Here is a 72,089-nt window from a genome sequence, read left to right as displayed (position 1 = left end):
TAATTTCTCTGTTGTAAAGCACTTTGAGCTGCATTTCTTGTATGAAAGGTGCTATACAAATAAAGTTTATTATTATTATTATTATATATCTTGTGTATAATGTGTGGATGTGACATAATATGTTAATGTGACTGAGGACACTCCTCAGTCCCCTGTACCCTGAAGAAGACTCTTGAGTATTTGACCTCTTCCACTCCAGTAAGGAGAAGGTTGAAATTTTCAGGTTTCAAAAATGTAATAACCAAACTGATAATCTAATAACAGTCAAAATTCAATACACAACTGTCACTCATTCATAAATTTGGTTATTAACTATTATTGATTTAAAATAAAAAGACAACAACACAAAAATGACATCCTACAGATACATAATGTTTCAAAATGTAACAGAAATCTATTCCAGACAGGACTGTAATTTGGGTAACACTTTACAATAAGGGTACATTAATTAAGGGTTAGTTAATGCTTAATAAGCATTAACTAACCCTTAATTAACAGTTAACTAATGTGTCTGGTAATCATTTACTAATGGTGTTCATGTTAACTAAGGTATTAATTTGTACATGATTTAATAGTCATCTTTATAAACTATTAAATGTATAAATTAATACCTTAGTTAACATGAACACCATTAGTAAATTACACATTAGTTAACTGTTAATTAAGGGTTAGTTAATGCTTATTAAGCATTAACTAATTTAAGTACTTTGAAATACAAATGATACAAATTATTATTTTTTGAACTCCAGCCAAATACAAATTACAAAATACACAAAAGTAATTAAGTACACATTTCAAATACATTTAATTAAAATACTGCCCCTCTCTGATGGCTTCACTGAGCGCTGTGAGGCCGCTGTGTTGCTCTGAGCGGTTTGATCAAACTCTGCAGTGTTTCCTCCTTTCCAGGTTTGTCCAGGTGAGAACGATGACCTTTGAACTCTGGTGGCACCAAATAACGGCACCGAGAGTCTCAGTCCTCTAACAAGAGAACAACTACAGGAAACCACCCCAAAACGCAAGGGATTATGGGTATGAGGAGACGGACGCGGTTCCTCATGCTTGGAAAGCCTAGCAGAACAACATGAAGTCTGGACTGATGCTCATATTCAGCTACTTCTTCATGTGTTCTTAACTGGTGTGAACACTACAGAAGAAGAGACAGACAAGTCCATCATGCTGAGCTGAAGTTACAGGATTCAGATTTGTATCCCATAAACAGCTGCTTGTGAGTCTATTTGTTTACAAGTCCTGGTTTGTTTATAATTGGTCAGAGTGAACCTGAACGAACCAAACACAAAAATACAACAAAGTCAACTTTTCCAAACAAACTGCAGGTGTGATCGCAGCCCGAGTCGCCGCGCTGACGCCTAACACACATCATTACACACACGTTTGAGGATTTGAGCCTCCAAGTCGATGACATTCATATCGTCTTACAGTGATCAGATTGTGATGTGTGTGTGTGTGTGTCAGTGTGCAGGTGAGCGGCACGTGTGGAAACGGCGGCGGCAGCGTGTGGCGGCCCGGCGGCGTCATGCCCTCTCCCTCTGGACCTGCTGCGGCGGAGCGTGCTGAGGCGTGTGTCAGCGTAAAGCCGGGTGTGAGTGTGTGTGTGCGTGTGCGTGTGCGTGTGTGTGCGGCACGCTCTGGAACACACTCTCACTGCCTGACATGTGCCGCCGCCCGCTAATCCTCCACTGACGCCTCTGTGCAGCATCACAGTCGACAGGAAAACAATAACCTGACCGCTGCGCTGACCTGTGAGGCCCGGCGGCTCCGCAGCATCACACTCTCTCCACGTTCTGTCCAATCAGACGCCATATTGGTTCTGCGTACCGCTCAGTTAATGTACTGAAGCGATGTTCCGGGATTATCTCGCAGCAAAACAGGAAACATAGCTGAGGTTTCTACATAATACGCATATTGCTGCACGGAAATTAATTAATTTGTTTAGGATTACGCACCAAGACAGTTGGAGATTTGAACGTTTGAAGCTAATATGGTTCAAAAGGGAGGATATGGATATCATTTTAATTACGGTTGAGCCGATTAGACAGCAATATGATGAATTAGTGAAAGGCGGGAAAAAAGCGTGTGCCAGGAGAGGCAGCAGCTGCGGCGAGCGGCGGTAAGCTCCTGCGCCGCGGCGTGTTGTTTGGTTTGCATGACTCATATGGAGCGGCATCTGCCTTCTGCACACAGAAATCTGTCCAGTGGTCAGATTGGGCCGATTAGCAGTTATGACGCAACCGAGCATTCATACTGTGTGGGCTAGGCTTAATATGCGATTCAATTCAGGATCAATTAAGTACAGGTTTATGGACAAAATATCAATATGAAGTATAAGAGAACATGAAGTCGTGAGCTTTGAATTATAAAGATGCATCTGGGTGAAGAGCAGCTCTGAGATGCTGTTATGTTGTATTTTTAGATATTTACTCTCAAAGGTTCTTAAAAAAAAACACCACACAAGCATGAAGTGACGTTCAAAGATCATGAATATGTGGATAAAACTCAATGTGGATTAAAAGAAATAGTAAAATAGAACCTTATAATTCCAAGATCACTTTGATGCATTTTAAAGCCCAAAGAGTGAGAAGTGAGAGTGTGATGGGCGTCACTGTCTTTGATCACTTCACTGTGCTGAGGGTCGCCTGCAGCGCTGCAGTGCCGCCTGCTATTGGCCCGTAATCGGTGACCTGTCAATTACAAGGAAAACAATCCCGTGTTTTATCCATAGAGATATAAATATCCCATAGAGATATAAATATCTCTATGGTTTTATCTGTTATATCTGTTAATGATACAGTTATTTTGAAATTCTCCATAAGGACATAAGGGGTGTTTTAGGCCTCATCCTCCAGGCTTTTTCACCAGTTTAAAGGACGACACCGACTTTTTGGGAGTTTGTCCTGCTGGTCACCTTACCCAACATGTGACGAGAGGATTGACTCCAAAATCCTCTCTGTGTCTCTGGTAGAGCGCTCTGTCCGATGCGCATGCTAACGCTTTAGCACAGTGGTTCTCAACGTCGGGTCCGGGGACCACCAGGGTTCCTTGAGGGGGTTCCAGGGGGTCCCCAGCAAACTGATGAATTGTTAAACTTCACCGTTATTTAATTTAACACAATTTAACACAATTAGAGAATGTAGAAGAATGACTGTTTTGATCATAGTTTCTCTGTTATCTCTCTACCTACAATACAGATAGTCATGGAATTTTGGACAAAATCATATCTAACAATTACTTTTTTTTTTTAATATTATTAGATTTGGGTCCAACAGACAAAATCTCATCAAATGGGGGTCCGTGGCTTAGTTAATGCTTAATAAGCATTAACTAACCCTTAATTAACAATTAACTAATGTGTAATTTACTAATGGTGTTCATGTTAACTAAGGTATTAATTTATACATTATTTAATAGTTTATAAAGATGACTATTAAATAATGTATAAATTAATACCTTAGTTAACATGAACACCATTAGTAAATGATTACCAGACACATTAGTTAACTGTTAATTAAGGGTTAGTTTAATTAATGTACCCTTATTGTAAAGTGTTACCAATTAGGGTCCTTGATGTGAAAAAGGTTATGAATCGTAGGCGACTAGCATTATCCTAACAGTGAGGAAATGAGATCTTGTCGCCGCTCTAAGGCTGATGGTTAGTTATTACAAATTCTGCAGTGACGGTTTCATGGAGTTTTTGCACCTATTCTAACATAATGTCAACAGAGACAGAGACAACTACTGTACTGTAATTACTGTAGAAAACTTGGTTTCACCAGGAGAGGTAACAGCTACTGTAACAACACAGAAATACTGGCCTCCAATTCCTTGCTAACATCTAATTATCTGTCTCTGAGGTGAAGTTTCCCACAGTTTATTCATCTGTCAGTGTCATGTGTATGTGGCCTGCACTTGCTCCTGAAGACTTGATACACTAAATAACAACTGGATGTTACTCAGTGACACCAAAGGGACCAGGACTTAGTTCATTTTGTTTAAGGTTTGAGGTAAAGTCTGTATGCAGGTCAACTTTAAAGTGCTGGTAATGACAGTAATAAAGAGCTTGAGAGATTGGATGATGATGGGAATATCAAGGTGTATTTTTAGCGTTTCCCACTAATAATACAAATCTAATATATTAACTTCTATGCCAGAAATCCACATGCTCTTCTTGAATTTCAGCGCAATCTACCCATAACTATAACTCTCTCCATTCACTGCCATTATATGGAGGAACAGTCTGAAAATCACACTTCTAGCACATAAACAAACACCAACAAAGCAGATTCTGACAAAATATAAAAAAAACTAGTCATGCTGCTGAATTGTTTTTAAGTGAATCTCTTTCTTTATGTTCATGAAACCTTGTGTGTGTAACACCGAAATCCAGTCGGAGGAAACTTATGCCGATGGAACGAAGAAAATAATACGTTTACCAATAATTGTAAATAGGCGAAAAAAAGTGGGAGACAGAACTTTGACAAAGCAGATTCTGCCAATATATAAAAAACAAGTCTCACTTTTTTTTCCACCTATTTAGAATGATTGGTAAACATATTATTATCTTCATTCCATCGGCATAAGTTTCCTCTATCCAACAAGTTCAGCATCACTTTAAGTGTAAGTGTTGAATCCACTCGGTTAATTGAGTTTACATGCCTATGATATTTACTCAGGCAATTGATTTCCTCATTCTGATTATTCTCATTTGGATGGCAGATGGTGGGGTGGTGCTAATCCCAGCTGCCCATTGGCCTGACCCCTTAACCCCCACCCACACCCCCATCCCCCCCACCCCCACCCCGACCCAACACCCCCAACCCGAACGTCCCCGCTCAGCTGCAGGGCCAAAGAGCTGCTTTAACTGGTGAGTAATGGCTGTGTCAGCAGTCAGTAGATGAGCCGGGAGGCGGGGGGCGGGGGGGGGCGGCGGGGTATTAAAGCCCCATTGAAGCTAAGTGGGCTCCGTTGTTAATGAAAGACTGTAAACACTGTACTGACATATAGCTGTGGCCATTACTGTGGATATTTAGAAGGAAACGGAGGAGAAAACACTCTGCTGGCTTTAGGAGTTCTGCCTCCACATTAAAACACAACAAACATTTTCAACATGTGTGTGCTGCTGCGTATTGTTTATGTTTTATCATGCTTTTATCTTGTTTCTTATGTGCCTTTGAGAGACAGCGTGTCTCTTATGTGTTTTTGCTTGAATGACATGAGACTCGTGATCAAGAATTCCAATGCATTTTTATGTAAATGGAAAGTAAACTTGAAACTTGATATAGAGACAACATCAAATTTAACAGTGCAGTATAAAAAACAATGTAAAATCAATATAAAAAGTACAAAAAATCAATTAAATCATCAATTAAAACGTGCACAGGATTATATCCATTGTGTAAAAAGTTAGCGAATGACCCGCCGCTGAGAAAGTCTGACGCCTCCTAAAGTTTATCCATCCATCTGCTGAACCGCTGTAGAAATGTAACAATGGTCACTGCAGTTACCTCATTTGCTATAATCTGCCTGCTTCCTCTGTGTTTCCCTAATCTAAAATCATCTGAGCTAATCCTCAGCAGCAGAGCTGGAGGTAAATTAGGTCTTTGAGTGACAGCCATCTGCCAGACTGCTGTCTAATTAGTTTGTTTTACTCATCCAATGCAAAGATGAAATTCAAGGTTTTTTTTTTCACGCAGCGAACCTGTTTCACTGAACTGTTGAGGGAGTCAGGACTCCGCTCAGGTCAGGAGCGACTTCACCTCTACTGCTATATTATTATACAGCTCATCATAACTTCTTATAACTAGAGACTTTTAGTAGCATTATTTTTGCATAACAGCCTTTTTTTTCTCCCAATTTAGTTATTCCCACAGTTATGGATGTGATGTTACTTGTATTTTTAATTTACTTATTTTATTTATTTATTTGTACTTATATGTCAAGTCAAGTCATATTTTATTTGTATAGCACATTTCATTCACAGGAAAACTCAAAAAAATAGAATAAAATAGAAGAAAGAATATTTTAAAATAGTAGAGATAACAACAAGAAATATATATAAAATGTGCTAAAAACACATATTTAAAATATGTATATATACACGTGTATATATACATATATGGGGGGGGATGATTGAATGTAGTGTATACTGTCTGTTCTAGACATTGTTGTTTTTACACTGCCCATAACAGATTATTAAAAAAAAAGTGAAGTATTACGCAATTTCAATCAGGAAGACTATCTAAATCATTCATTCATTCGTCCATGCTTTCTCTTTACCCAATCAGAGTTGGCGAACACTTTCCCTCTTTGTCCAGAGAACCAATCAGAGTTAGCCGTCACTTCCCTCTCTTTTTCAGAGTGACAGGAGTGTAAACACGTCGCCTGCTCTGCTGCTGTGCTGCATGCTGCTGTCACTCCAGTCACTGTGCTTACCTTTAATGATCAAATTACTGTTTGTTATGTATCACGTCGATTAACCTTGATCAACCTTATCAATATTTGATCGTTCCCTAGTACTACCAATACAAATCACTGTTATCTGCTTCATTTACGCCTATTAGAGTCTGTCATTGAATTATTGTGCTGTCGTTTAGTTACTGAATGTAAAACAGTTTTTCTTCATTATAATTTTATAATGAATTGCTTATTGTTTATGCATTCTGTATGATTCTATATAAGGAGCAGGAGGAGGAGCGCTGCCCAGGATGAAAACTGAGAAATCGAATATTAAAGTTTTATTGAGTACAATTCCAAGTTGATAACAGGATTTTTTTCCAAATGAATACAGTGATTTTGTTGTAAATTTCAAAAAAATCTTTGTTTAATTGTATTTCTCTAACTGGTTAAAAAATAGTTTAAAAAAAGACCCAAGTCAGCATGTATTGAGTGACACATCCAGCAGATCACAAGACCAGAGTTGACATTCAGAAGGATTATAGAAATCTTCTTAGGTTGATTCACCGTCGAACTGAACTGTGGACTCTGTGTGTGTTTGTGTCTTCTAAGATGTTTTCAGTTTACAGTTTCACAAATTGCACCACATGACAAACCCACTGAGATTCACGCTAAATGTTCGAAAAATCAAAGAAAAATCAATGTGCTGTATCCATAATTTTAGAATTTTGAAGCACTTTTGCAAAAAAAAAGTCCTGCATTGTACATTTTGCGTCTTCTGAACCTGATTCATCACTTCCATTTCCAAGTCCATTTGTAATCAAAAGGATTTTAATTTCAGTGAATGTGGAGTTGAAATGAAAATTATTTTTCTGTGTATTGTTTCTTGTGTGTTCGTGTCTCAGGTGTTTTTTCTCTGCGGTTTCTTTTTGCGTGTTGGTCTGTTGCTTTCAGTGTTCAAATCAAATCCACGCTCATTTGAAACACAACTAAAATTAGACGCAGGGTTTTTGGGTGGCATGAAAGTCGTCTCCTGAACGCCTGAATTAAAAAACGCTGAAGTGTGTGTGGCTCTGTGAGCTGCGTCAAGCGGCTCAGCTCAGGTCCAATCTGACATTTATCTCCCGGCCGTTCTGCTGATGGCAGCGGCACGTCGCTTTAGGAAGCAGCTGTTTACTGTCAGAGATCTAGGTCAGGACCGAGCAGAGCAGCCGCTTCACACACTTTATTACTGTTCTTCCAGGGCATTTATCACACTACAGCAGCTTCTGCAGTGTCCTCTGTGCTGCAGAGCGTATTTTAATACAACCTGCTGTTTGTAGCCCCAGAATATTTTAGAGCACAAAGAAGAAGACAACAAAGAAATGGTGCAAAGTGTTGAAACAACTTCAAAAGAAGTTGCTCTTTGGTTTGGAGTGTGTAACTGAGGGAAACAAACATCCAATGCACTGTTCTTTGAAAAACTTTATCTCATGGGATCATCTGGAGACATTTAAAAACACTTTCAACTCTCCAACGTGTTTCAGCATCGGCCTTCATCAGGGAGCTTTGAACAATTCATGTTCAAAAATGAATTTTTGAATGCTGCAAGTGTTGTAGGTGTTTTTAAACGTCTCTAGATGAGGCCAAAAAATAACGGCTTTTTTAAAAGTTTTTCAAAGAAGAGTTCCTTGGACTTTTGGTTCATGTTTTAGAGTAGGCTACATTGTAAACTTTTGCTAGCATAGTCAAAACAAGTCTCAGTGTGTTTGTAATGCCCAGCAGCAGCAGCCAGACTGTCTTCTGTCCAAACCTGCAGGGCAGTGAGCATCTTAAAGAGAGATTTAAGTTCAGTTTAAAAAAGAATAAATAAGACGTTCGCCTCCTCTTTTTAGTCGACACACATCATGACCGACGAGTCTGAAGCGCCTGGCCTCTTCAAGAGAGACGCTGACCGACCCGTTGTAATCTTCTCGGCAAAATCGAAACGTTCATTCAGGTGAAATCACCGTTTGTCCTGATGTTACTGTGGACAGAGTTACAGTAGAGCAGCGAGAGCTGGCTGGTGGGACGGGGGTAAAAAGCTGTTGGGGTTATTCATTAAAAAACTATTCATATTTATTAAGTTTCTCAATTTTCATGCTTCCTCAGTATATGAATTGTGAGATGGGGGTGTTGGTGGGTTGGTCTTGGTCATCTGGATGGTCATATATCTGAATGTTGTACAAGAGCATGTTGGGTACTGGGGTATCGTGTTGTATCGGTGAAGTAAATGATGTGGGATAACTGCATTTATTAATGAGCTTCGTTTTGCTAGGGGTGTCAATATATTTTGTTTATGCAATTCTTTGTAAAAGTTGACAAAAGGTGAAGATGAAGCTGAAAAAATACAATAAAAAAGTAAAAAAGAAAAAAGAAAACAAGTGAGAATGCAGCCTGAAGCAGCTGAAACTGTCTCTGACTGTTCCTCTGTGTATGTGATGTTATATTATGATTTAGAACAGAACAAATCTTAGCGGTGCAAACTAAGTGTTTATTTGCCAATATGCAATGCAAATGAATTATGTCACAGTTCAATAAAATTGGCCCCGGAAAGGAAGAAAATGCCCCTACAAAAATGAATAAATATATAAATATGACCTTTAACTTATGGAGAAAAATGGAAAAAACATGGACGCTCGATTCTCGTTCAAATGAAGAAAGGAAAACGGGCAGCGGACAGACGGGTGTGGAGCGGCGGTCAGCGTTCACGTTGCTCAGTAAGCCGAATGATGTGACATGAAGATAAAGATGAAGACGAAGATGATGAATCTTTCCACCTGACGCACAGGTAAGAGGCTCAGCTGCCACAGTCCGATCCCACAGGCAGCTTTATCACACTGTTATATAACACACACACACACACACACACACACACACACTGATACAGGACTGATGTGAGGACGCAGCCACACTGCCATCGTCAGCACTGGTCAGATCAGATTTAAGCCCCCCCCCAACCCCCCCCCCCCCCCCCAGTTCCCTTCATGATCCATGGTAACACTCTCCTCCGTGTGTGTGTGTGTGTGTGTGCACATTCTTTTATCCTCTTTCATATGGCAGCAGGTTACTGAGTGATGTAATGAGGTGATGTTCTGTCCTGGAGGAACAGCAGGTGTGACAGTAGAGTACAGTAGAGGATGATGGTCATTGTAGTTTCTTTGATTGTTTTTCTTGTAGTCAAGTTTGGAAAAAGTGATGAGGGCATTTGGGATTATTTCAATATTCATAATATTTAAAACCGAGGCCTAAAAATGAAGCAATATGGATTAAAATTTGACTGCATAACATTTAACATTTTATGATATTCAGTATTGATAATATACTGTATAACACTATGTGTAATCTCAGATATGTGGTGAGAGAAAACAAAAAAACACAGAATGACAGAATTTCATTGAATAAAAATTCTTCCTGAAATTCCAATTCAATTCCAATTCTGCTGTAGGTTTTTATTTTTCTCTTGTCTGGTGGGACAGGGGTGGAGCGGGAGGTTTGGCTTGTTTAAAAGGAAAAAAAAACATGTTATGTACGTACGTGGTATGATGTTATAATTTTTACAGCAATAAAAAGTTTTATAAAAAAAACAAAAAAAACAGTTTGCTTAAAATAAAACACCAGCACATTACTCCATATGTAAGAGCAAAAATGATGCATTCTTGAGCTGCTCTTGAATTCATTTTGGGTGCACTGCTCCAAAACCACCGGCTGCTTTCCTTCAACAGTCTGACTGAACCGAACTGAACCGACCTGAACTGAACTGGCTGAGGAACCGGCAGTGGGTCTGACTACAAAGTGTGGAGTTGAACCAATACTTGGTTGAGTTTTAGGGTTTTAAAGGCTTATTTCTGCTCACATTTCCCAATTTCTCTCAAATGGAGCAACAAGCAACGAGCTCCAAGAGTCGTTCTAGTAGGAATTTACTGCTGAAGGTGTTTCAGTCGGGCTGCTGCAGGAGCGGAGAGCAGTGGAGTCACAGTCGATAAAACACCACAACAGTGTTGCATTCATGTGATATTTTATCAGAAAATCAAACCCGCAGGACAAACGTAAAGCGTCACGGAGGCCGCAGCTGTGTGAGCTGGAGAATCGTTCATCAATTCTACCGAGTGCCTTCTAGTCATAGCTGTGGTCAAAGACAAGTCCCATGTGAACTGAGAGTCATTAATGTCACTACATAACTCTGTTCCTCTAATCATTCTTTGAATTCCAATATTAGGCTGCTCCCATGCTAATCTATTTGTCTTGGCATAATCTATGGCCTGCTCATGTAAGCAAGTCTTCGCTTAAAACTCGTCTCGATGCCGTCGTTCTGCACCGCAGCGGCTTATTATGTAAACTGTTATAATGCCGTGATTGGCCCGGCTAACATCTGAACAACAGCCACAGTGTGTGTCATCTTCTAAACATAGAGCGGATCAACACCTTCATCCCATCACGCTCATATGGCAGGTGTCACTTTACAGCAGCAGCCTGGTTCAATAAGGTGAAAACACAACGGGGAGAAAATCTAAAATGTTCATCTGTTACCTTGAAGGATCCACTGCTCTATAATCCCTACTGTTTACATGTAAAGAACCTTTCACACATGAAACCTGTTAAATAGCCGTTTTAATTTTGCCGGTAAAGGCAGCAGCTTCTGTTGTTCACACAAGACACGCCTTTCTGCTTTTTTAACGTAATGCTGCCATTCACACAACACTGGCCATTCCTCTGTTGTCATTTTCCGGAAATGACGTTAAACCAGCCGTATATACAGTCTGTCCAATTCAACATTTTTGCCAATCCTTTGTCCAAAAAGCTGCAGCCGTTGTCTAGTGATTTGTATTTCCCTCCTATATGTGAAGAGTTTCATTTCAAAAGGAGATATCCACCATACAGGTGTCGAAAATATCATCCTGCGTCAGATTGTCCTGTGGCAGAGCGTCCTGCGGCAGACTGTCAGAGCGTCCTTGCGCAGAGCGTCCTGCGGCAGACTGTCAGAGCGTCCTTGCGCAGAGCGTCCTGCATCAGAGCATCCTGCATCAGTGCATCAGAGCGTCCTGCATCAGAGCGTCCTGCATCAGAGCATCAGAGCATCCTGCATCAGAGCATCCTGCATCAGAGCGTCCTGCATCAGAGCATCCTGCATCAGAGCGTCCTGCATCAGAGCGTCCTGCATCAGTGCATCAGAGCATCCTGCATCAGTGCATCAGAGCATCCTGCATCAGAGCATCCTGCATCAGAGCGTCCTGCATCAGAGCATCCTGCATCAGAGCATCCTGCATCAGAGCGTCCTGCATCAGAGCGTCCTGCATCAGAGCGTCCTGCATCAGTGCATCAGAGCATCCTGCATCAGAGCGTCCTGCATCAGAGCGTCCTGCATCAGAGCATCCTGCATCAGAGCATCCTGCATCAGTGCATCAGAGCGTCCTGCATCAGTGCATCAGAGCGTCCTGCATCAGTGCATCGGAGCGTCCTGCATCAGTGCATCAGAGCGTCCTGCATCAGAGCGTCCTGCATCAGAGCGTCAGAGCATCCTGCATCAGAGCGTCCTGCATCAGAGCATCCTGCATCAGAGCATCCTGCATCAGAGCGTCCTGCATCAGAGCGTCCTGCATCAGAGCGTCCTGCATCAGAGCATCCTGCATCAGTGCATCAGAGCGTCCTGCATCAGAGCGTCCTGCATCAGAGCGTCCTGCGCCAGAGCATCAGAGCGTCCTGCATCAGAGCGTCCTGCATCAGAGCGTCCTGCGCCAGAGCATCAGAGCGTCCTGCATCAGAGCGTCCTGCATCAGAGCGTCTTGCCTCAGAGCGTCCTGCATCAGAGCATCAGAGCATCCTGCGTCAGAGCATCAGAGCATCCTGCATCAGAGCATCAGAGCGTCCTGCGCCAGAGCATCCTTGCGCAGAGTGCCCTGCAGCAGAGCGTCCTAAATGTCAGTTTTCATTCAAATGAATGGGAAATAAAAATCCGCTGCAACTCATCCAGCTGCATCACATCTTGGTGAGTCGAGTGCTGAATAACCCCCATGTTAAAGCTAAGTGGAATATTGCTTTAAGGCAGAGTGACCCACCACACACCTGTTCAATGGTAGAGAAACTCTGGGAAACATTACTGTTGAAACATTCTTTAAATGAAGAATTCATTTAGGTAAACTGAACAATTAAATGAAAAAATAAAACGTGCAAATGAAATGAAATTTCCAGCCTGTTTTTCAGGAGCAACCTGCATCATATCAGAGGTGATGATATCTGATATTCAATAAAAGGACAATATCACTTGTTAGCATTACACAGTTAATTCTTGCCAGTCTTGCCAGTCTTCACAGTGTTTTTTGTTGTGAACGCAGCGAACCTCAGATCTTTATTTCTGTTTCTCTGGATGTGAACCTGTGAGCAGAGGATGAGCCTTTCCTCCATGTATTATGCAGCCATGATTATCATGTGCTTATGGTGCCTTTTAATATCTTATGAGCAACAGGAGCTCATAAATGTCAGCAATATTGCTTTATTATTTATTGAAATCATGCGTATTATTTACTCAAATAATGTCAGCTATGGAAGTTAGCAAACACTTTATTATAACCCCAATCCTTATTACCAAACGTTAAGTAAATGGAGGATTTCAAAAAAAAAATCCCTATTATACATATTTTGATATGTTTTTCATTCACAGTTATTGACTGAGAGTCTCAGCTAAACATGAGTTTAACTATATTTAGAGGCTGTTTGATCATATTTGTATTTCTTGTAAACAACAAAATAAGTTTATTTTATTCATGTGTAAGACGGTCTGCAACTCCCAACTAAATGGTCCACCACTTATGGAATTGAAAATGAAAAATTGAAAAATGAATGTTTCTGTAATTTGCAGAGCAATAGGTTCAGGTTAGATAAGTTCAGTCGAGCTGGCAGCTGGATAGAGGGTCAGACACCTGTCACTCAAAGTTCTCCCTCCTGTGTGAACGGTGGGGTGAGGTGTTTTGTACACCTTTGTACATTTTATTTTTGTGCTACCGATTATCTAATGTCATAAAGATGGACATTTTAAGCTCGGCTTATTGCCCTGTAGGCTGTCTGGGTGTTATGTATCTTGACGTGTATGTGAGGCTTAAGATTAAAGGTCCCATATGGTGTAAAACAGGACTCCCCTTGCCTCTGTGATGATAAAGGAGTTGGATGGTCTATCTAAACATGGTGAAAGTATCAAAACGCACGGTCGCCAACTAAATCCACACAATCCATATTAGAAAAGCGAGCCTCTAAACGAGCCGTTTGGACTTCCGTAACTTTGTGGCGTCACAAAGGTTCGCTCATTATCATTTTTGTAAGAAATAATAGACTAACAAAGTGTTTTTTTCAAAGCGGTTGAGCGGTTGTCATTGTTTATTACCGGAGAGTTTTCCCTACCTGTCGCCGCCGGGCTGCGGCGTCTCACGTTTCACTCTTGAAACGGTTGTGTAAAAATGGATTGAGAGTGTTTTTGGTAGATGACACCACACAAACAGCTTTGAATGGACAAGACATAAAATAAAACAGTGGAAAGTCTAGAATATGGGACCTTTAAGGCTCAGATCATGGTCCAGAAGAAACCAGGTGGTTGGGTTTAGGCACAGGGTTTCCTGGTTGGGTTATGGTTATGGGTTAGGGTTAGGCTTAGGGTTAGGGTTAGGGTTACATTGCTCTGCAAAATAAATAAGTATTGAAATTCCATAAGTGGTGGAACATTTTGTTGGGAGTTGCGGATCATCTTACCCTCGTCTCTGACTTCCCTCTGGACCCAGCAGCCCAACCTGTCAGTTTAACAAACGCTGCTAGTAGCTCCAGTAGTTTCCTTCTAAGTTTATCTCATTGTTTGAATTAACATAATATAAGAACACTGTGAAGGGCTTATTCTCCATCTACGTATTTACGATACATTGATACTCATAAATGCTATATTAATACAGCATGAATTGTGTATATACATAATAATGCATATACATACATAATAATGCTGTTATAACTGGCATTTGGTGCCTCGCAATGCACTTCACCTGCATGTTGTTTCCAGTGGGATCCAGTTCCTCCAGTTTACTGGGGCTGCAGGGAGTTTAATTAGACAGAGCCGACACCGATGACAACAATCAGACCAGTGCTATGTAAAACTATCAATAATAATAACAAATGAAACATTTCAAATTGAGAGAAAAATTATTTTCATTGCAAATGAACAAGGAATCACTTCATCTGCACTTCATTTTAGATTTATGTCACATAGGGTTAGGGTTGTATTTTCACACTGGACAGAGGGTTAGACAGACAGACTAACCCTAACCAGACAAAACATTTTTGAAAGAAAAGAAAAAGGAATTATCTCAAGGGCAAAACGTTTTCTTTGCTATATGAAAATACTTTTGCTCTCAATTTGAAATGTTTTGTTTGTTATTATCAGTGTTTGGCTTCAGGCACCTTGGTGGCTCAACCGGTGGAGAGCGTCCCCCTGACAGAAGCACATTTTAAACAAATTTACAACATCATAATATTAATTAAAACCGAAACAATAAAAATCTGTAATCCCTGGCATGTTACAGTCCCCCTGCATTTCTGGGGGCCCCCTGAATCATATATGGTATACCCCCCCCCACCCCACCCCCACCCCCACCCCCACCCCCTTATGGCACCCTTGCGTACCATTAAGGCTCAGTCCTAATCGCAGCGGCACGGGTTTGAATCTGGTCTGTTCCCTTTGCTCCACGTCACCCCTCTCTCTGCTCTGTCGTCTCTACTGTGACTGTCTAATAAAGCAGAAATGCCAAAAAAAAAAAAAAAAAATCAGTGTTTGTCTTGACACTTTTCATCAACAAACATGACTCCGTATCGGTGACACATCACAGAATAAGTCTCTAATTAGGTAAATCCACATGCAGACTGTTGACCTGTGAAGATAATTAGTGGTAAACCTTGCAGGGGTCAACAGTACAGTGACCAGGGATGAAGAGAGTAGCCTCCATATGTGTCTTCACTGCTCTTTTAATCTTTTGAGCTAATTCTGCTTCTTCCCCCCCGTCTTCTGCAGACAAAATGTGGCCAAGCTCTAATCTACTTAACTGCTCTCCACTTTGTTTTTCCAATTATGTTTTTTTTTGCCTTGTTTTTGTGGATCTGGATCTTGCTGACATCGACATTAATTTATGCTCTCCAAGCAAATTTTGTACTTAAGAGTTTCGCGGGGGAATTGGTGTGAACGGGTTCGGGGTGCGAATGGCACTTTGGTATCCTCAGTTCAAATATTTCTTCCAATTTAAAGATTTGAAAAAAGAACCAATCATTCACCGTGAATTGATTAAACACGCTGCATTGCCATGTTTTGATTCTGTTTCATACTCCAGAGAAAAATACATTATATGATATATGGTATGTGTGATATATGTGCCTGTGTGTGTGTTTAATGTTGTTTAATGAAGTGTGAGCAGCATTTTTTTATGGCACAATATACATTTCTCTACGGAGACCAATACAAATCTAATCTAATCATCTGAGTTGAATGAAAGTGTTTGAGTGTCCAGTCAGATGAGATGTTATCAGAGTTATGAACAGGCACACAGCAGTTACACAAACAGACAAACAGACAAACAGACAACAAAGAGTCACTGCAGATGCCAAACCACAGATGTCAGATGTCTCCTGTGCCAAGTGGAAGAAAACACAGAAACGTTTGCTGCGCGTCTGTTTCAGATCCAGATCATTCAGTCGAACCGCTCAACTGTGTGTGCAGAAACAAAAGTTGAAATCACATCAACTTTCCATGAACACCAGAGAGGCCGAGCCGCGGTCGCGTGACGGCCGCTTTGAATCTTAGAGTTGAAATATCGCAACGTTCCTCTGTGACTTTTCCTAAACCCAATTTCTGCACAAACCAGCTGCTGCTGGATCTCAAAATCATGCAAGGAAATAATATTTATAAAGCACTAACTTTGTTTAGACCCCTAAATCCACCGGCCCTCTCTAGTGTTAATTCTATTTTCATCGTCCCAATAAAGTAAAGTATATTTCATTTATCCCCAAATTTTCCTGCTATTGCCTTTCCGACCATCACACTCAATGCTACCTGATTCCTGCCAATAAAGCTTTTTTCTGAATCTGAATCTTACAGAAGAGGATTAGGGCCACAAGTGAAAAATGTATTTAGATTTTTTATTTTATTTATGACTTTATTCTCAGAATTCTGACTTTAAACTCAGAACTCAAAGACATTTCTCACATGTGATTGGGACTCCTGTGGCTGCAGCTCAATATTGCTGCCTATGTAAATGCTGCTGTAATGGCCCCATGTGTGGTGACTCCGGCTCCTTCATAATGCATGGGGATCCTCGTGAATGAGCAAAATTAGCACCGGCCAAAACACCGGCCATTCAAAATTCTATTATTCTCCCGGTGACCTTTTCTCCCGGCAGCCAGAGGGAAGCGGATGATCTCTAGTTTGTCAAAAAGAGGCAAATGGGAGTTAATAGGCAGTTCCTCAGCAAACACTGGGAGTCATTATGAAGAGGAGGCAATCACGCAGATCAAATATACAGGGGGAAATAGAGCTGGGGTTCGGAGGCAAAGGGGGGAAAAGAGGGCAATGCAAATGGAAGGAGCTGGTAAATATAATAATGCTGCGGCTCATGTAATCGTCCCTTTAGCCGCAGACACTGAAGAGGCCCGCTGACTGACGGACAGGGCAGACAGAGGGGGGAGCCGCATGGAAACCGGTCTAAAGTTACAGCTCCTGGACGGGGTTTCATCTGTATTTTTTTTTAATTTCGTTTCTGCTCAGTTTGTAGACACCGTGAGGATTCCTGTCCAGGCGGCACCCATGTTCTGGCAATGTGACTGATTGATCCAGTAGATGAACAGTAAAGATTAAGAGGATGACAAATAAGCGTGCTGCTTACACAGCGCTTGGGGCTAATCCCCCCCCACCCCCCACCCCACCCCTCTGGCTCCCTTTTGAGGACCTGCCGCCCAGGAGGACCCACACAGCCTGACCGACACACAGCCTGACAGAGTGAGAGGAGTGAGACGACTGACTTGTTAACGTGCAACAAGTGTGAGTTGAACCGATGGCCCAGCAGCAGCCCATCTGCAGCTCCACAGCGCAGCAGTAGAAGCTCCAACAGGACCTGGATCTGCCATCTGTCCGCCCGACACACACAGCGCAGGAGGCCGCCGCTGCTTTCAACACATTTTTTACACTTTGACACTCCGACAAGTGTTTCTCCCTGCAGCTTCACCGCCGCAGGAAACACCCGCACATCTAGAGGAGCCTGAATTTTCAGTGTGACGTTACACTGGACGTTACACGCCGTGAGATTTCCAACTCCAGGGAAGAGGAGGAATACTTCGAATCCGTTCTGTCTCTCGCGTCGTCAGACCAGAGGGCGTTTCTCCTGTTAAAGATGATGGAGGATCACCTGTCGAAGATGCCCATGCTGCCGTCCTCGTCGCCCTCCGAGTCGTCCGGGAGCGCCGGCACCGACGACAGCAGAGGAGGTAAGAGGTCCACATGTGCGCTTCCGCCAGCAGCAACAGGTTCCTGCAGAGTTGTTGTCTGTGCAGAGCAGCGCTGAAACGATTAGTCGATTAATTGTCAATCAAGAAAATTAATCGATCGTAATTTTAGTCATTTATCAAGCTTCACAAATTCCATGATTTGCTGCTTTTCTGTTTCACATCATTATAAAATTAATACTTTGCGTTTTTTGTCTGCTGGTCAGACTGAGGAAGACATTTGAAAATCACTTTGTGCTCTGGGAACTTCTGATGGACAATTGTCATTATTTTTGACATTTTATAGACTAAATGATAAATCTAAAAAATTATCCACAGATTAATCAGTAATGGAAATAACTGATAATTGCAGCTCTATTGCGCAGTGCAGTTCTGAGATATTGAGCGCCAAAGATTTGACATCCCATCTGGTGAAACTGTTATGTAGCCTAGTTTTTATCGTTTAAAAATATTTAACCACAAAAGGTTTTTAAGTAAACACCACGCAAGCATAAAATAACATTCAAAGTTCATGAATATGTGGAGAGAGTCTGAGCAAATCTGAGGAAGCAACAAGCAAAACACGTTGTTCGCTCCTTTTATAAGTATGCAGAGGTTTTCTTTATATAGTCATTATAACTAAATTTTAATTGAAACAAGTCAGATAGAACCTTATAATTCCAGGCTCATGTTGTCACATTTTCTCTATATAAATATATTTGAGTAAAGCAGAACAAGGCTGAGATAAATATTTTTCGCGACTGTAATTTATTACTGAAACAAATTTGATAAACTGCATTTTGAGACATTTACATGCCAATAAATAAACACAGACATGCTGCTATTTCTGCTATCTTCATTTATTTATCATTGATGACTTTATTTAGATTAATATCAGCATCCATTCAATGTCACTTTCAAAGTTATTATTGTATGTATGAGTTGCCTTTGGCGATTCATCATTTTTATTTCATAATAGGGATGGGACGATATATCGAAATTCAATATATCGCAATACAAAAATGTGACAATACGCATCGTGGAGCAGAAAAATGAATCGCGATATTTTATTTTCACAATTTCAAAAGCTCTCCATCCAAATTATATTATTGTCACTTTGTAATGACATTTTTAAATTGTTGCGTATCGAATCGTATCGTGAGATAAAAATATCATCCCGTCCCTGACTGAGGTTCTCAGAGCTAAATGCCGTGTTCGCTCTTCTTTCACGCCACATGCCGACCTGCGGCCCGCAGATGGCAGAGAAATCTATGAAACAATACATGCAGACTGGAGCAAACGCTCGTCACTAACCGCTCCGCCTGTGTTGACTTGCAGCCAAGAGTCCGGCCCCGGGAAAAGCTCTGAGCCCGGCTCTGCTGTGCAAGGTGTGCGGAGACACCAGCAGCGGGAAACACTACGGCATCTACGCCTGCAACGGCTGCAGCGGCTTCTTCAAACGCAGCGTGAGGCGGAGACTCATCTACAGGCAAGTTTCTGCTGCTTTCTACTGTTTCTACTGCTGCTCTATTGTTCTGTTTTCTGCTGGTGCTCTACTGTTTTCTGCTGCTGCTCTACTTTTTTCTGCTGCATTTCAGTTTATGCTTATTGGGTTGAAGGTAGAGAGTGTACCAAGATACCAAGATTCACACTGGCCCTGACCCATTGGAACAGTTGGTAGATGAGGTGCACTATGGGAACTGGAGGCAAATTCAAAGTGCAAAGATTCCATCCTTTTTCATTATCATTATAAATCTGAGTTTCTGTGGAAATTGTTACTTGGGTCTTAGATGATTGTTTCCAAATTTCTTCAAGTGACAATTGAACCTGAAATAGATGAAGTAAAAATCAGATACTGGAGCTCTACTGGTGGGTTCTGTAGTATAAGAGGCTGTTGTTTGGTCTGAGGGCAAAAAACGGATGAAAAACATGAAGTAGAGACAAAAGCAACTCCTCTTTAATGTATCAAAAGGCAAAAGTCTGAGTAAAAGTCTTTTGCCTTTTGATACTTTAAAGGAGGAGGAGTTGCCTTGGTCTCTATTTCATGTTTTTTTAACCTGAATAGATGCCTCTGGTTGATTTTGAGTGGACTCTCCCTTTAATAAGAGCCTTGCTGTGTTAACAGGTGCCAGGCGGGAACAGGCATGTGTCCGGTGGATAAAGCTCACCGCAACCAGTGCCAGGCCTGCCGGCTGAAGAAGTGCCTCCAGGCCGGCATGAACAAAGACGGTGAGTGTCTGAAGTCACATTTACCATTCAGAAACACTCAACTATCCAAATGTAGAAACTATCCGATTGATGATGATGATTATTGATGATTAATTTCCTCTGCCGGACCAGTTAGGAGAGACAAACATGACAACAGATCGTCTAATCTTGCTTCGTCTACCTCCTTTCCCCCTATTTGTTTCCTTCTCTTCCCTCCTTGCCTCTTCCTCTTCATCCCACTCTCTCTTTATTTCCTGTCTCTTCTTCTTCTTTCCTTCCTCCTCCTCCTCCTCCTCACAGCGGTGCAGAACGAGCGTCAGCCCCGCAGCACGGCTCAGGTCCGTCTGGACTCCATCGACGTCGACCCGGAGAAGGAGCACCTGGCCACGACCCGGGACCCTTCCTCCTCCTCCTCCTCCTCCTCCTCCTCCTCCTCCACCGGCTCCGTCATCACGTGGCCCCACATCACCTCCTCCATGTCCATCAGCTCGTCGGTCGGCCCGCAGCGCTGCGTCAGTCCGCAGAACAACCACCGCTTCATGGCCAGCCTGATGACGGCCGAGACCTGCGCCAAGCTGGAGCCCGAGGACGGTGAGGACCATTTACTCTTTTCTAATAGGAACCAAAAAAAAAGATATCTTGATTGATTTATTTTACATGTTTCAAATAAAAAATCTTGGCAAACTGAAACTTTAGGCCTGTACAGACTCCCATACACCAGGTCAAAACATTCACCTCTAAAACAAAAAACAAAAATTACATTAATTAGCACAAAGGCCTACATAGGCAAAAAATACCTATTTCTATTATTTACTTCATTTCTCTGACAGTAGATATGCGATCCTGTGATGTGTTGGTAATTAAAAGTCACAATGAAACAGCATTTTGACAGCATTGTGCTTCCGTAATTTGACGTATTTCTGGTTGAAACAGGATTGTTCAGAAATCTGTGATGCTGTTATGGCTGAAAGTTTCATGTACACCGCCATGAAGAAATACTGTATTATAATAATGTATACTTTCCATGTAAAAATAAGTAAAAATACAAGAAAATAATTGGTAGTTTCTTTGTCATTTATAGATAAAAATGACATGGGAAATTAGCTAACAAGGTGAAAAATTCATTCATTTCACTGGCAAACAACCACCAATATGAACAAAAATCAACTGTATTTTCAGAAAATCTTAAAAATCTTAAATCTTAAAAGCCGCTACAACCTACATATCTATACTATAAATTTACCTCTCTAAGATTTATCCATTTGGCATATAACAAAGTGTGTAAAGTGAGTGTCGGTGTGTTTTCAGTTGACGAGAACATCGACGTGACGAGCAACGAGCCGGAGCGAGCGTCGTCGGAGTACCACATGGCCCTGTACCCCTCCAGCTCCGAGAACGTGTACGAAACCTCGGCCAGGCTGCTCTTCATGTCCGTGAAGTGGGCCAAGAACCTGCCGGTGTTCTCCAACCTGCCCTTCAGAGACCAGGTGAGCGTCGCTTCGCTCACAGGACCTGCATCAGGAAAAATCTACTTAGAAAAAGCACTTAACTCAAACCCAAGATGCTGCAACATTACAGCAAATGGAAAAAAATGTAGATGTCTGTGCATCATTTTATACACATTTTCAACCTGAAATGTTTGGTATCTTTGGAAACCTTGGGACTTCCTGGTAAAATTAAGGTTAAATTAAAAATAAATTAATAAAAAATGACAGTACAACTGCCTACTGAGCTGCTAGACTTCATTGTCTATGGATCACAAATGAATATCAGCATGAAGTCCTGACAAACTGAGGATTAGTGGATTTGGCTTTGCAGCTTCCGCTCGGATTGCACATATTTGGTGTCTTTGGAAACCCTGGGACCTGGACTAGAATTTAAAATAATAACCCCGACCTCCTCTCCGTCCAGGTGATCCTGCTGGAGGAGGCGTGGAGCGAGCTCTTCCTGCTGTGTGCCATCCAGTGGTCTCTCCCCCTGGACAGCTGCCCTCTGCTCTCGCTGCCGGACCTCTGCCCCGGCCTGCAGGGCAAGACCAGCTACAGCGGCCTGGACCTGCGGCTGCTGCAGGAGGTCTTCAGCCGCTTCAAGGCGCTCGCCGTCGACCCCACCGAGTTCGCCTGCCTCAAGGCCATCGTGCTCTTCAAGCCAGGTGAGGGGGGACTACAATTACAGGATTACAATCTTTTTTTTTTTCAACAAGATGAGATGATTCCACTTGTTGTTTCAGGGATTTTCTGGAAACAAGAAGCGTCAATATCTATTTTTTTTTTTTTTTTTTGGGGGGGGGGTTCCATTAGCAGATTTGTCCATGGCCCAAGATCAGATACAAATTCGACTTAAGTTGCACAGAAATCTAATACCAAAACAATCCATCTGTTTAGAAAAGCAATAAATAAAGATAATTTCCATCCATATTCGGTCACAAAGTGGGATTCTCTCTCTGTGTGTGAATCCAGCCTTGAAATCACAATCATCTGAGGAAACTAACAGGATTCAGCAGAGAAAAAACACAGATAGACTGTAAGCAGATAGTAGACTAGAAAATAAGCACTAAAAAAGTAAAGAAGTATAAATAAAGAATATTAAAGCAATAAAATAGAATGTAACCACGACCTCTTGAATTTAACATGTCAGTGAGTGTTTAGTTAGTCAATAGTTAGTCAAACTTTCATTTTTAGAACATTTTAAAATTCAAATAATAATGAAAAACCGTCAGCTGTCAAAATGAATAAGAGTAATTATCAGCAGGAATTCAGAGCGGCTCTGCTTCCACAGATTGGATCTCAGTTTTCAACAAAGTTTTCTGTTCTTCTCGTCCACAGAGACTCGCGGTCTGAAGGATCCAGAGCAGGTGGAGAACCTGCAGGACCAGTCGCAGGTGATGCTGGGACAACACATCCGCTCGCACTACCCCAGCCAGCCGGCCAGGTAACATCCAGATCCAGACTCTGAACCGCAAGGAAAAATCCACCTCAGATCCATCAATCTGTGATGTTCAGGGTGTTCCAGGGGTTACTTTGTGATTTAGTGTTATAATTTACTTTCCTTACTTTCCCTCAACCTGCCTCGTCTACTTCTACTGCAGTTAGTGATTTCCTACATTTCCCAGAATGCCTTTCGACAACCCCCAGAGAAGGGGCCTGAAAATGTTGCATTCAGCTGAGGGTTTTACATGCAGGTGGAGAGAAAGATAGTGATAATAGAGCGAGAGAAAATACATCAAACAACAACAAAAAAACTGTGACTTTTTTTATAGTTTCAAAGTGTTTTGGGTGGATTTTTCCTTTAACATTGTGAAGATGGAAATGTCACATCTTTGTTTTTTTAAATTCTAGAAGATTGTTCATACATCTTGCACTATTTACTGTTGTTTTTTTTATTTTTTGACTACGTACATTAACACAGATTTTTTTTTTTTTTTCCATCTGCAGGTTTGGGAAGCTGCTGCTCCTGCTGCCCTCGCTGCGGTTTGTGAACTCGGAGCGGATCGAGCTGCTGTTCTTCCACAGGACCATCGGGAACACTCCCATGGAGAAGCTGCTGTGTGACATGTTCAAAAACTGAACAGCGTTCCCATGATGCATCTCTGCGCGTCTGGACGGCAGAGACGTTCAAGTAGAGACTGGTCTATCCGGCTTTGCATTCTGCATACTGAGCATATCACAGGTTCTGCATGCTGTTGTTTTTTTGTTTTTTTTTTGTTTTTTAAGGCCACTTTAATGTTTGTTTGTCATCACATCAAGTCATTCCATGTAAAAAGATACTGAGCTTATATTACGCTTGCTGTCTATTTGTATCATATTAGACTTTGAGTTTCGTCTGAAGTGACTCATTTCATCCTCCAGTGTCTAGAGTTACATTGTTTGTTTGTTTTTCTTTTTGTTTTTGTGAAGATTGCAATGTACATTTTTATTTGTGTGGTGGTAGATATATTCCTGCTATCATAACTGTGAGTGTTGTATTCATGTTACCATGCCTTGATAAAGTGAAAGTTGCTTGAAAATTTGCTTTGGTTCTGTTTCAATATGTTTATCAGTAATTGTAAACAGCTGAAAAAAAGGTGGGAGACAGGAATTTGACATAGCAGATTCTGTCAATATATAGAAAAAAAGAGTCACTTTTTTTTTTGCCTACTTACGTTGACCATTTTTAGTCAAATCAGTTATGGTGCTGCTGGGAAATGCAAAGAAAAAAGAAACCTGCACACTGCTCAGCCTGAACAAAGCAGCAGATGATTCAGAAACAGAAGAAACAGAAGTGAAAGAGCTGCATCACATCAGGATGGACTAGAGTTAACAGTCTTTTATGCTATTAGAAAATTCTAAGCTCTAATAGACCCATAAATATCTATTGCAGATTAATCGCTATGAGAGGTGGAAAGTCCATTTACTCAAGTTCTATACTAAAGTACAATTTTGATCCTGGCTCTTTACTTGAGTATTTCCATTCTGTGAGACTTTCTACTTTTCCTCCACTACATTTATCTGCCAGCTGGAGTTACTAGTTACTTTGCAGAATAAGGTTTTACATGCAAAACATACGATAAGCTCATAAAATATGTTGCATTGCTAGAGTTTAAACTCCCCAACAGTATATGGAGCAGTTAGACCGACAACATTAAAACACTTCTTACAGGTTAATGCTTCAATAATTTAACACTCTGACTTTTGATACTTCAGTACATTTTACTGCTAATACTTCTATACTTTTACTTCAGTAAACTTTTGAATGCAGAACTTTTACTTTTAATTAAGTATTTTTCCTTTATGGTATTGCTACTTTTACTGAAGTAAAGGATTTGAGGAGTTTTTCCACCACTGATATCTATCAGACTGAACCACTCCATTAATACAAAATGTAAACACAAGAATCCTCCACTTTACCAAGAATCAACACTGAAATAGGAAGATGGACATTCATCTACATAAAAACCATAAAAATATGGAAAATGAGGGGCCATATGGGACATAATCCAAGCTTGGCTTGCACATACAGCTACTTTACACCTCACATACATGTGTTGTGAGATCCTCTCATTTAACCTGCTGAAACACTCACACACACTTTACTGAAAACCTCTCACATTCCCTACTAAACTGAAATTGAAAATTGAAAATATTCACACACACACACACACACACACTAGTAAGACCTTTCACATTCACCACTGAAATATTCTCATAAACACTATTATATGCTCATATATACTACTTAAAAATGATCATATACACTATTAAAATGCTCACACATACACCACTGAAAATAATATACGCCTCATACGCCACTGTCCACTGACTATCAGTGTTTCTTCAAATCAAATCAAATCAAATAAAATAAAATCTTTAAAGAAGGGAAGTGAAACAGTCATTTAGTTATTTAATTACAATATCATTTCAGTTCTTATGAAACTGAGGAAGAACAAGACCCAGAAGAGTTTTACTGACGCTGTAATGAACCAGTCAGACAGCGCCCTCTGCTGTCCGTCTCCACTTCAGCAGACTGAACACTTCTGTGTTTTAACATCAGTCTTCTGTTCCAGTTCAGATACTGTGACAGTTACTGATATTACTGCTAATATTATTTTACTTTCTGCAGAATTTAGAATTTAAATGTATTTTGTTCAGGAAAAGGGCAGAGAGAAGATATCAGACTGATACTATTCAAAATGTTTGAAAAATTGTGAAAGAAATGTAACGTGTGTATAATTCAATTTGACCTGGACTCCATATTGTATGAAAATCATGGATGAGGTTCACACACACACTGTGTGTGTGTTTCTTTATATATTTATATTGTTTCTTTATATTCTTTATATATATATATATACATATAAAGAAAAAACATCAAAACATCACAAAGAATTAATATAACTTGAAAAATAACTTGAAAATAAAGAAGTAACTATAAATAAGAACCAATACATTTTTTTGCTTTTAAACAAGTGGAAAAGCAAACTGCCTATTAACTGAAACAGCACATTGTGTATTAGTTTAGAGTCAGCAGCCAGCTGAACATGTTGTGAAGCGTATGAACTCTGAAAGCCATTTAAACTCAGGAATGAGGACAAAAGTTTGCTTCTGCCTTCCAATTACTGCAGTGAAAGGTAATGTGGAGCCAGAGAGAGTCTGGATCATAAACCTCCTGCAGAGACCATGTGGTTTCTTGTTAAGAGACAGACTGGATGCAGCGGAGCCTGAGGGTTCAACAAGGATAAAATGTAAAAAAAAAAAGGCTGATTATTATAAATGGTCCTAGCAAGCTAAACAGTTGAACACAATATGAATTTTGGTCTCTACACTGCAAAAAAACATCTATCTTAACAAGTCATTTAGTCTCATATTCAGCCTTCAAGTCTTATTTTTCTTAAACCAAGAGACAAACTCTGCCAGTGAGGTGAGATAACTCCACTTGTTTCCAATGCAGCTTCACTAGAATTTTCTAGAAATGAGTGTCAGTCTGTTGAAACCAGTCAGAATAAGGCAGATCACTGCACTGCTATCAAGAAAATAACACTTGGTTCTACTAAATTCTTGAAACAAGTTGATTTGCATTGGAAACAAGTGAAATTATCAAACCCCACTGGCAGATTCTTTCACTTATTTTAAGAAAATTACAATTTTAGGACTCAATAATGGCCTAAATGGCTTGTTAAGATGGAGATTTTTGCAGTGTATTCCACGTATCTCTCCACCGACAGCTGTGCTGCGGCTCAGTGTGAGTCGGTCTGTACTGGACGGTGATAACATTATCTAAATAAAGAGTCGTGTTGTGGAGGCGGACAGGCGAGGCCGAGCCGAGCGGAGGAGAACCGCCTCAAATGCCAGTCAGATAAGAGCTGTCGCTCAGCATTACGATTCTACTGATTCCAAACCAGCAGAGAAACTACAGAGAGGAGACACCCGACATCTGGCACAGCTGCAGACATCAGAGGAGTCTTTTAGGAGACTGAGCCGGTGCTGCAGCAGAAAATATAGCTGCTGTAAAACCTTATTCTGAGGTGGAAGCACACAGATTCCTTACTCAAGTAAAAGTAGCATTTCAAATCCTTTACTCAAAGTATAAAAGTACATGGTGTTAAATTTACTCAACCCTCCTATTATGTTTGGGGTCAATTTGACCCAATTCAACATTTAATGTCTCTAAAAACATGATTAACATTATTTTTTCAGCTTGATACTTGATGACTTTTCCTAATTTCATGGGGAAAACTGGTAAACATAAAATTTAACATGATGATGGGTCATGATAGGTCCTGTTTGTGGTCATTTTGACCCCAAACACAACAGCTAATTTACTTTTTATTGGTGTTTTTTTTCATTGCTGACTAACTGCTATGTGTTACTTGCTTATGTTCTGAAGTGTAAACTTGGGTAACACTTTCAATTACAATCATTTTTTGTAGGTTTAAATTGCTTACATAAAAGATGTCTGTTAATTTGAACATAATAGGAGGGTTTTAAAGTATAAAAGTAAAAGTCATCGTCTAAAAAAGTCATTTCTAATGTTGTGTTTTCTGTTGAGCATTCCTCTGACTCCCAGATGAGAAAGAGTCTGCAGCTCAGATCACGAACGCTAACTCTCTGCTCTCTTGTTGCTTCTCTCTTCTTCCTGCTGCTTCTCTCTCTCTCCCTTTCCCTCCTTTTTCGTGTCGCTTTGGTGAACAAGCAGCCAATCACATTTGGCTCTTGATCGGCTGCTTCAGGGATGGAAGCCGTCTGATGCAGAAAATTATTATTATTTACTTATTAAAAAAAAAAAAAAAAAAAAGCTGTTGATTTCTCGAGAGTCTTTTGAAAATGTAGAGAGTAGAAAGTCTAGATTTTTCTTTTGAAATGCAGTGAGTAAAAGTAAGAAGTCCTAAGTGAAAGAAAAACTCAAGTACAGATACTTGAAAATCTTACTGAAGTGCAGTAACAAAGTATTTGTACTTTGTTACTTCGCTGCTCCCTCTGGCCAGAACAGGACATTTCCAACATGACAGTGAGCCTGCAGCTCAGTTTGTTTCATTCTGTCCTTCACGGTGCCAAGAATAGCATCTAGCACATTTTTTCTTCATCAGGGGTATTTTTTTGAAAAGCCTGGTCTCAGATCAGCCGGCTCTCTGCTCTCTGTCATATGAGCCGGCTCACAGCTTTCCCAGATTAGGAAACTTTGAACTGGTTTCTGGAAGAGCCGCAGCAAAGAGCGTTGCCTTTTACCATTCATGAAGAGGGAAATGCTTAAAGATTTGCCTTTGAATTCTGCCATTCAAGTTTTTATTTATTTTTCAGTCTTCAAAAACAAAAAAAAAACAGATTAAAAAAAACACTCACTGACTTCTCACTGAACATATACAGCAGGATATTTGGTAATATACATTCCATTATTACAAAAATATGCATTATATAAGGATATAATGGCTTATGGTGATGGAACATTACAATTCTGATTACCAAAAATATGAGTTGGCAAGCACACAGGTGTTGTATTGAATTGTATTGTATTGTATTGTATTGTACAGATGCAGGAATTCACTATGATCATGTGTACAGTCATGGTGGCACAGCATCTGTCAGACAGATTGGTCCAAGTATATTAAAGAAAAACAGCCCAAAAAACAAAACTGGCTTTTTGAATTTTGTTTGAGCTCCACAAAATGGATTGCAGAAGACACAGTTACATTCCCGAGTCCATTTTTATGCTCTACTCTCAGCCTCTGACCACTAACTCTGCGGCCATCTTGCTTCCTCTCTTCTCTTCACATCACAAAACAAGCGCGCGGTCCTAAGCGGCAGAGGCCTCACCTCACGTGTCAAACGATCAACATTCTCTCTCTCCTTTCCCAAGCCCTTTCCACACAAAGCTCGCTCCTGTTTCAGCCAGCGGTTTTCATCTTATTATGAGATTAGGCTCTTAAGTATCAGGCAGAGGGAGGCAAACAGGTTAACACCACTGTTCCGGCGCTGAAGCCACGTCACCTAATCTCACCGAGAAACCACACAGTGCTGCTGCTTCAACATGAATACATTACAACCCGTCACTCATAATCACAGCGGTTATACGAGACAAATCAAAGGCGTCGGCTTCACTTGAGCTTTTCTTTTGTTCAGATGCTGAGCAGCAAATCACACTGACGCACTGGGACAACTCTGCTTTCACTTTATCAGCAAGACTTTAGCAAAACACACAAAAATTGCATGAGAAGTTTATCAGTTATCAATCTATTATCAATCAGTCCATGTGAAACACAGGAAGAGCTGAACCCTGATCTGAAAAGTGCGACTGTGTTTTAGGGCCACCGTAAAAAACAATACAACTCTAATATTTCAAGAAAAAAGTCGGAATATTTTGAGAAAAAGTCAGAATATTACAAGAATAAATTTGTAATTTTGAGAAAATAATCGTAATATATACAGTATATGAAAATAAAGTCAGAATATTTTCTCGTAATATTAGGACTTTTTTCTTGCAATTTTATTTTCGTAGAAAATACAGGGTTTCTGCACAATTTAGCAGTTTATGTCAATAGTCATCTTGCCCTACTAACTCTGCCATATCACTCTAAAAAATGAAGATTATTCTTCACAGAGACAAATATCACAATATGTGAGGAGACAGGGGTCCGAAACCACAGAAAATAGCAGTGTGAAAATGTGTGAGCAGTACAACAGTATTTTTTCTACACTTTTCCCAAAAAAATTTGCGCCATCTCCAAACTCATCAAGACCCGGAAATTGGCAAATCCTTTTTCTGTGCATTTCCCAGACTTTCCAGACTTGTAGGAACCGTGAAAAAACAGAAACATGGTGGTGATTTATTGTCGGCAAGTAAAAATACATATATATATGCATTTGAGACAGAAATAACTGGATGGGACAATTCATCCTCATGTTCCCCCTGAATCTCCTATGAGACAAATATACAAATTAGCATTGATTATTTATGTTGAAGATCTCTGGAATCATGACATGATAGATTAGGATGATATATTATGTCAGTGTAATTCGATCAAATGGTTCCAGTGTCTGTGCAACTAAAAAAATTTGATTTGTTCACAGTCACACACCCAGAGATACAGTATAGATATACAGGCTAGACACAACTAATATAATCCTAAGAAATTATCTTGATGTCAATATATAATATCTGCTAACATGCAAAGTCACATGTTAAATAATCACATTGCTGTTCATCACACTGAACTGCATGGTAATAATAATAATATAGAGTATGATAAAACTGTAATTTTCAAATAATATTCCCTATTTTTCTTCAGATCTCATTTTGAGAGCGATTTTAATTACTATTTGCTTTTTATTATTAATTTTGACAATAGAATCTTGTATTGCAATAACTTCAATATTATTTAATCACAATATGATTCTACTGAATGAATAAATAAATAAATAAATAAATAATACTGAACTGTTGCCCAGCTCTAGAGAAAAGCAGCTTTAGAAAGTGACCATCATCTCAAACAAGAATATCACATGAAGGTACAACAGAGGGAATTATGGGAACTATTCGCATTTTCAGCTGATGTTTGTATTGTAAATTGCATTTTATATGTCGGATTTTAATTATTTATCTGATGCGTTTCCTTATGGTATGAGCCGTGACTCTCGGCCAGCCAGTGACATGTTCTCTCAGCCTTCTTGTCCACATTGGAAATACGTTTTGGAAACTTTACGTGTTTTTTCCTTAATGATTTTGATTAATGCACGACTGATGGCGGTGTTGTTTTTTGGTTATCAAATAAACAAATACAACAGACAGAGGTCACTTTTGGCCAAGGAGGTCTCTCTTCTTCTCTCATTTAAAGCACTTTCTCCTTCTTTAGCATTGCTCTCTCCCTCTTTTTGTTCTCTGTGCAGTTTAATCTGTGGTGTTAGGCTCTTAGTTTGGCTGGAATGTGTTTGGGCTGAACTCCCGCCTTCCTGCCACATCTCACCAGCAGCAGCAGTGCAGTGAGCGAGGTTTCCTGACTGGAGGAACCGACCACCAACTAGTCACCGTTCGTTCCTAACTATCTGCGGGGTTTTTCGTATCTTCGGGAGAAGGATCTGGAGGAGTTTTTCCCCGGTTGACTGTTTCACCTGTTTGCCACGATGAGTCAGAGCCAGGCGGACCCGGAGCCGTTTGAATATAACTACTACGACTACTCAGACTTCCAAGAGCCGACCAAACCGCCTAAAGAGTGAGTGTGAGAGTGAAATGTGGAAAATCAGAGCAGAAGGTGTGGGGTGAAAGTAGAAATGATCTGTTCTCTGGACTGGGAATATAAGCTCGAAATCTATCAGTGGTGGAAAGAGAACTAGAATGTCCAACTCAAGTACAGTTACTCTGCTGATATTTTACTTAAGAAGAAGTAAAAGTACTGGTGTAAAAATCTACTGAAGTAAAAGTAAAAAGTGTCTGATTTAAAATGTCCTCAGAGTAAAAGTTCCTGAGTTCCTCTTTAGAAAAGAGAACGTTGTCAGCTGTGATCTTTTCCATGTGATTCTAAAAGGAGAGAGGACAGAGTTCAAACTGGATTCTTTTAACTGGAAATATTAGAAATGACAAAATAAAGTGCAGAAACAAAGTAAAGTCAGATTCCTCTTCTCACTGTGAATGGATCCACAGTTTGTCAGTTTATGTTGTTTCTGATGGAGAGACACAAAATCTGTTCTGTGATGGATGGGATTTAAAATGGAGTGAAGTACAATACTTCAGTAAAAACACACTTAAGTAAAAGTAAAATTACTGACTGAAAAATATGCAAAAAAGCTACTCAATTACAGTAATCTCGGTAAATGTAATTAGTTACTTCCACCCTTTAAATCTATGAATGTTCAAGCTTTCCCATTGATTCCTATTTCCCGTTTGATTATTATTACTAGGGCTGCAACTAACGATTATTTTCATTGTCGATTAATCTGTCGATTATTTTCTCGATTAATCGATTAGTTGTTTTGTCTATAAAATGTGAGAAAATGGTGAAAAATGTCGATCAGTGTTTCCCAAAGCCCAAGATGACGTCCTCAAATGTCTTGTTTTGTCCACAACCCAAAGATATTCAGTTTACTGTCATAGAGGAGTAAAGAAACCAGAAAATATTCACATTTAACAAGCTGGAATCTGAGAATTTTGACTTATTTTTCTTAAAAAATTACTCAAACCAATTAATCGATTATCAAAATAGTTGGCGATTAATTTAATAGTTGACAACTAATCGATTAATCGTTGCAGCTCTAATTATTACTCTTTTTTAGAGTTTATTAATCTGTATTCAAGTATAGTAGCCTATGTCTACAGCTTAGTTGTTTCCTGGAGTCTATATGACAATAGAAAGGTGGAGATTCGACTTATTTTGCTTGATTTGCACAATTTTGGAGCTGGAAGTAATCCTGTCAGCTGAGAAACTGAGTGGAGATTTCTGTATCATTTCATCACCAACTGTTTGCCTTGAAACCTTTAAGATTTAGCCAATAAACCGCTCCTAAAACTGCAAGTCACTCTTTACAAATCATATTCATTACTGCTCCAATAATAATCACATTCATTATATATGTTTATGTACCTGCAGCACAAGTGATCAGTTTTAAATGTGGAAAAATTCTCTGATTAAGACATTTTAATAGGTTCATGACCCCATTTCCCATTCTGTCACATGACGCTATTTACATCTGACTGTGGTTGTGTTTGTAAAATGAACAGGACTTTTTAGGAGTTTAGTTTTGTTTATCTTTTTCGTCACAGCATTGTTTTACCATGCGACCCCACAGCGGACGACCAGCTCTTCCACATATGCATGCTGTCAATATCTGTAAGTATAAGAGGGAGTTTTGAATACTCATGTTGAAATCTGTTGGGAGATTTTAAAAGGAAAAGTAAATCATTGGAGCTTTGATGTGGATTAGTCCAGTGGTTCTCAACGTGGGGGTCCGGGGACCACCAGGGGTCCTTGAGGGGGTTCCAGGGGGTCCGCAGCAAACTGATGAATTGTTAAACTTCAGCATTAGAGAATGTAGAAGAATGACTGTTTTGATCATAGTTTCAGTGTTATCTCTCTACCTACAATACAGATAGTCAGGGAATTCTGGACAAAATCATATCTGACAATAAAAATATTCTCAGATTTGGGTCCAAGAGACTAAATCGCATCAAATGGGGGTCCGTGGCTCTAATGTGTAGTAAATGAGGGGTCCTTGATATGAAATAGGATGAGAATCACTGGATTAGTCTAATCAGAATCAGAACCTCGTAACTTGTAACTTGGTGATTTTAACTTTAGTTGAAGGGTTGCATGGTTTCCTTTATGGGTTGAGAAAATTCTCTGACCTCTTGAGCTTATGAAACTCTTTCAAAAGCTGTTGGATAAAGTCAAAAAGTCATCAAGCTGAATATAAGGCTGTTTTTCGCGACAACATAAAACATTTCAAAGTAGAAATTTAGGGAATAGGCCTCTTACTAAAGTAGTATCTAAAGAAAGTAGTATATAAACATAGTATATAAAAAAGCATGAGTATAAAAAAAGATTAGACATTATGCACATGGTTCTCTGTTGGAACTGACTAATTACACTGATGGGTAAATCTGATGGGTACGGAAGACAAAAAAACAAAGAATAAACAGTTTATAGATCAGAGTACAAATATGTATATATACAGGCAAAACATTGCATTGCAAATATTGAAAACATTTCACCAAATAGTTCCCTTTCTTCTCCTCTTCCATGTAAAGCAAAGGAGGTTTCAGTGACTTCATCCACTCCGTGTTTTTTTTCTGTGAATCCGTTAGCTGCCCAAGCTTCAGGCAGGCTTTGACTTTAATGATGTTTACCATCATTCTGCCCTTACCCAATTACAAGTAAAGGCCACTCTACTTTGGTCAAGAAACTCTTCGCTCATGGAACAGACACGGGCCAATTTCCCTGTCTGGTAAATGACATGTAATGAACTGTGACAGCTGGGTCAGCGCTGATCAGAAATAACAAGGCGCTGCAGTCGGAGGAACGCTCCACTCAAAATGCGGTTTCTTTTACCGAGCGTTCACACTGCGAGCGGCTCGGCTGAAGGTCTGACCGACTGCTTTGATTGCATCTATGTAGCGGCATGGTGCAGTTACAAAGTCTTCAACAGGCAAATCGTGTATTTTTTGCTGCTTTGGTATTGGCTTTTCCATAAGATTAAAGGATAAGGCCGGTGTTTTTTAATGCATTGCTTACCGTCAACAAATCCTATGAAAATAACAAAATCAACAATGCGTTTGCTCTACTCCCGTTACTTTCTGACTTCCCACGTTCCGTTTTTAGCCGTCAACCCGGAAGTCATTGGCTCCAATTTAAGCGAAAAACCTTGAAATACAGCTCACAAAGACATAGTTTCAATTTTAAAAATCGCTAACTGTTACCATGAAAAATCAGGCTGTTGTAGTTATTACCAAATCAAATGGGAACAAATTCTTCATTACGCTGGGGATTATTTTCGGTGCTATGGAACTACTTTCCTGAGATCGCAAAGTGTTTACAGTCGGCTTATTAAGTTGTTTGAGGAAAAAGTCGGCCGGCCCGGTGCATCGTGATGATGAAATATGTTGCCCAGAACAACGGCATGGCTCTTTGACGTGTTTTTAATCGTTTTTTTAATACAATGGAGTTCTATGGCTGCTGGGACATGAGGCTGCATTGGGCACCGGCTACATGGACGAGACTTGTTGGCAAAACAAAATCATTGCTGATTTTGTTATTTTCATAGGATTTGTTGACGGTAAGCAATGCATTAAAAAACACCGGCCTTATCCTTTAACTCCTTTTACCAAATTTACACAGCTCGCTAATGAGGAAGCATGAATAAAAAATAAACAGAAAAATAAAATAATAAATAAAATCACTTTCAAGCTTACCATCGACCCCAACGATGGGTGCAGCCTTTCACCAAGCATCGTTTTTGAGAAGAAGTAGTTGTAGTTCAAATCAAAGTTGTAGAGAACGGGGAAGCTTTGAATGCCTGGAATCGACTTCTCGTCCATTTTGCACCTGCCAGACAGAAGAACTATTGTTCATGAAACAAAATCACATCGCAGTGTGAACGCACAGTTACAATATCATTTAGTTTGTCATTTAGTAGTTTTGGCATGCAGGGGCTTTCTGATCTTATTTACTGTGTCGACCCTCAGGCCTAACCAAGGCGACTGGTAAAGGTGTTTTCTGTTTTTTGGGTTGATTAGCCATTAGGGCTGAACAATTAATCGAAATTTTATCGAAATCGCAATATGGCCTACTGCAATTTTCAAATCGCAGGAGGTGCAATATTTGTTAAAGGTGAAATGTGTGTCAAAATACCATTTTAAATTAAATATTGTCGTGCTGCAGAGATGTCCTGGCCTACACATCATATTCTACAGACTTAAGAAAACATCTTTGTTTGGTACAGATCCCCACAAAAATCACACCATAATAATTTTAATACATTTTTCAATGAAAATGAGAATAATGATGTAAAAATGATCATTCCCTCTAATATCGCAAATCATATCGCAATTGCAATATCAGTAAAAATAATCGCAATTACATATTTTTTCTAAATCATTCAGCCCTATTAGCCATCTGCATAATCGATGCCAAATGTATTGCATGGTCCAGGCTGTACTGGCTCCTCTGCCTTACAGCATAGCAGCAGTTCTAATGAATGTATTCTTTCCCCCAGGTTGTTGTAATGTTAATCCTAGCAGTCCTCACCAGGAAAAACAGACTATGCCAGGGATTCACAAGAGGATCTTCCAGTATCTTCAGGTGAGCGTGGGTCCTTAAAGGATAATGGACATACAATTTGTCTCCTCCATAACTGTAGTACTTGGACCCACAGACAATACTGGCTCCAGAGTCAGCTGTGGGTTGAAACAGCGAGCTCTGTTGCCTCTTGCCGCTAACAATGAGTCCAAATCATATGTAAATGTCGTTATGTGATCCCACAGTCCAGTCAACTTCCTGGACCAGACCCAGAACAAAGGCCTGGCCATGGCCGTCTTTGGGCTCGTCTTCAGCAAGCTGGCCATGTTGGTCATCGCCCCGGACCCGCTGCCTTTCTCCAAAGATACTCCAGCGGAAATCAAAGGTGAAGATTTGTACATTTTAGTTCTCCGCCATGTGATGAAACCGGCGGGGGAGACTATGAATCAGCCCATTTGTCCTTCTGTCAAATGTGATATCTCAGACACCACTGGTCTGATTTTGAAGAAAGTTGGAGGGATGATGCATCTTTGCACTGTGTTCGGACATTTAAAAAATTACAGTGATTGGCCTGATTTGGACGCTATAATTACAGGTCACAGTTTTTAACTAAATCGTGATATCTCAGACACCTCTGGTCCAATTTTGACGAAACTTGGAGGGATGATGCTTTATAACTGTGTGTTCTGGTGTTTAAAATTACACTGATTGGCCTGATGGGGGCGCTATAATTAAAGGTCAAAATTACAAACTTTGAAAGACCATAACTGCTTCACCACTGGTCTGATTTTAATGAAACTTGGGGCGTCTGCATCATTCGTGGGGTGTGACGTGCTTCAGGTGTTGTTTCCATAGAATGCCTTTTGACTTTGCTTCTGTACACAGTAGCCTGTGTTTCACCCGTCAGGAATAACAGATCCTGCATCTCTTGTTTTTCAGAGTACATGAAGATAACCTCTATCTTCTACTATCCCATCCTGTATTACCCACTGCTGCTCTGCAGCACTCTGCAACACAAAGCAGGCTACGCGTTCGGCAGCCTCCTCTCCTTGAGCCACTTCGGGGTTTTGCTCTGGCAGAAGTTTGATTGTCCCAAGACCCCTGAGGTGAGATAACACGGTACAGAAAATCATGTATCATATTCATATCACACATCAATTTTCAAAACTTTATGGATAGACCCTTTTCACAAACGTGGGTGACATAGTTCCACAGGCTTTACATCGGTTCTCACTTTTACCAGCAATGTTAATGCACGACTATAAAAAAGTGATTTGATCGAGGGTCACAAAATGCTAACTGGCTAACCAATGTCTAACGGTAATTTCTGTGCTGTTAGCAAATCACTGTTTAGTCGTGCAGCGTCTGACAGACGTCTGACAGAAAGATATGTCAATGACAACACCTGTATTGTGCTATACACTATGTTGACACGGAAAAAAAAGTGATCAGACAGAGTCAGAGGCGACAGAAAGTTGGGCTTCTTAACATTGCTGGTAGTGAGAACCGATCTTTAACCTGCTAAGACGAAGCAGACGTACATCAGCCTTGTTTGTGAAAAGGGTCAATTATATTGGTAGACTGGGGTTAGGACTGTTACATGACCATTTAACATTGTTGCAAAACTTTTTGGTCAATGTTGGGAATTTGTAAACATATTGCAATGTCCCCATTTTCTCTTCGCAGCTCTATAAGTATTACGCTCTGCTTGCCAGTCTCCCACAGCTGGCTTGCCTGGCGTACCTCTGCGTCCAGTTTCCTTTGCTGTTTGTCAAAGGACCAAAATGTGACGAGGTGAGAAAAGTCAGTGATCCTTTTCGACTAAAGATGGATGCAGTATGATAACAAGAGTGTATGATTACAAAATGCCGCTCACTTTACCAAAGATGCAATTTGTCCTCTGATATGACGTTAACATAATCAGAAATAATCTAATTAATCCCTGGATTTTTTTTTTTCTTTCTTATGAAATATGAAGCTACAACAAAGTTTATGAAACATCAACATGCAAACTCTCTGGTGCAGCTGAAGTTAGGAACGTGAATTTCAACAATATACTAAAGAAGCCTGATTATAGTAAGCAGCTTGAGCATAATAGAGCGGGTTTAACACAACGCCCATGAACAGATTATGAAGAGAGAGGTGTTTTTTTTTTCTCTCTAAACAGATTATACAATAGAGTATTTGTTTCAGCAGCAGGTATAATCTGTCTACATTTTTTTCTTATGATTTAGACAAAAACTCCATGTGATGATGTTTAGCATATCTGTTAGGGATTTGGAGTGGCCAGTCCCCACATGAGACAGAATGGAAATAGGAATTATTTTCAAATCCCTCTGAAACTATCCTGAACCCAACTAAGAGTCACATTCACAGGGTTTTACACAGTCAGAGGGGATCAAACCTGCGACATTTCAGTTAACCTCCTCGACCCACCAGGCCACCCTCATATGGTGACTCATCATCAGTGATAAATTCTGTATTTTTTTGCTCATAGGACCTTGACAGCAGCTACTACACGGACTATGTGAAGTCACTTCTAAAGAGAAAGTCCTCAACTGCCAGGTGAATTGAGATAGGAGATTGATTTACTCTCATGTTGTTGGATTATATTGATTCAGATTAGACTGATATATTGGTTTGCTGATATACTGGGACAATATTGGCCTGTCAAGAATTAAAAAATGTAGGCTAGCTGTTTTCAGCTTTCCAAAACAGATATCGGTCAAATCCTAATATTGATCATGCTGATTTATATTGCAGGTTGTCTAAAACTATAGGAGCTATTCCTGTGAATTTACCCTAGAATTTAGTTCTAGGGTAAAATATTCATAATACCACTATGTAGGTACCATATGTGGAAATTTAGAGTATGAATTTATATTTAAAGTACAAATATTATTGATTAAGTGGCTAACATGAAATATCTCTTTCCTATGTTTATATAGCTGTTCAACTACAGAGAAACCGGCACTGTCAGAAAGAATACTGGAGACAATTAAGAGTTATATTTACACACCAGAAAAAGGTGTGTATAGGCTACCCATACATAGATTTATATTTTTTAGGCCTATAATGACCTTATATTCCCATGGCTGCCATTTTGAATTTACATCACAGTCAGTGGGGAAATCTACCCAGAAAATTGTTACACATAAAACTAATATTACTTTAACACACAGGGGATGACAGTTATCAAATTAGCAGCAATCTCCGAGCAACAACTACAACAACTGCTTGAATTTAGTAGGGAAGTCAGCTAGCTAGCCAGTTAGCTACCTAGCTTCCTAGGCTAGATTCCGCATGTGGGCCAAATATCTGACCTTAAAATGTGAACCTATATCCCTCCGACTCTTGAGATCCATTTGTTTCCCGGTTGTCAAACAACAGCAAGATCATTAAAATGTTTTTTTTTCTTGAAGTCAAAGTGTTAACATGACCCCTCTCTTCTACAGAAGTTTTGCTAGCTTGTTAGCATTTTGCTTGTTAGCAGAAAATGTTGATTTGCTCATAGAAATTGAACAGGGTTTCACACTTTGTAGTCATGGCTCATTTTTATCTATAGCTGGGCAGTGTGATGTAAATTCAAAATGGCTGACGTGGGAATATGGTCTCTTGGGATAGGAGTGATTGAGTTTTCCAAAGATACTAATTCCTTTTTTCTTTCAGTCTTCCGCTTTCCTCTCAAGTTGGCTGTTTCAGCGTTTGTTGGCTTTGTGGCAATGTATCATGTAAGTCGCCCATGAATTCCACATTTGAATCAGTGATAGTTGCAGTACATCTATACAGTGCTTTGCTTAATATAGAGTTTTTACATTAGTGCACAGCTGCCTCACAAAGCTAGCAGAAACTGTATGAGTCTGACAAAAGTATGGTCGGTACTGAAGTGGGACTGCAGGTCGTTTGGTGGCATTTATGGGTATAACTTTCTGTGATATGAAAAGTCATGAAATTTGGCCTTTAAGCAGACAAAAAGCATGTTACTTCTGTTTGTCTTTGTGGGGCAGAATCCATTATGTGGGCCTGTACTGCACCAATTGCGTTTTCACCTTTCAGATGGCCTTGCTCTTAGTCGTCCTGGTGGTTCCCACTCTCCATATTGTCCGTGCTGGTATTGATGAAAACATCGCCTTCCTGTTACAAGGGGTTAATGTCATCCTATCAGATGACAGGATGGAGGTCGTCAGAATTGTGACTTTCTATACGTGGCTGCTGGAAGGTGGGTGGTTCTGTCTCCACTGGTACATTAAAGTCGAGATAAAATGAAAAATGCCTTTTTAACCCTTTTAGATCACATCGCCGGTCATATTGTGCACCTATTTAACAATATATGCCAAAAAAAATACAAAAAATAAATTTCTTTGTATTCTTATATCAAAATTCAATCATGTTTTCTTCCTGTAAAACAAAATATGTCGTGTGCTTACGTAAGCATGCCCATAACCAATTTCAACCAGTAATATCATGACATCCACCCATCAATCAATCTTCAACTTTTAGCGCACAGAGCTAAGATTCATTAGTTAGCTAGCTAGCAACAGCATGGTACTTCGGTGTGTCTTCGGGTGTTATGACACGTCCACTTTCAAATCAAATTCCTCCCAACGTTATGTCCCACCTGTCTTTCCTGTTTCACTCGGAAATACGTCACGATACGGAAGTTAGATACTCTCGAAATGCCATTTCATCTCGACTTTAACTGCAATATCATCAACTCAACTCAATTTACCTGAACTTTATAGAAGCAGACTAATCTCTTTCTTTCACACCATGCTGTTGTCTCTGATAGTGTGCTACCTCTGTGCGATGACCCTGTCCTGTCTGGTCAGTCTCATCATGCTGATGCGGTCCATGATTCTTCACAGGTGAGTGCATTGATTCCACACCACAGAACTTGAATGGATACGGTCATGGTAATTTGGCTAGTACGGCATAAAATAGCAATTATGGAATTTTAAGAGTTAGTTGCTGTGGTGACAACACAAGTCTGGGCATTAAAGCTGTAAAGTCTGTCACACTTGTTTGAGAACTGTGCAGATGAGTCTGTTATAGGGTGACCACATTTTCAAACCCCCAAACCAGGACCCTTAAGTGTACCGCACTTTCATGCATGCGCACATGTATGCGCTTATGCACGCACCATAGGCGTTTTGATCAGGATGGGGAACAATTATTTCAGCGCTTAGCACACCTAGTGACTGCACCTTTCAACACCATGGACAGCGCCTCAGCAAACAAAAATCACCTCCACCGTGCGCGACCGAATATGTACTCTTGCAGTGTGTGCAGAACGCAGCATTTTCATTGCCGGCTACTTCACGAAGAAAAGAGTAAGCCTTCTGGAGGTCTTTAGAAAAGACCGACTTTCTCTTCGGCATGACAGCTAACCGTTAGCGTACTGACAGATTCTGTCAGACAGAGCCACAAGCGTCATAGGCTAGCAATAGCCTTGACAACGACACATTGATTGATTGACACACATACAGACAAATCAGTGTTAAATTCAGACGCGTGGTGCATTGTTTATGTTTTTTGATTGGGTTAGGTAATAATGAGCGGGACAGAACATGATAAACGTCTATGTAAGCGCTGAAAACAAGTATAATACTATTATTATTATTTTAATTGTGGTGAAAACCAGGACAATTTGGTAGTGAATGTTTGTCGGGACTCGGGACACCCATCTTGAAACCGGCACAATCCCGGACAAACCGGGACGTCTGGTTACCGTAGTCTGTTAGCTGTTAAAACTCAGCTGAAAGCGTTAGCGACGAGGCTAACGTAGCTTTATGTACTTCTCTCTCTAGCTCTTCTAGTCAACATTAGCATGTTAGCAATCCACGGCAGCAAGCAGACAGAGAAGCTGCTTTGGTTCTTGCACCTCTCACCTCAGTGACTTGCTGTAAGACGGAAGCTAGCCCAACGGTTCATATAAAAATGGCCGCCACTCCGACCATCCCAGAACGTTGATTTGAATGGGAAAGATCGTTCTATCCATTCAAGTTCTGTGTTCCACACTCACAACCCCACTGCTTTGGTAAGTTTTTTTTTTAGATTTTCTGACAATACTGTCTCACTGGTTTATTCTGTTTCAGGTCAAACCTAAAAGGATTGTACAGAGGAGACTTTTACAGCATTTATAACTGCCAGAAGACGATCCGCCCGTCTAAACCTGGTATTGTCTGCTGGATGGGCTTGACAGGCTACCAGGCTGCAATCATCTGCCTCGGTAACGTTAAACTACACAGCACAGACCAGTGTTAATTTGACTTTGACTTAATTCATGCCAACAGTAAAGACTGAAACTGAGCAGAATATCACAGCAATCCGTTCTTCAGGACAGAAATATAGTTAAAATGTGTCTCTGCAAAGATTCCCTTTTAATAGAGCTTTGACAAAAAAATATTGTGTCTTTTGCATATTTGGATATTAAAAATCGACTATTCTATGTTTTCTTGGCAGGAATGATTATCCAGACTCTTGTATTTTTCATCTGCTTCGTGTTCCTGGTGTTTTTGATTCTTATCCCTATTTTTTACGGCCGCAACCTCATCCTCTTTCAAATTGCTGCAAAGGCATGGTGAGTCAGTACTTTTGGATGTGGCTGTGTTATTTATTTTTTGTTTTATTGCTTTACTAATCAGACAGGAATATCACGTATTTTCTGTTCCAACTGTGTGATCCTTCAGGCCGGGCTGGGTCACGCTGCTTCTGGCCACAGCACTTCAGCATGTGACTGCTAAGTATGCGTTCATCAAAAAGGAAGCTGGTACAAGAGACTTGAACAACAGGTATTTCAGTTCAAGTTCAAGTTTAACTTTATTTAATCCATTTAGGAAATTCATCTGGAACAACGTGCACGAACATTCATACACAGTAACAATAAAACAACAGCAACAACGACAAGAAGCGAACAAGAGCAGTTTTAAGAATACATTCGCAGTGTTGCATGCTTTGTTCCACACAAAAACTAGAAAAACAATAACTGTCCTCTTCTTTAGAATATTAGAGAATTCACTTTATTTGTGCCAAAATGTCAGATGTCATGATTTGGTTTTACTGTTGGATTTGATGTCCTCTTTTTTTTATATTTTTCTCATATTTTCCTTTATTTATTCTGTTTTCTGATCCTTCTTTGTGTTTTTATTGTTTTACTGCAGTGTTTTGTATTTGTTTTGTGAAGCACTAACACTGTTAAGAGAGGTGCTATACAAATACGTTTTTATTTATATTTATTATTTATCCTTATTGATATTGATTGATATTGTAATGATTTGATTTGATAGGGATGTGGTTGGGAAGAATGAACTGCTAAAACAGTCTTGATTTGTACTGAAATATCTGCCGGTGGTTTCCAGAGGCAGCCTGTTCCTTCTCACATATCTGCTGTTCCTCATCAACACTGTGATCGGACTGATCGTCGCCATATGGAGAATGGTGATAACCGCTTTGTACAACATCCTCCATCTTGGCCGCATTGACATCAGTCTGATGCACCGCACTTCAGAGTCCTACGACCCAGGTACTGTATGTCGGGTCAGTGGATTTACACTAACTTTGTGAAAAGATTGGGTTATCAGCAGACAGAAGAAGAGGCAAACCCTCCATTATTGGACCAATCAAACAACATGGAGGCACTGGAGAGCTCATTCCCTGTTAAGACAGAACCGACCTGCTAATTTTTCCAAAACTTGGTCCAGTGGTAGAAGGGCAGCACTGATGGAAACTGAACAGATATAGAGTTGATTGGTCATGTGGTGTCGAGATAATCAGATAAAATTGTGGCAAAAAGTGGCAAGAATCTGAACAGATTCAGATCAGGCAGATCTCATGTCCCATTTCAGGTCCAGTCATGAAAATGTGAAACCAGTTGGTAATGTGGCATGGAAGAAATTATTACGTTTTGGTGAAAATCCAACATGTGGAGCTGGTAGATCTTGACAGTTACAGTCACACCTCCCCCATAGCGTTGGGGGCGAGCTCTACAGAGGAACATCTAGTTCACAGTATGTGCTCATCAGGAGGAGACTGTGCCAACTGTAGTGCTGCTGAGCTGAATAAACAAGATCACTTGTTTAATTTGACCATTTTTATGCCCAAACATTACAGGTATCCAGTGTTTTTTATTCTTGTCAGGGTGGAAAAGCCTCTGAAAGCCTCTCAGTAATCAGCTAAAAACATGTAACCAAAGCAACATTTTTGTTTTAAAGACTTTCCTGTTATGATCTCAGCCTGACTTCAGTCTTGTTCCCCCTCCCAGCCTACCGACACTACGCCCACTTCCTGAAGGTGGAGGTCAGCCAGTCTCACCCAGTGATGAAGGCTTTCTGTGGACTGCTGCTGGACCTGCTGGTCCAAGGCAGCGCTGGACAGAAAATGCGTGATGCTGAAGAAGGTAGAGACCTAGACATGCCCATCACACCAGCCACATCAATGTCAAATCAGTCTCAAGTCTGGAGGCACAAGTCTCAAGTCAAGTCCCAAGTCTAAATGTAGTTTGCCAAGTCAAGTCCAAGTCATTAATGTCAAGTCTCAAGTCTAAATGTAGAACATCAAGTCATGTCAGAACAAATCAAGAGTCCAGTATCAATTTAATATCTTTAAGAAAACTAAATATCTAGGACTTTTCAATGCCATATGGTTTTAATAGGATAAAAACTTGGTAAGGGCATCATGAGTTTGATTTCTATAATCAGTTTCAACTTCAATAAATTCAATCATTCCATAAAATTCAGAAAACAGAATTTAAATTCAGTCGTCTGCTGGAACAAATCTCATCACTTTCAATCGAAGTCATTTACACAAACACAAGATCTCAAGTCAAGACTTTAGAAACCTTTTCAAGTCATCAAAGTACAAGTCAGAGTCAAGTCCCAAGTCACCAGAACCCAAGTCAAGTCAAGTCTTCTCTTCATGCATCAAGTCAAGTCTCAAGCAATTCAAATCATCCAAGTCATGTGACTCGAGTCCCCACCTCTGCGTCAGCGATACATACATTCGTTGACCCTTGACCCCCCAGTGTCTGGTTCAGCCTGCTCCTCTGTCTTTCAGGGATCCAGATGGCGCAGCAGGAGAAGCAGCAGAGCAAAGCGGCCGACAGTCGGAGGATCCGGTCTCGCTGGCAGCTGCTGTACACGCTGGTCAACAACCCGTCGCTGCTGGGCTCCAGGAAGCACTTCCAGCTGCAGACCTCCGACAGCTTCCTGAACGGGACGCTGAGCCTCAGCGTCAAGGAGGCCAGCGAGCCGTTCAGCGAGCCGGCCGCCGACACGGCCCGGTCCACCGAGACCCCGGCCAACTGAGGGTCTAGATAGTAACTGACAGGCTTGGGTTGTGAGCGATCGAGCTCGGCTTGGCACGAGAATCAACTAAAAAGTCAGTTAGGGTAAACCCAAGGAATCTATAAAGACAAGTCACACAAGTCATGTGTCCAGTGTTGGTGGTAACGCGGTACAAAGTAACACTGTAATCACATTACTTCTTTCCTGTAATGGAGTAAAGTAAGGCATTACTGTTCCAATTTCAGTAATCACATTACAGTTACTGATCTAACATCAGGCGTTATTTGTGTTTCATTCTTCAGCCTCTTTATTGGTGTAATATCTATGAAAGATTCCCCTCATCTTCTCCTCTCTCCTCCTCTCCTCTATAAGTCATGTTGGAAATATCAGAATTACAGTAGAGCGACATGAACAACAAATACGGCTCACAAAGTCTGACTTAATGCTGCAGGCTCTGTCTTTACTAAAAACCTTTAAAAAAAAGATTTAGTGTTTGTCATTATTTGCTGTAATGTGGTTTAGCTTGACAATATTTATCAGCCCAATGAACACAAGTAAGCCAATCGTTTAGGGTGTAACGCAAAAGTAATGCTAAACTAATTAATTTTATCTGGGATTAATAAGTAATTTGAATCATTGCATTTAAGAAAAGTAACAAGTAATGTGTAACTTATATCTTTTTTCCAGTAATGACCCCAACACTAGAAATGTCAGAGCTGTAAAGCTCTGACAGCACAGTCTGTGTAGTAGCAGAAGGGATGTCCATACCTTGTTCTATTGTATTGTATTGTATTCTATTCTATTCTATTCTATTATAGTCTTAGTTTTCAAGGCCTGAGCTTCAAAAGCATTCTACCTTGGCAATGACAGAAACAGTAATCTATTTGGTTTACATACTAATGTTTTGGGTGTTTTTATATAGAGACCCAAATTACTCAAAATTAAATTATTATATCAATAAATAATTAAATAAGTCAATAAGTAAATGTACCATTTTATTTTGAAATATTCCATTAAAACTATTAAAATTTTATTGATTGATTGTAATTGATTGATTTAATTATTTATTGATATAATAATTGAATTTTTAGTAATTTGGGCCTCCATAAACTCTGGCTTCAAAAACTAAGGTCTGGACTTCCCATCCACTACAATGCAAAATGTGCTTCAGGCTTTAGAGTTTCCCTCCGATTTTCCTTCTTTACAGATTCCTCGGGTAGATCCGGCCCATCTGACACACAGGGATATTCAAGCTTTGGTTTTCCCCACTTCGTTCTCAATTGATGTGTCTGTTGTATGAGTGATGTGTGGGTAAGTCAGTGCTTTGAATTGAACACTCCTACTGTTTGTCTTCAGGCCACAAACCCTGTTATATAAAGTCCAGTCTACAGCATGTTGTCGCTTCTGGGTGAAAAAACCTGTATCTCCAAGAACGAAGAAAAGCAGCATTGTTTTTAGCTTGACCAACATGCATTTTTTTTTAAAGTTTATTCAATGGGTTTTGAAAGGATTTCATAAGCCCACAGAGGAGCTTGTAATCCCTCATTTGAAGTGAAAACATGAAAATCACCAAGATTGGAGTTGCAAGGTTTTTGCATTACGACAGCGATGTGCTCCAGTGACTTTGGTGTATATGTTACTGAATAAAATTTAATATCTTACCTTCATGTTAAAACTACTTGCAGTTCCTAGTATTTTGTGTGTACTTTCAATTTCAACAGTTTCTGGTTGTATTTCAGTTGTTTTGTAATGATCATGGGAAGAAACTCTCTAACCACTGGACCATCTAACCTGCTCTGATGCTCACCTGATGATCTCTTGATGAGTGAACTCCACCTGTCAGCTGGTGGAAATAATAAAGTTATAAAACTGAAGACACAATGCTGTTATCAGATTCAACACTTGCTGCTGGAAGAATTGAACCGGTGATCTTCCGGTTACCAGTCTTGCTCTCTAACCACTGGACCATATTGTCTAGATAGCACAGCAGACCTGATAACCTAATCTCTAATAAGAGAGAGAGAGAGAGAAGCAATCATTCAATATTTCTTTGTCAAAACTTTATTGAGGCACACAGTCTTAGGAAAGTAGCTAGTGATGACATTTGAGGATATTTGATGAAAACTGACAATTTTGTGAATTACAGGAGTGAAACCAAAAGAGAAGACAGCAGCAAACTCTCACATGGCGTTTGACTCGAGAATATTTACACAAAACGCAGTATATTGCGACTCACATCTTAAGGCCAACAGCATGCAGTTCTTCTACCACAACAATTTTGGAAAAACAGCAAGATGGACACGTGTCCTAGATATAACAGCATAGGTAGGCTACAATAAATTCACATACACTTTCATAATTGCTTTAACCAGTACGTTTAAATTCTAGTTTTCTCTCTAGTCTGGATGAAGAGGGATAATATCTAAGTTATTCACGTTTTAATAAAGAGCACATTTAGAAGACCCATTTTATTTGATTCTACGTTAAAACGATTATCTTCACAGGAAATATGCACAATATTACTGGACAAAGACCTGAAGCCAGCTGTAGAACCCATTGGTTTGCTATTTGAAACAACACTGTTTATTCAAAACATTTAAACTCCAATAAGGATTATATGTTTCTATATTTTTTTTAGGGTAGTTTGAACTACTGCACTCCCAACATGACGGCACACATTTAAGTAGTTTTAAAGGAGAACACCGGTGTCATTTAGAGTTGTAGCCCATTTACTTATGTCTACATCTAATTTACATTTCCCCTATTATTAGCGCTCAGTAGCATTACGGTAAGGAAGTTAAACCAGCGGTTCGCATGTATTGCTTTTTGCCATGTGCAGCACGAAGTACCAGCAGACTTGCTTTGCAATGGATACCATATGTAATTAGATTTTATAACATTTACTTGTCTATCAACGTTTTTAAAATCGCAGTGCTGAGATGAAAACATTGAACTCAGTTCAATTAAATAAGGAGAAAACAGAAAGTTAATTTGGACAAAACCAAATTAAGGGCTGTTTCATACTTAATTTCACAGGTTCATGGCACACACGGTCTCTGTGAACGTCAAACAATTTATGGTTCTTGTGGCCAAAGCAGCTCATGAACTGACTGCCAGCCAATCGTCGCCATTTAACCTTATTCACAAGGCGGCCATTTTGAACACTCGGAGTGGGAAGCTCTACCTGGAAGATTTGCATATACTGTATAACAAACTAGTGTTACTTCAACACATAAGTGAGGACTTCAGATAGACCCGACAGTTGTCAAATTAGCTAGCAGGGAAGTTAGGTAGCTAGCCTACTACTTAGTAAGCTACTAGCTAGCTACATATACTAGACTCTGGTAGCTAGCAATAATGGGCCAAATATAATAAAATGTGAACCTATATCCCTCCTGATTCTTAAGATCCATTCATTTTTAATACATTTTTCAATCAATATCAGTGAAATGCTAAATGTTTGTACACCAGGCCAGAGCTGTACTTGCTCTTCCAGGTTTTGCAGGTGTGCGACTCCGCACTCAGACCGGTCGCACAGGCCTCAATAAGCATAAATTAACCATGATGTTTTATGTTTACTGTGATGGGTTATCTCTGTGAAAGTTGTTTTTCATACTGGAAATGGCTTCTTCTGAAGGAGGAAAACGAGCCCTGATATCTCCAACTTTGCTGACTGTGTGCAGAAACAGAGAGGAACCTGGACAATTGGCACAAAGTTAAAAAAAACACCGGTATTATCCTTTAACCCAATGCAACATAAAGAAGCTGCCAATGTTGTAACAATATGATGCACCAGAAACAGTCAAGAACTAGATCAATTATTTGGATATTTGTAGTTGCTTGTAATATTAACTGCTTCAGCCCCCAATGGCAACCGATCACTATACTCAGATCCGACCTCACAGTCGTCTAAATTCCCCCTGTACTGCGACAAGGTAAACGACTCCGTCACTACACTTTCCTGCGTATCCGCCTCTTTCCCTGTATCTCCACTCTCTGTTTCCCCCTCCTCCTCATCCAGCTCGCTACTATTAATCTTCCTCTGAGAGTCGGTGTAAGGTACATAGATGTTGAAGTTGGCGGCGCGGCTCCTCTCCATGTGATACTGGTCCTTGGCCTTCAGTATCAGCTTGTACGTCTTGCCGCGGTATTTGTACACCAAGTGGAAGCATGTGGCGCCGAGAAGAGGCACGGTAGATACAGTCAGAAGGCAGATGCTGACCGAGATGATGATCAGCAGGTTGGGCACCCTCCTCCTGGTGGTGAACAACACCTGGACCTCACAGTCCTCCCCTCTGTAGGTGAGACAGAGGGAGTAGTTGGTCCCGGGGCGCAGACCGCTGAACAGATATGTGTTGACGCCCTCTTTGATCTTCGACCACTGGACGGCCGAATGTTTGCGGTCAGCGGTGACGCACAGATACAAGCCATTCGAGCGGACTTTTCCAGAAGCTTCCGAAAGGCCGTGAGGTTCTTTGTTGTCGGTGTGGAGGCCGTCGGAGGCGCCGGCCCGGACGCTGCTCTTGTCTTTGGGTATCAGGAGAGGGTTGAGGCGCACTTTTGCCTCTGTTTCTGACACCCCTAAGGCGATGACACCAAAGTCAAACGTATACTGCTTGATATCATCCAGGCTCCCGTTGAAAGCGTGGTTAGAAACGTACCGTGTATTAGCCGTCACTCCGCATTTACTAGCAAGTGATGGGTACCTCGGCGCTTGCTCGTAATGCTCGGTATTGATCCTTGCAGTGGGTGTGAAAGTGGGAATGACGTTGATAATGTCTTCTCTCTTTAGATCAGGTAGATGGACAGGATCGAAAAGAGATATTTTGTCCTTTGGTTGATGTATAGGTGGGTTGGTCTTCGTGAAAATTGGCGTCGCTTTCTTTGTGGGTGTTGGTTTTGGTGATTCCACCACCTCGACTGACACCAGATCCTCAGCTTTACCAAATTCATTTGTGGCTGAGCAGCTGTAGTTGCCGCTGTCTTTCTTACTAATGTGTGATATAATAAGAGACCCATTATTAAAAACTTTGACCGGATTATAGGCCAGTGGGGAGTCCTTAGTGGATTCTGCTGAGTCATCCTCACTGGATGACAAAGCTAACTCTTCCCTCTGGCTCCTGCTGTGTATATTCCACATGACCAGTGGCTTTGGGTTTCCCTCGAATTCACAGGTCAAAACTAATGCACTATCCTCATAGAGGGTTGTATTATGAATATTTGGCTCCGTTGTTATAGTGACTTTAGGGCCTGTGCATTCAGGCAATTTCACAATCATTGCTCCTTGAAGTTGTTGTGGTGTTGCACAAATGATGGAATCCTTCTCTGGGACTGTGACGGGGGTTTTCAAAATCCAGTCCCTTAGCCAGTCAATGGAGCAAGAGCATGCAAATGGGTTGTTATAGATCTGTAAATGGGACAAGGAAATCAACCCATCAAACGTCCCTTCAGCTACGGTAATGAACCTGTTATTGTTGAGACGGAGGGACCTCAGGTCTTTGAGGTTGGAGAAGGCATCGCGCGGCACGCTGACCATCTCATTGTTGTTCATCTTCAACAGCTGCAGCGCTGTGAGGTTCTGCAGATCCTCCCAAGGGAAGTCGACTATCTTATTGTGGCTGATATCAAAGTTACGCAAAAGAACCAGGGGGGCAAGACTCCCTTCTTCAATGGAGACAATCTCGTTGTGGGACATCCACAGCGACGTCACTCGGGTGACATTGTCAAAAATTCCTAACGTTATCAAACTGATTTTGTTGGCAGAGAGACTCAGAGTCGTGACATTGCGAGGCAGTCCACTTGGGATTTCAGCTAAGTCTTTGTAGGAGCATTCAGCAAAATGACGCCCAGATTTATCTGAGCAGGTGCAGAGTTCAGGACAGCCCCGCCCGAGGCCCAAGACCGCCGCAATCCACAGGGAGGAGTAGAGGAAGACTGAGGCTGCCATTTTCTGCACCTGGAAAACAGAGTCACAGTCAATCAATCAATCAATCAATCAATCAATCAATAGACCAAACTTGATTTAGCACATTTCATACATAACAATGCAATGCTCTACACAGACAGTAAAAGAATTGCATTTTCTGCACCTGTAAAACAGTGTCGCAGTCAATCAATCAATCAATCAAATGTCATTTATACAGCACATTTCATGCCTAACAATGCAATGTAATGCACTTCACAGAAGAACTGTCATTTAAAATAAAATCAATAGATAAATACACAGAAGAAAAAGTACAAATGTTTAGGGAGTAGAGACAAAAGCAGCCTCAGCGAAAGTCTTTCTATTTAGGGATCGCCAAGAAATTAGATTCTTTAGATCTGACGGCTCTAGCAGGAATATATTTTGGCAGTGTGTCATTTATCTAGAGGAGGTTAACAGCTATTTGTCGGTCCAGAACATACAGACGTCCCTTTTGATTTGAATAAAACAACTGGAGCACAAGCAATTTCATACTTTATCCTCCAGAAGGATCATTTTGTTAATGTGTAGAAAGTAACTTGGGGAAATCTTTTTCACCTATTGTCCAGTTCCCTAGAGGCTGCAATGTCATGTTATAACAGTCTGTGCTACACTTAGTTTAGGAACCTTGTATGTACATATAACTTTTTAAATGTTTATTCTGCTGATCTTTTAATTCATTTTAATCTTTTATGTTTCTGTACTTTGTCTAGTCTGCATGTCCAAATGTGCTCTTTTATGGATTCAGTGTTTTTATGTAAAATTCTGCTCTGTTTCAGTATTCTTTACTGCATGAAAACATGAATTAAGGACATACTGTAAAGTCAAAGTAATAAACTGACATTTATCCATTTTTCTTAATATGATCCTTATTCTCTCGTTGGCAGAAGTGATAAGACGGCCCTGTTTACAGGAAGGTAACAGCTATTTTTGTCGGTCCAGAGCATGCAGAGGTTCCTTTGGGGTGGGAATAAAAAACTGGGTCTCAGGATAATGTCGCAGCTCATCATCAGACCCGGTCAGCTTCTGTTTCGAAGGATCATTCTGACATTTGTCCATTTTTGTCCATTTGATCCTTATTGTCTCGTCAAGTTTGTTTATTTCTATAGCCCTGTATCACAAGCATGTCTCAACGGACTGTACAGAGAAGGAGCCTAACTAGATCTAATTGATCAATCATAGAACAGAATGATATAGGACAAACATGAAGAAGCAGAACAAAGCATAAGATACACAATAGCAGAGTTTATCAAGACATAACAGCCTACCTATTCTACATAAACTAACCTACCGGCTCCACCAGCCTTAGAGCCTCGAAGGAAAAACTTCCAAGAAAACCTTAATAGGATTCGTTGGCAGACGTGATGAGACAGACTCTGTTTACTGGAAGGTAACAGCTATTTTTGTCTGTCCAGATCATACAGAGGTGGGAATGAAAAAACTGCGTCTGAGGATAATTTCACAGCTCATCCTCAGACCCAGATCCTCAGTCATGTTCTGTTTCCAAAGATCACTCTGTCACTCTCAGTTTTGTACATTTAATCCTTAATGTGATGAGACAGCCTTGTTTACAGGAAGGTTAACAGCAATTTTGAGCATACAGAGGTTCCTTTGGGATGTGAATAAAAAAAAACTGGAGCACAAGGAATTTCACAGCTCATCCTGGTCATTTTCATTTTTTTTTTTTTAGGCTTGAAAGGAATCATCCTGCTGATAACCTGACATCTGTCCATATAGATTGCACTGATGCTGTGTATTGTGTTATTGGCAGAAGTGATCAGGCTGCTTGCGTCGCAGTTGGTTGAAACTACGCAGCAGCTTTGCTCTCTGTCCTTGGTGCTGAAAGGCGGCGCACGTCCGCTCTGTTTACACCGTCAGACCTGCAGGAATCCACTCTGCTTTTTTTTTTTATCTAGGGAAATATAACAACATCAAAACTGCATAAACCTTTAAAGAAAACCCCACAAAAGTCCATGTTTGCAAAAGCCTTGATGGAGGCGCACGTATGAAAAATTGACCTCGGAAGGAAGGAAGGAAGGAAAGAAGGAAAGAAGAAAGGAGGGAAAGCTGATCTGTCACCTCTGTGGTAAAACGGGGTGACAGGCTTACCGGTGGGTGTTTTGTTTTTCCTCAGGAGAAATCCGTCTGTGATCAGTCAGTAGTCAGTCAGTCCGTCGGCAGCAGCAGCCTACATGTTGTTGTGAAGTTGAAGATGAGCCGTCTATCTGATCCTACATGGTTAAATCATTAAGTCTGCCCGTCCTCCGCCGCTCCGGCTCTCCTCCCAAATAAATATGTGTCACTGTGAGTTTCTCCTCCTCCCATTTCCAGACGGCAGAGCTCCGACGTTTCCCCCCAAAAATTAAAGGGGAACGATCCTTCACAGCCCGTCATGTTCACAGCAGCTGACGACTGATGCGCTGTCAGTCATTCTGTCAGGTCGGCGCTTGACATGTGGTGGTTTGACTTTGATTATTTTATTTATTTTATTGGACCTTTTATTTATTAACCAGGTGAGATCCCTGATTAAAAATATATTCTTAAATAAATGAATATAAAATATAAAAATGTAAATTGTGAAATGCAGCCTAAAATAAAATAAATAAAAAATAGAAATATGCAAATAACATTTTTTTAAAAATTCAAACTCAGGAGGAGAGAGTGTCAGTTTGACAGGTTTATTCAATCTGCAGGTTGGGAGCCAAGGAACTCACTGGATGATTGCACACAGAGTTTTATGGTGTTGAATATTCATGATTATACAGATAGAATATAACACAGCTATTGGTCAAAAAGAATAAGGTCATATGAACAAGACTGAACAACCAATGATAAGTTATTATTTTGTCAGAGTTTCTATGAGATTTGGGCATTTGCACATTCCAGGAAACACTTTTAATCTTATAATGGCGAAGCAGAATCAGTATTCTTGAGTTTTAGGCACTTAAGGTGTAAATATGGGTCAAAGGTCACATATTAAGTGAGCATATAGGAATGTTGCTTAGTATAGCCACTTTTCCATTTCTTCTCAACAACAGTATGTCCATAATTTAGGTTTAAACCAGATATCAGTGAACCACTTTCCTTTATACACAAGGAATAACTTATCTTTAATTTCCTGCAAGTTACACCTTAATCTACTGTGAAAAATAACAGATAAACTGTCATATAAAATAAAATGGAGACTTTACTTCACTGGCCCGTGGAGAATTATTAGAGATTTTCCACAAATATTTTTTTTGTAGTGATTCTGTTCCATAAATGAATCATTGCACATTTGTATCTGACTCCACTTGGTTCCCACCCCATATCACCACAACGATGATGATGATGATGATGATGCTGATGATGCTGATGCTAATGAAGATGATGATGAAAGACATAGCAGCATCAGTTTTTCCTCCTTTAATCCTGTTTCTGAGGGAAAACTGATGCTCTCTGCTTGTTTCTCATCACTTTCAGCCTTATGTAGAGCATCCAGATTCAACCATACAGTAATTATTTTTTTACTTTTTTATTTTTCCAAAAGGACTGCAATCCAGGAAACTAAAGCTGACAGCGATGGGAAGTACGGTTCAGGACGGCACCTTGATCCCTTCAGAAGTATTAATACTAGGAATCGTATTTTTAATTTTAATAGCAATTGGAAACCTTTTGCTATTATAATTACTCTAGTTAAGCGGTAACCTAAACTGAATACAATCCAAAACCACAGAATAGTCCAAGTCTAAGAAAGATGAAGGGAAGCAGGACTTGGATTTGACTTCATACCTTATTTCAGCTCTAGATGGCGCTGTTGTCAAAAGTATAAAAACACAATTTCCTTAAAATGAAGGAGAAAACTGGGTCACAAACTGAGACACACTGATGATCAAGGCACCTTAAAGTATGACTTGCTTATCAGATTTGCATTACAGCTGAAAACAATCCTCGTAAATCTCACAATTTTCAGCAGTCAGAGAAGACTGGAGACTGGGGCATCAGAATCTGAATGAATATGAAGGGAAATGGAAATTCAAGGTGAACAATAAAAGTAGGTTTGACTTTAAATGACCGATGAGAATCTGAACTGGAGAGCTATAAAAATAAATAATTAATCAAATAATCTTTCTGATTCACCTTTGAGCTTTAAAAAAGAAAAAAAAGCTCATTAGTGACAGCAGAATTGCTATTTTTAATTGATGATGCTTTGTGATTGGCTGTGATCCCTTTCAACACTTTGTTCAAGTCAAATCAATTTAACTAATGAAGAGCTTTTAACTTCATTTTTAATCTAGACCTAATCTTACATTTAATTATTCTGTCTGAAATGTCTTTTTACCATCAAAAGATGTAGAAATTGATCTCTTCTGCACCTCTTTTCATCATTTCAAGATAGAGAGATGGTTTTCTGCTACACCTACTTTCTTAACTTCAAAATGAAGAAAACTGTCTTCTGTAACTGCTAGAAGACGGCCGTGTCTTCACCTTGAAATTTGTCCAAAGTGTTTACCTTCAGAGCCCATGCAGGGCGGCTCCGCTCTCCCTAGGGGGCGCTACAGGTTCAGGCAACTCTGGAGTGGAGCAGTGAACGCCATGGCATCACATACTGGAAAGCGTTTAAATGCTGCCGCTGTGAGGCCGAGACACAGAGAGGGGGAGAGAGGCATGTGGCTTCACCATGTGGAAATGCATACTGATCTGAAGATGGGACCTTTCCTACTCAAGTAGAAGTACTGTTACTTTGATGATATTTTACCTAAGTAGAAGTAAAAGTCCTGGTCCTATTTTGGGATTCAGAGGTTAATGATTATTTTCATAATGACGCCAACCCATTTGCAGCCTATCAGAGTTAATCCGGTAAGTGTTAGTACCTGAACTATGTGTGGTTTCTAAAAGACAATAACAAGAATTATTTCAGAAGTCACATTATATTATACGGCCCTGGGAAACTTCATGTTTAATGTATGAGCAGAATATAATTCTGCCACTGTATGGAGGAACAGTCTGAAAATCACACTTCTAGCACTTAATGTTTTTAAGTGAATTGCTTTCAGATTGAACTTGTTGGTTTCATAACATAAAGAAAGCAATTCAGCAGCATGACTAGTTTCTTTATATACTGAACAAAACTAGTCATGCTGCTGAATTGTTTTGAAGTGGATCTCTTTCTTTATGTTTATTAAACCTGTAGTGTAACACCGAAATCTGGTTGGAGGTAACTTATGCCGATGCAACGGTGAAAATAGTACTTTTATCAATAATTGTTAATAGGCGAAAAAAATTGGCAGAATCTGCTTTGTCAAAGTCCTGTCTCCCACCTATTTTCTCCTATTTCTGTGTTCCACTTGTTCAAACTGAAAGGTGTAATAAGCATAAAGAAAGAGATTCACTTAAAAATAATTCAGCAGCATGACTAGTTTCTTTATATATTGTCAGAATCTGCTTTGTTGGCGTTCGTTTATGTGCTAGAAGTGTGATTTTCAGATTGTTCCTCCATACAATGAAAGTGAATAGAGAGAGAAAAAAACACAATTCTCCGATCTACCGGAGCAACAGATCACAGAATCACTGATTTTGGGGTTTTATCATGGAGGAAGATACACAACCCAAGATACTACCAGAGTTCAACAGAGCTTTAATGTGTTCAGTGTGTAATAACGCTGACTCAGCAGCAGACGGCACTATAATCCCTCTGTTAGGAAACACTCAGCTCTTCCCCTCCAGCAGAGACTGAGCTGCTGCTCTGTTCATTTATTCAACATGTAGAAGTCTGACGTGTGAATAGTGAAGTAGATGTTCAGTCTTCTCATGCTGGCTCTGCTGCAGCTCTGCTCCACTGCTGGCTTTTCACCAAGAGAAATAACCAGTTGTCGTCCCACAGCTTTCAGGCCTCCAGGGGCGGACTTAGTGTGTTTTGGGGGTCCTAGGTAAAGGCAAGGATGGGGCCCCCTAGTCTCGCTCTCAGACCCTTGATATATTATCAAGAGTCTGGTATCCACATCCTGTGCAGAGGGGGCGCTGACACTGAAAACCGCAGACATTGAAAACCGCGAATCATGGTGGAGGGGGGCGGGGCTTTTGAGCCTCAGCGTCATGTCCGGTGTATAAATAGAAACATAGGAAGCCCTTCGGAACTTTGTATTGGTCGGCATGATTCATTTGCCTCCGACAAACAAAAAGTTTACACAAACGCCATCACAAAATCAAAAGTTGGTCAATATATAGAAATTGATCTAAATGGATCTCTAATGCGCCTGATGTCACATCACATCTGTCACGCCTGCTCCAGCTACTCTGTGACTTGTTTTTTGTTTCCCCATGTGCGTTTTCTCCCTGTCAACTTCCTGTGTCAATTGTCCGGTTTCCCCAGCTGTCTCTTGTTAGTAATTTACCCTCATGTATTTAGTCTGTGCTCTCCCCTGTCTCTGCCTGTACAGCCTGTGCCGCTACTGTTTAGTAGTTTTTTGTCTGTAGTTTAGCTGAGTGCTTTACTGCTGTTTATCTGTTTTTGCCTGTCTGCCTTTTTGCCTGTGTGGCAATAAACCCTTTTGTTCGCCTACCTGCCTGCCTACGTGTGATCTGCATTTGGGTCCTACCTTTTACTCCGGTCATCCGACCGTTACACACATCATGTATGGTAGGCTGATTCATAGAGTTTCTCAAGTGATTGGCTCAAAGATCGTAGGCCAATCACTTGAGAAACTCTATGAATCAGCCTACCATAATAACATATTAAGGCTGGCCAACAACATCGTCTCTGACCCCAACCACATCCTGAACAGCGAATACAAACTGTTACCATCAAATCGGAGATATAGGGTTCCACGATTTAATAGGGTTAGACTGAAGCACTCTTTTGTACACCAGTCAATCCTAAAATTAAATATAGAGCTTAATCCCAGATCAAATGTACGTTGAAGGGCCTTGAATATTGTCTTTTGTGATTGTAATGATATGTTGAATGTATGTATCTTTGTGTCCTGTCTTCATTTTTGTCTTTTCTGTGATGTTGCAAATGGAGCTGCTGTGATGCAAGAAAAATTTCAGACTGGATCTGACAATAAAGTATTATCATCATCATTATCATCATTATCATCATCATCATGTCCGGCAGCAGACCAGCAGCATTGTAATCCACAGTCTCCCGGTGGGAAAACGAAAGTGAAACTTATCATTCCACACTCTGCTCCAAACTCTCCTGCGTTAGTAACAGGATGTAAACAGTAACCTGATAACTTCTTCTTCTGCTGCCCTAGAAACTTTAATGGCAGGTAACGCTACTAACTTGTGGTATTAAAGTAACGTTAGAGGACTTAGGTCGTTTAAAGGATACTGAGCAGGATTTTCTCCTTTGAAATAGCATCAATTCATCCAAAAATGACCCTGGTCTTAACTTCTGGCCCATTGGTAGTGTGTCAGACCCAAACTTTACCTTCAGTATCATCTTTTAAATCCCTTCTCAAAACCTACTTGTTTAAGAAAGCCTGTTTATTGTCTGTTCTGCTTTTATGTCACCAATTTATTCTCCTGTTGCTGTTTTTGCCTCTTTCCTGTTGCTTTTATTCTCTTTTTGCCTTTTATTGTTGCATCTTACTGTTGTTATTTTACCTTTTCTCTTTACCTTTTCACTTTCATTTGTTATTGTTGTCTTTGGTCTTTTTGACTGTAAAGCACTGTTTCTCAAAGTGCTATATAATTAAAGCTTATTATTATTATTATTATTATTACCTGTCAGCTTTGTCAGAGTAATGAGTTGTTTCACTGCTGTCACAACAAAAGACAGAATGAACTGAGATGAAGGCTTCCCTGACCAAATACTGAGATCATCTAGCACAAAACTCAATTACTGCTGCTCTCAATTGACATTTAATTAATTTCTCAATGATATGACTTAGTTATGATGAGTGGAGATGTGAGAGAAACAGAAAAATCAGAGCGGTGGTCAAGGTCTGTTGAGATCATCCAGTCAAAACTGGTAAAAGAACAGCTGTTGTTGGAGATTTTTAAAGAACAAATCCACCCTAAAACACTTTAAAACACTTTGTTTGGTGTATTTTTCTCGAGATATTTCCAGCAGCTACAATGGAGTTTGATATGAGAAAATGTTTCAGGATGTAAAACATCAGCGGTAAACGTCAGGTTTTGGTGTCAGTCCCTCAGAATCAAAGAGCGAGGGCTTCTTTCTAGAGCCGCCATTTTGCACCGAGAGACGTTCAACAATCATACAGGGAGAAATCCATCGTAGAAGAGGAGAAAGACCAATTTCTCCACCCACAGGAGCAGGAGAGAGACCAGAATGCAATGCAGCATCAACACAGGTTGGGGTTTGAGTAAGGGGGAGCGACTCTCACTTTTTCTTGAATGGAAAAACTCTCGCTCTCTTATCACTATCGCTCTCTCCACCGACACGTAAAACCCACAGCTGAACGCAACAAGTTCACACCCCCTTCTCTCTCTGGGTTCCTGAAAGGCATTCTGGGAAACGTAGGAAATCAGTAACTGAGGCAGAAGTAGACGAGGCACTTCATCACTAAATAACTCCTGGAATGCATCGAACATCACAGATTGATGAGATCAGAAAGGATTTCTAGGCCGTTTTGCATTAAAATCCTGCCAACACAGAATCTAATCAAGTCATCTTCCATATTTCATATAGCCAGAAAATTAAAAACAGATCTGATGTGTCAATGCAAATCGACCCCCCCCTCCCTCCCTCCTCCTCCCCCTTTCATCCATCCTCCTGGTAACTTGAACCCCTCAGCGGAGGAGAGCGATGTGATTTCTGTGGTAATGTGTTTGTATTGCGGCTCCTGCAGTTTCACTGACAACGATGGAGAGCTTGGAGGACTTCAGAGAGCCTCATTTACCTGCATCATCTTTCACACTCATTGACATGCTAACGTAGAATAACACCAGGACAGAATATACATATACAGAGAGATAGAGAGAGAGAGAGAGAGAGTATGAGTAGAGTATGATTCTTACAGACAAACACACAGAAACAGAGTCCTTGTCCACATCTGACTGGGAGAGAATTAGCATAGTGAAGACGCTGCATTATGCAAATGCGTTATGGTTCCTCTCTGACAGTGCTGGTAAATTGGATGATGTTTTATGATGATGTAAGAGAGTGTTAAAGCGCGGCAGATCAGTGTGTTTAATACCTGCTTTGATATGTGTCCTCCTCCTCCTCCTCCTCCTCCTCCTCCTCCTCCTCCTCCTCGCCGCCCGCCCGCTCACCCAGACCCGCTCGCTCGCTCGGTCCCGCTCCTGGAAGCATGAACCCGTCGTTTGCAGCCACGCCGCCTCCCACCCGCCATTACGATTTCAGCGTTCAGGCAGAGGAAAGTCAGTAAGACAATGAAACAGCGTTGGATTAGCCTGTGGATGAGCAGGGGAAGAGAGCAGAGAGTGTTAAAACCTCGGTGAGGGGATAAAAGGATTGGAAATGTGTTTTGCCCGTTGAGTGGCTCGCCCTGCAATCCTTTTATTTAGTAAAGGAAAAAAAGAGTGATTTTTTTGTGTGTTGAGGTTAGCAATATGGGGCCGAATAAAGATAAAGGGATCATCAGCGAGGTCAGATGCCTGGAAATAAACAAGAATTAATCCTGTTACAGTGGGGAAGGCTGACTGAAATAAGGGAGTAATGCAGTAACACACACACACACACACACACACACACACACACCAACATACAGAACCGCGGCCTTGGCTTTGTTCTAAAGCTCTTAGCCGTTTGTCTAGTGTTACACAGGCTCCATTTACTCCTGATTGCCTGTGACTGGTGACCTCTGACCCCAATCCACACAGGTGCTGCAGGAGGAACCATCAATACTGGCAGCAGGTTGTTTTTGTCTCTGGGCCGCTGGATAAATGATGCCCTTGGTGGACACACACACACACACACACTCCAAAGACAAACACTAACACACACACACACGCACATACAAAGACAAAAGAGGAAATCGCATGTTGGAGGTTAAAGCCGAGCGAGTAAATATTAAGTGTGTGTGTTCACTAGTGATGAGACGATCTGCTTATCTCACGATACGATTCAATACGCGATATGAGGTTCAGGATTCAATACAACCCACGATACGATGTGATAAATAAAAGTTCAGTGACGACAAAGTCTGACTGTGCAGAATTATGTTTATTTCTGAGACACAAATCTTTCTAGCGATGCCATTGGCTGCTAGAATGTAAACAACAATTTAAAAATGTCATTAAAAACTGACAATAATATAATTTGGATGGAGAGCTTGTGAAACTGTGATGGTCAAGCGTCTCATTTGTGATTACTACAGCAGAATAACATGGAGCTAATATCGCCATTCATTTTTCTGCCCGACGATACGTATTGTCACATTTTTTGTATTGTGATATATTGAATTTCGAGTTATCCATCCCTAATGTTCACATGAGCACTTAAAGGAGAATACCGGTGTCTTTTTTAAGTTTCTCCAGCTTCTTCTCTGTTTCTCTATCAGTGTTCGTTTTCCTCCGTCATTCATTCTTGCCCATGGTTGAGTTTGTATGTTAAAATCAACGACAAAACGAGTAAACGTTAAAAAATCTAATCATATACAGCACGCTTTGCAAAATAATTAGGGGAAATGTAAACTAGAAGTAGACAAAAGTAAACGGGCTTTAACTCTAAATGACACTGGTGTTCTCCTGTAACAGGCCTGCATACACACACACACACACACACACACACACACACACACACAGACCATGTATGCACGCATGCGCACACATACACCCAGACACTCTCACTCTCTCTTTCGCACACACACACACACACACACACACACATATACACATACATCTATTGGAGGTGATGGATCGCGGCCCCGTGGCAGGAGGCCTTGATTTTGGGACATCATCCAATATCAGGCCTTGGGGAAAAAAGAAGAGAGGATATATATACGCCCCCCCCCCCCCCCCCTCCTCCACCTCCACCTACCCCCCCTTCCCCTCCACCACCACCCCCACCTCCTCCACCCCCATCGCCGCTGTCTGAAGCCCTTGTTACAGATACAGCAGGTTTAGCTGGGGGCCGGGTGCCCAGGGACAACCCCCCTCCTCCCCCCCCCCCCCCCCCCCCAGCCTCCATCACAGAGGGAGTAATGTATTCATCTCATCCTCTCCGGCCAGAGAGGTCACAGCCTTATCTCGCCCTCCGCTGTAGCGCTGTCAGCTCACCAGCCACAAACCATAACTTCTACTGCGAGGAGGAGCGCCGCGCCGCCGCGAAGACAGGGAGGGAGGCGGGGAAAACGGAAGAACTGACAGAAGAAGAAGAAAAGAAAGAAAGGGAAGGAGGGAAAGAAAAGAGAGGAAGGGAAGAGGGAGGGGGGGCAAAGGTGAAAGGGAAAAATAAAAGAGGAAGAAGGAGAGGTGGAGGCAGGGAAGCGTTGTAGTAAGAGTGAAAATTTTTATGCCGATTTGAAGAGAAATGAAGAGTGTGTGGAGCGATGAGGGAAGGAGGGTGGTGGTGTGTGTGTGTGTGTGTGTGGGGGGGGGGGTTGGTCGGGTGGGGGGTGGTGGTATTACATGCAGAGGCCGCCCCCTCTCCCCCCCGACGGGAAGTGTTTTACAATGCAGCCGTCAGACGGAGAGGAAGGCACTCCACCAGAGTCCAGTTAATTAACCACATCAGTTTCTTAATGTGATCAATTTTAATTAAAACGGAATTTAATCGGGAGCAGTAACGGGGAGGGGGGGGGGGGAGCGGTGACAGTAAGGAGAGGGGGAGGGTGGCGGGGTTATGCCACAGTGAGCAGGTTGCTAAAATGTGTGTGTGTGTGTGTGTGTGTTTGTGCGTGTTTGTGCGTGGCCGTGGCTGGGAGCTGCAGCCCTTGGTTTCCCTCACTTCAGATTTGCGGATGTCTAATTAATATGGATGGAGCATTAAGCCTTTTGGACTCTGGTGCCTCTCATTTCATGACTATTAATGATTTTAATGAACTGGGCTAATAAGGCCGTTTTTCTCTGCTGAGCTGTGGAAGCGCTGTCCAACACACGGCGGGTCAGGAGGACCGGCACAGGGGAAATTAAAGCTGCACTCACACACCCATTAACGCCGCATCGTCCCGCGTTCACAGAGAACGACTGCAGGCCGCGGAGCGCCGAGGACGCCGCGTGGAATCTGCTGTTTGTGGTGCAAGAAGTTAGAGGAGTAAAGACTCTGTATCACCACTGGAACAGAAATGAATTATGTGTGAAATTTTCCGTTTACCGTGAACAGTGTTGGGCAAGTTACTCAGAAAACGTAATAATTCGCTCTTTACTAAAAAGAAATCACATTACTAATTACCAGAGGTGTGACCAAGTCAACTTTGACTTTGAGTCCCAAGTCATTGATGTCAAGTCTCAAGTCTAAATGTAGAACAGCAAGTAAAGTCAGAACAAATCAAGAAACCTTTTCAAGTCATAATAGTACAAGTCAATGTCGAGTCCCAAGTCACCAGAACCCAAGTCAAGTCTCAAGTCTTCTCTTCATGCATCCTCTCTTCATTCACATCTTCAGTCCTAGATATTTAGTTTTCTTTAAGATATTAAATTGATACTGGACTATTGATTTGCTCTGACTTGACTTACTGTTCTACATTTAGACTTGAGACTTGATATTAATGACTTGGACTCGACTTGGTAATCTACATTCAGACTTGTGCCTCAAGACTTGAGACTGACTTGGGACTCGAGCAAAGTTGACTTGCTCACACCTCTGCTGTAACGTGTTACTGAGTAAAGTGAAAAGAAGAGATATATATATATATATATATACATACATACCATGAATCCACTCTGGAGAGCTTTTGTCGCGTCCTCCGGGAATAAAACGTGTCTCATCTCATTTCAGTTCATTGAATCAACTCAGAATCGGTGAAACACAATAAAGTCGCTGTGCTGCAGAAGTCCTGATGCAGTTTTGATGCAGCGCTCCGGCCTCCAACCAAATAAGAAACAGCGTGTTGTGTGACTGAACTGTGTGTTCCTTTCATAGAAAATAACAATTTTTTTTTCCCCTTTCATGTCAGGATGTAATCATGACTGGAGAAACTGTGACTGCTGTACTTACATTCAACACCAACTTCAAGGCCTCAACTTACAAATAAAGAAATTGTGCCGTGTTTCTAATACGTGATAGTTTGACCTTTGTGTGTAATTGCGGCTGTTTCATGGTCACACACACACACACACACACACACACACAGAACACTATCCCTGACCCCCGCTCCAACCAATTCTTTAGAAACAGTCCTCCCTATACTGTAAGACATTGATTATCGCTTCACGCCGAACTCCAAACCCACCAATCACAGCGCGGTCTCAGCTGAGCGGTAATGGGATGGGAAAAGCGGCACGCTCATCCTTGACTTTTTCCTCCTCCTCCTCCTCCATCTTCCTCTCTCTGCGTTCTCCTGTGCAGCTGGTCGGAGCGCCGCAGTTGTTGGCCTTGCGTGGGAAATTTACAACCCGGTGTAACCATCTGTTATGGAGCAAACGCACAATGTTCAGGCTCCCTCACCTTCTCGTGCTCGCTGCTTTGTATTGTAAATGCGCTATTAGCATTCATGAAGGTATTTACATGCATTTGCAGGCCGGGCCAGCGGTATTTATATCGCACATTGGACATGCCAAAAGTTATGGCGTTCTCCCAAGTTGTGATGGCTCTCCTTAAAGGGAAAATCCACCCAGAGATACTTCAACACTGTAAAAAACACAGGTATTGGCGATGTAGCTTGTATTTTTGGGTCTATTTTGTTGTTTGTTGGTGTATTTTTCTTCTTCCTGCGGATAACAGGCCAAACATAGACAACGTGATGTCAAGTCGAGATATTTCCAGCCGCTACAATGGAGTTTAATATCAGAAAATGTTTCAGGATCTAAAACATCAATGGTAAACATCAGGTTTTGGTGTCAGTCCCTCAGAATCAAAGAGCGAGGGCTTCTTTCTAGAGCCGCCATTTTGCACCCACCACAGAACTTGAATGGATAGAACGGTCTTTCCCATTCAAATCAACGTTCCTGGACAGTCGGCGTAGCGGCCATGTTTATGTGAACCGTTGGGCTAGCTTCTGTATAAACAGACTTACAGCAAGTCACTGAGGTGAGAGGTTTTGCAGCAAGAACCAAAGCAGTGGAAACTGACTTTACAGCTGAATGAAGTCTCTCTGCCTCCACTAGGTGGAGCTCTTTCACCAGTTGCTGCTGTCTTTTTAAATTGGTCAAAAGTTTTGGCATCTGTACAATTAGGCTAGTGGAAGTCGTTATAGTTGAGTTAATCTGTTTCTGCCAATGTCTGTTCAATCTTTGAAGTTAACGAATGCTAACCTTTCGTCTCCACTAAAGGTAGGCTAAGCTATCTTATTTTCTAGCATTTGAGGGGCTATTTTAAGTGAAGTTGATGATGTTGACCAGCTAGGTTTGCTAACATGCTAATGTTGACTAGAAGAGCTAGAGAGAGCTTTGATAAAGCTACGTTAGCCTCGTCGCTAATGTTAGCTGTCAGTTGCGTTTTGACAGTTGGCTAACAGACTCGTCTGCACAGTTCTCAAGCAGTGTGACAGACTTTACAGCCTTAATGTCCAGACTTGTGTTGTCACCATAGCAACTAACCCTTAAAATCCCATAGTCGTCATTTCATGGTGTACTAACCAAATTACCATGGGAAACAGTGGAAGGACCGTTCTATCCATCCTACTTCTGTGGCACCGACGTTCAACAACCATACAGGGAGGAATCCATTGTGGAAGAGACAGAGAGACCAATTTCTCCACCCACAGGAGCAGGAAATAGACCAGAATGCAATGCAGCTGCAAGCCTGGTTGGGTTTTGAATAAGGGGCGACTCTCTTTTCTTGACTGGAGAAACTCTCTCTCTCGCTCTTACCATCGCTGTCGCTCTCTTCACTAGGGCTGGGTATCGTTTAAAAAATTACGATACCAGTACCAATACCAGTACCCTTAAAGTGATACCGATACCAATAGAGTATTTCATTCGATACCTTTTTTTTTAACGTTTTGGTGGCATCTCGGCACGCTGAACTGCCAACTCCGTCACATACACCGCACTCGACTTCACCACAGACTGTATGGGTTGTAGCTGCTGCAGTAGTGGGCCAATCACACGTCGCATTAAATCGAAGAACGCTTGTGGTGATTGGCTGCGAGCAAAACCATACAAATAGTCATTTTTTTCTAGATCTGTGTACAAAAAGTATCGAATGCAGGTATCGTTTGACTGGAGAAGTTTCGATACTACTTGGTACTGGGTTATTTCGGTCGATACCTTAAAGGTATCGAGTACCGATACCCAGCCCTACTCTTCACCCACATAAAAACCAACAGCTGGATGCAACAAGTTCAGTCTAACTCAACACTTTACAAGATTAGAGGTATCTAACACGGCTGAACTCTCTACTTTCTACATTACCGTGACTGGATGAGCATAATAACAGTCATGAAATATTATGGAGAGATAAATGACTGCAGCTCGCTGGCATTTAGCTGAGCGCTCCTCTGTATTCTGGAGACGTTCCTCCGCTCCTCAAGGCCTTTAGTGCTGATACTCTGCTCGCCTCTCGCTGGGTGAGAGAGCAGCTGATACGGTCATGGAGGCTTTTACAGCCACATCTATTACAGCCACTAACTATCTCATTTGTCCTCATGACCAAACAACAACGGCAGCTGGGTAAGTTTTGCCGGTTCTGCGGTGGAGGTGTGCAGCGTGCGGAGGACCGTCTGTTATGTTTACTCTTCCCATCAACGCATAAATATTTCATAAGGTCATTATTGGTTTCCGCACTGACTAACTGCTTTTTTTGTCACCATTACAGGCTTATTGCCTCTTTTTAATTAAGCAAGTTTCTTAATTGGATGTGCAGCATGCCGGCCGACAAACAGCCTGGTGAGGTAATGAAGTAAAGGCCCAGGTTTATGGAGGGAGAGCAGATGAAGAGCCAGAGAGAGAGAGTGTGTGTGTGTGTGTGTGTGTGTGTGGTGAGGGGGGGAGGAGGGGGTTGGTGCTGTACAGAGTGATGGTGTTTGTGCGTCTATTGTGTTGTGCAGTGATGTATGTGTTTGCGAGGCAAATAGGGAGGAAAACAGATCCCTAATCATACCGTGTAAAATTCGCCACGCGGCAAATACTTTCTTCAAATTAGTCACCACTGACATCCTACTTTGGTGTGACTTGATCCAGTTAGAGCTGTTTCAGTCCGACGTATCGCTGCCAAACATTTTGCCCCGTCTCTCCGCCGCCGCACGCCGCCTCACAGCAAGGACGTGCCCTGAACGGCAACAAGCCGCCGGCACAAATGGAAGGACAGAACCTATCCATTTCAACGAGATGTTTTGTGCGCTTGCATCTTTTAGCAGGGTAATTCACGGTGCGCACGTCAATACATCATAGGCCTTCTAAATTGAGCTTTGAAACACAAAGGGAAGGGCAAACAAGATGGACACAGAAATCAATCTCCTGCCTGATAACACAGAGTGAGCGCACACGCCGCTGCTTCGAGAATTGACAAGGAGTCTGCATGCGGCAGTATCTGTCTATCTGCCTGTGATGTCCTCCGAAAACAATCGTCTCTGACACGCTGTACAGAAGGCACCAGGCAGACTCAGATAAGGCTATTTAGACATGGCCGAGCTTGAAGAATACCATACATGAATTGCCTCACAGAAATTGAAAGAAGAAAAAAAAAGAGTCAATCAATGTGGAATGTGTGGTTTGACAAAAAAAAAAAAATGTCACCATGAAAACTAAAAACACGAATCAAAAGTACACCTTTTCCCAGAGTGTTTTCGTCTCTGCAGCTGTGATTCATGTTTTTATTTTATTTATTTAACCTTTATTTAATTAGGTAAGTCTCATTGATTTAAAAAAAATCTCTTTTGCAAGAAAGACCCGGCTAAGAGGGCAGCATGGAGGACAAACTGGACATAAAAGTTGCTTACAAGAACAAAAAATGAGTATGTCAGTCATGCAGCACAGATAAAGTTATGCCAATGGAATAAAGAAAATAATATTTTTACCAATAATTGTAAATAGGCAAAAAAAAGACTCATTTTTTTATATATTGGCAGAATCTGCTTTGTCAGAGTTCTGTCTCCCACCTTTTTTCACCTATTTACAATTATTGATAAATGTATTATTTTCCATTTTAAGTTTCCACCGACTGGATTTCAGTGTTACACTTGTTCAAACTAAAAGGTTTAATAAACATAAAGAAACCGATTCACTTAAAAACAATTCAGCAGCATGACTAGTTTTTTTTATATATTGTCAGAATCTGCTTTGTCGGCGTTCCTTTATATGCTAGAAGAGTGATTTTCAGACTGTTCCTCCATACAATGGCAGTGAATGGAGAGAGAAAAAAAACACAATTCTCCGATCTACCCGAGCAACAGATAACAGAATCATTGATTTTGGGGGTTTTATCATGGAGGAAGATACACAACCCAAGGTACTACCAGAGTTCATCATCACTTTAAGCACGGGGAGTTTAGAGCCTCCACTGGTGTCCGCCGGTGAGAGGAAGGAGGAGCAGGAGGACTTGGAGGGTGTAGTGGCCATGTTGCTGCTGCTGTTCTGCAGACTCCATCTGAGCTCTGCCTCTGAGCTACTATTGATCTGAAGCACATTAGTTCTGCACTAGGGGACTGAACAAGGCCTACAGAGCGCTGCCACAATCACACAGCAGGCTAAAGATAGGCTTTTGGCTGGAGACCTCTGCAGAAAAAAAGAAGAATGGAAAATCAGGCACAAAGACATGTAGCTTTGCTTTAAAATACTAGTTAGTGTGTCTTGTGTGGCGTAGTTAGCACGTCAGTCTCTGCGCTGAGACGAAGGTGCGAATGCCGTAGGTGATTTTGCTACTGAGCTGCTTGCTTTATGGACAGAGTTTTTCTCGCTGCATGCTAGAATTCAGCTTCGGATTGTGAGAATACAGATGCCCTCCAGAGCCAGATTCCCTGTGCGTTCCCTGGAGAGAGACCTGACAGAGAAAAGCCATAAGACAAGCTTCAAAGGACACACAAAGATTGCCTGCCTCTCCTCCACCATATCATCTGTCTCCTCCCCCCCCTTTCCATTCCCTTCCTCCTCTCTCTCCCCCTCTCTCTCTCGCTTCATTCATAGCCTACATCAGATGGAGGAGAAGGAGGCGTGGAGGAGGAAGGGGATGGGTACATTTGCAAGCCGTTCCCTCGAGGGGCCGTGAGATTGCCTCCATTTGGGCTGGCTCCGGGCGGCTGGGGGCTCCGCTCCCCCGACTCCCCCAGCACTGTGCCCACGTCCCTCTGATTTCCCCGCTCTGCTCTCTGCCCCGGGCCTCCAGCCTCGCTGTGTGCCATCTGTGCCCGGCGGAAACCCAGACCGCAGCGCTCCCTCTCTGGGTAATCTCCCTGCCAGAGCCCCTTTGATCAGAGCCGATAAACCGGCCGGGCCGCGGGGCGGCCTGCTGCACTCGCCCCGCTCGCCACCCTGCGGGCCGGGGAGCCGGGGGAGGCGGTGCTGGGGCAGCAGAGCGCAACACAGTCTCATAAAATGTCATGAAATGAGCACGAACTCTGAAACGCAGATTATGTGTTAACGCGTTATGAGAATTATGTGAAGATTACATTCCTCCACCCTGAAAGGATTATGTGACAACAGCAGGAATTGGACTCATGAAGGTTAGCTAATGGTTAAACCTGCAGTAAACCATATCAGACCTTCCAACCAACCCTGAACCTAATGTGTGCTATGTGGAGATTTCATTGAGACATAATGATATAAACCAATATCCACACAGCAGCAGCTGTGTTGCTGTTTTCTCCTCTTTTCTAAAGCTTGTTGTCAAATTCCACTCCAGAACCTTTACAAGTTTTGTTTAACTAGCTTGTCTCCTCCCTCGGCTTGTCTCCCCCCTCCCTAACCCATTCCCGAACATTTTCGCACAATGGCGGAATCGATAAAGCGAGTAAACTTGTTAAACTAGTAAACTTGTTAAACTAGTAAACTTGCTACCTGCCTCTTCACTTGACATTGTGGGACATGTAACCTTCAGCAGGAGAAAGATCTGTCAAAGTGAGACTGGTAACCGGTGACACTTCTCCGTAGGTACGGTTAGCTTAGCTGTTAGCCTTTATGCATGGTGCTTTGCAATGTTTGTCCTTGGCTGGCCTCCGTAATGCAGTGGGTGTATAATTTTTTTTTTGGGGGGGGGGGACAGGAAGGGATGGAGAGAGAAGTGGCTATTTTGTGAGTTTATTTACAAATGTGTTGCTGTTTTTCTCACCCTCTAGTGGTCAGAAAATGTTGCTTATTGCAGCTTTAAGTTTAGGCAACTAAAACAGTTTGGTTAAGGTTAGGCTGAGGTTTTATTAGACTGAAAGGTTCTCACTTGTAAATGACAATGACCAGACGTAATTTACGTCTGGTCGTAATTACCAGATGCAATTTAAGCAGATTTCTCTCACTATTTGTGCACAAACCTCGTTATTTACATTTTAAGACGTGGTGTTCCCTTCACATCATTCGGGGAGAGCCAGCTCCAGAGCGGCTGGGAGCTCGGTCTGGGCGACGGGAGGATCCTGCAGCGGCGTCGCTCTCTCCAGCCTCATCCCTGGTTCCTGCCATCAGCGCTTGCCATGTTGGGAGAGATGATCAGGGGATTGAAGGAGGATTTGGTGAGAGGAGGCACTGCGGATGCCAAATACTGTATGTGCTCTTCTGTCTCTCAGCTTTTTCATGCTTCTCACCCCCCCCCCCCCAAGGAACCAGGCTAGGGGGAAGGAGAGCTGGGCTTGTGTTTGTTTTACACTCTCTCACTCAAAGGGAAATATTCATTAGGTCCTCTTGTGTAAGACGGCTTGCAAATAGAGAGAGAGAGACAGACAGAGAGAGAGAGAGAGAGACAGACAGAGAGAGAGAGAGATAGACAGAGAGAGACAGAGAAACAGAGAAGGAGAGAGAGAAAAGGAGTTTGTGCATCCATGTGTATCTGTAAGTGAACATTTGTTTGTGTGTGTGTGTGTGTGTGTGTGTGTGTGTGTGTGCATGTGTGCCCGCACATTCCTCAGCCTATTACCCAACATGATGAGAGAACATCAGTATTCTGGCAAATAATGGCCATATTATGGACCAACAGGCAACATTAGGGCATGGTGATAGCATATCTGGGCTGGGTGGGTACATTAGTTGGAAAGTAATGCATGCCCTAAGCGCTGGCAAGCTTTATTGTGATGTAATATGAGTGCCAGATGAGAGTTATAATCACTGTGTGGACCGAGGGAGGGGAAATGCATCACCATCACCGATGGATGCCTCTGATTCACGATCACTCATTCTGACAAATGGAGAATAATTTATAAATTTGCCCTCTGTTCTTTATCCAAAGGGGTCCATGTGACTTATTTTGCTTCCAAAATGGCTGCAGTGGAAGTGGGTTATTTGCCATTAAAATCTTCCCATTTGCTACGGCTCTTTGGGGGTCGGCTCGGTGGATCAGCAGTCACACTGTCGCCTCGCAGCAGGTTCGATTCCCGACCTGCGGCCCTTTCCACGTGGAGTTTGTGTGTTCTGCTCTGTTTCCTCCCACAGTGCCTCAGATCAGGTGGATTGGAGACTCTAAATTGCCCATAGTCACCAGGAAGAGGTTGTTTTCACCCGTCTGTTAGTTATCAGTGGATTTGGTGGACAGATTGGTGGACAGATCGCCCTCGGCCCAAGGATCAGTTGATCAGATTTTGGTGGTGATCCGGATCTGGGATTTCTGCCATTAGACGATTATTGTTTTAGCTGTAACTCATGTTGCGTTCATGTGCTGGTGGGAAAATCCGACAACTCGGAACTTCCAAGTCGCTATTTTCTCAGAAAATCAGACCCAGAATACAAATAAACAAACATAAACTGTTACAGAGTCTGCAGCTTTGTGAGTTGGACAATTGACTGTTTGTGAAATAATATACATAGCAATCCACCAATCCGTACTTATCCGTACATCTGTCTACTAGTATCATCTATAGTAGCGTCCATCTCA

General features: G+C 41.3%; 2 protein-coding genes and 1 pseudogene across 2 annotated transcripts; 2 read left to right on the top strand and 1 right to left on the bottom strand.

Moving 5' to 3' along the window:
* Window positions 1–17,837: 17,837 nt before the first annotated feature.
* Window positions 17,838–23,700, top strand: LOC139912119 (photoreceptor-specific nuclear receptor-like). Its single transcript, XM_071899822.2, has 8 exons — window positions 17,838–17,935; window positions 19,271–19,414; window positions 20,051–20,154; window positions 20,434–20,724; window positions 21,442–21,620; window positions 22,045–22,285; window positions 22,959–23,064; window positions 23,568–23,700. The coding sequence occupies exons 1-8, from the start codon at window positions 17,838–17,840 to the stop codon at window positions 23,698–23,700; spliced, it is 1,296 nt and encodes a 431-aa protein (XP_071755923.1).
* A 7,523-nt stretch (window positions 23,701–31,223) lies between these two features.
* On the top strand, window positions 31,224–45,129 carry LOC139912120 (receptor for retinol uptake stra6-like). The gene is made up of 17 exons (XM_071899823.1): window positions 31,224–31,312; window positions 32,857–32,923; window positions 35,805–35,890; window positions 36,073–36,212; window positions 36,767–36,933; window positions 37,514–37,621; window positions 38,325–38,392; window positions 38,776–38,855; window positions 39,497–39,558; window positions 39,884–40,046; window positions 40,617–40,692; window positions 41,923–42,056; window positions 42,290–42,407; window positions 42,517–42,618; window positions 43,186–43,349; window positions 44,088–44,222; window positions 44,879–45,129. Exons 1-17 carry the CDS (start codon window positions 31,224–31,226, stop codon window positions 45,127–45,129), a joined length of 2,010 nt encoding a protein of 669 aa, XP_071755924.1.
* A 3,793-nt stretch (window positions 45,130–48,922) lies between these two features.
* On the bottom strand, window positions 48,923–51,055 carry LOC139912125 (immunoglobulin superfamily containing leucine-rich repeat protein 2 pseudogene; annotated as a pseudogene).
* Window positions 51,056–72,089: the final 21,034 nt, after the last annotated feature.

The sequence above is a fragment of the Centroberyx gerrardi genome, chromosome 1 (genome assembly GCF_048128805.1).
Source record: "Centroberyx gerrardi isolate f3 chromosome 1, fCenGer3.hap1.cur.20231027, whole genome shotgun sequence".
Lineage (NCBI taxonomy): Eukaryota > Metazoa > Chordata > Actinopteri > Beryciformes > Berycidae > Centroberyx > Centroberyx gerrardi.
The sequence above is the reverse complement of the archived record's forward strand: the minus strand, read 5'-3'. Positions and strand labels throughout refer to the sequence as shown.

What these genes read in the sequence shown, in the direction of transcription:
- LOC139912119 (XM_071899822.2), top strand. Translation starts at nt 17,838, where the DNA reads ATGGAGGATCACCTGTCGAAGATGCCCATGCTGCCGTCCTCGTCGCCC. An exon ending in GACAGCAGAGGAGGTAAGAG is followed by an intron (nt 17,936 to 19,270) that starts GTCCACATGTGC and finishes TGCAGCCAAGAG; the next exon opens with TCCGGCCCCGGGAAAAGCTC. An exon ending in TACCCCAGCCAGCCGGCCAG is followed by an intron (nt 23,065 to 23,567) that starts GTAACATCCAGA and finishes TTCCATCTGCAG; the next exon opens with GTTTGGGAAGCTGCTGCTCC.
- LOC139912120 (XM_071899823.1), top strand. Translation starts at nt 31,224, where the DNA reads ATGAGTCAGAGCCAGGCGGACCCGGAGCCGTTTGAATATAACTACTAC. An exon ending in AGAAAGTCCTCAACTGCCAG is followed by an intron (nt 38,393 to 38,775) that starts GTGAATTGAGAT and finishes ATGTTTATATAG; the next exon opens with CTGTTCAACTACAGAGAAAC. An exon ending in AATGCGTGATGCTGAAGAAG is followed by an intron (nt 44,223 to 44,878) that starts GTAGAGACCTAG and finishes TCTGTCTTTCAG; the next exon opens with GGATCCAGATGGCGCAGCAG.